The following is a 72,089-nucleotide window of genomic DNA, read 5'->3' as shown; positions in this document are numbered from 1 at the left end:
CCCTAATACGTTCCACTACCCTCGTCTACATGTAGTGGGCATGAGGGACTTTTTACGACGTGCTTAATAGCCACTTCGGCTCCTGACATCATGGTCTAAGAGGATGCATTTACCGCGAAGGCGGTGCGCTAAAACCCAAGGCCGGTACGGAATTTCATTATTCCTGGACGACTCATACCTCCGCCCAATCCACCAAATCATATTTCTCAATGCCATTTATTTCATTTATTTATTACCAGTTTTTCTGGTATGTCATACATTTCCAATATCCTTAAGATATTCATTAACAATTTTCTTGCTTTCAAAGTATTTTCCTTTAACAAGGAATCATAGCATTCCATCATTTGTGAACATCTCATTATTTATGGGCATAGCATCATTATTAAATTGATTGCATGCTACTAATATGGAAAAACATGAGAGGAAAATATATATCATTTAACAACAGTTATGTATACAAGTCATTATCATAAACCACTAAGAATCTTCATTGCATACGATTAAATTAATCATTGTCCAAGAGTGTGAGTTTAGAGTATCGTCACCTACCTATTATTTGTGATGCGAGAGAGTGAGAAATCCTTAATGTCAGAGTCAAATGTGCTACCAAATCTGAAACAAAAATCATATACGCACAATAAGTTTCCCGTTAAATTATACTTTAACTCGACCCTAGGATAGTTGGAGAGTCATAACTTTTTAGGTTTTGTTCTTTAAATTCTATTCCCAAAGATTTTCGTGTCATACATCTAAAAGATACACTCATGGGTATTAATACCTATGCGTAATTCATATACTGATCAGATTCTAAATTATTTGTATCATATATATATATATGTTTGTATGTATATATGTACTTGGGCAAAGATCATGTCTGGGGTCGTTTTTAACAAAAAGACAAGTACGAACAATTTATACAAACAATAGGTCTTTCTTCGAAAGAAAAATAATTATATGATTTATCAAGCATATCTCCTACAGGCTGATTTTTGAAGGACATGATTTTTACATCAAATAAATCACACTGTTTGGAAGAAAAACAGTTGCTATTTCATATTCAAGTCACACACATACTTTGATATATACTTAACTCAACTCAACAAAGCCTTTGTCCCAAGCTATTTGGGGTCGGCTAAATGAATCCTTTAGAAAAAATTCACGAAGAAGGTAAAAGGGATCTACCCGGCTCTAATCCTGGTTCTAGTTGGGTTCTTCTACGTGGATCATTTTCTTCCATTCTATCCTATCCAAGGTTGTGTTCTTTCCTCACTGTTTCTACTCATGTTATTTTCGGTCTTTCCTCATTTTCTTCCATTGTTTCCTACATACTTTGATATATGTAGGAAACAATTCTTTAGTATATATATATATATATATATATATATATATATATAGCATGCGAATGAAGAAATTTGTGGAAAACCAAAGCTTCTATTATATTTATATCATATGTATATAGTAATGCAAGTAGGGACCCCTGGTCCCCAATGTAATTTTCATAGTATCAATGAAATTGTCAATTTTCAAAAAAAATATCATATATATATATATATAAATCTGATTTTAAAAGAACATCTTTACTACACGATACTCATTATAGGCATGCTGATTTTATGGGAAAACAGCTATGGCTTAATATAGGACAGACATGATTTGATTTTTATAAAAAAAATCATATATATATATATATACACACACACTATGGATCATGCGCATGAATTGTGTTCCAAGAAAATCATCTTTTACATATAAAGATCATAAGAAAATCTTGATTTGAAGGAAAAACAGCTTTGAACCCTAATTCGAAAGAGATTTAACGAAATAAAAAATCAAACACCATAAATCACAAGCAAAAACACATAGAGAAAGATTTTAGGCACTTACTCGAAACAAGATTATGGTTTGAAGATCAATCCCTATTCTCCTTTTCCTTTTCTTTTCTTCTTTTTTCTCTCTTCTTTCTCTCTCCCTGTCTCGATTTTTTTGACGTGCACAAGTACGGTTGCAAAATCCCATGTTTTGGGGTTTTAATAGCTAATGAGTTTTGTGCTTAAAGTGGGTTTCCCAATTAGATTTAATGTTAAAGGTTAGTTTCTTAATCCAAGTCTTCTACAATTAGCAAGAGTCCATCTTTATTAAACTCTCTATGGGTGTACTTATCAAATTTAACAAGTAAACTAAAGTTTTTAAATAAAAATAAAATCCAAAAGTTGCCTAATAAGACAAAACTCGTAACTATGCCTAACCCTGGCAGAAAAAGGGTTATAACTTACTCAAATCACGTCCGAATCACTGAATCTTGGAGCTTCAAGAGAATGATTCGGAGTTCTTGCATAGTAGAACCATGCAGTACTAGACACAAGATAGATCCAAAGAACAAGGCTTTTTTCGAATAAGCCAATTCATTTGGGCCCGTTAGATAGGTATTCGAAAATACCCATCTACTGGGACCAAAATCATGTCGAACGGACAAGATTTGATGTCCCAAAAATTAGTTATACTAAAAAAAATGAAAATACACTGTGATTTTTTGTCTGGGGATCTACGGTCCAGATTTAATTAAGGTTATTAACCTTTTAGGCTCGTGTGGGGCCGGGTCTTTACAATTCCATAGGACCTAACATGGATAGGGTGTTCCTAAAAAATAGATAGGATCATCCTAACCATTCGCTTTGTAGAGGCACAAAATGGACCATTTTATATCCGTCCCGTTTAAACCTCCACAAATCAAGGGTTAGCGTCATCCTGTGGACATTATTTTTTAGGAAGACCCTATCTATGTTAGGTCCTATGGAATCAATACCTAGCATCACCCAAACGACATAGGCACCTACCCTATTTCCGAGCGTAGCTCAAATAAGCTATCTGAGGGATACATCAGATAATTTTATCTAATATTATATATATATATATATATTTAAATTTTTTATTTTATTTAATAAAAATTACCGAATCCACGGATCTTACTTTTTGGGGTTTGCCGAATCTGACACCTCGAATCCGTGTCGGATCCCAACATGCGAATCTGAATCCATGCAACATATATTGTAAGCATCATCAATCAACTTTTCTAGCACTTCACAAGGAAAATGGTACTTTATGGTGATCTTGTTGATGACTCAGCTTTCAAAGCACACCCTTCATGTGCTGTGACTACCGTCCTTCTTGGGTACGGTACCAACAAAGTAGGCACGACACACTCACACAAATTGATGCTTTCATCAATATACTCCTTGTCAATCAAATCTTCTACTTGCCTCCACCATTCTTCATCTTCTTTAGGCGACATCTGGTATTATTGCTTGTCTGGAAACAAGACATCGAGATTGAGATCCATTTTATCCTATATATCTCACCGTAGGTAAACCCAATTGCAATCCATTTGGAAATACACCTGAAAACTCTTCCACGATGGGCTTAGCATACTCCAAAACACTAGAAACGCCATCACCACTTTTTGATTGCGTTTAATCACTAGAGCAGATAAAACATCATTGCCTTTCAGGGATTGTTCGAACTCAAGGCGAGACAAAGCACCATACTTAAGGCACTTTCTAGTCACCTTTAAATGGCACTTATATGAACTTCTTTTGATATATTAAAATAAAGGATTCAAAGATGATTTCTTAATTTGGAACAACATTATAATTTGTTTGAACGTCTTTCATTGCCAAGATATTCCATCAATTTTCTTAGTATCCGAAATACCTTTTTAGATTGTTGCAAGTGGTTCTTCCGGGCAATTCCACTAGTTGATAAGCCCCTCTTGTTTGGGTTGCTCCTGTTACTTCGAGATGTCAATATAATTGATTGAACTTGACTGACTCACTGGGTCTACTACTTTCAGAACTGGAGCTGTTTGTGCTAGAGATTGTCAGCCATTTTTTTGGGATTTCATTGTACTCTCTTTTTCAAAATATGGCGTATAGTTGAGAGATCAATCACTGTTCACTTATTGGCAGTTCCAATGAGGATGTGAGTTTAGTGTGTGGCACATCCTTGGAGGTTTTCTGCTAAATGATCTGGGGAAAATAAAGACATGAATATTGCACTGAAGGGGGCATTTATGAAACTTAAACAGTTATGAAAAACATGTTTTTAAATGAAAAAAATCAAGTGACATGGAATTTATGGTCTATTTTTATCTAATTTTGATGTGCAAAGTTGGTGGATGTTAAAAGTTCTGAAATGGATGCTGGTGGACGATAAAGGACACTACTATTTTTATCTATTTCGAGAAGCTTGATATCTTGCTATGGAAGAACAAAGAAACTTATAAAGATTATACCCATTTCTGAACTAGTTTTACACTTTTGCTGGATATAGCCTATACTCTGTAGCAAATTTCATCAGCCTCCATTTCAGAAGCTTTTTGAGAAACAAAGGAATTCATAAAATTAATAGCATTTTCGTTTTAGTTCAATTAATTGAAGAAGAAAATGTTTTTTCTTGGAAATGCAAGTGTTTGAAGGTTTCATATGCTACTTGAATTGAAAAAAAAAATGATAATACACAAACATGCTGTATCTTAAACTGTGATTCTGATTTTGAAATCTAAATATCTTGGTAAGAAACGGATGAATTTATGCCAGTCTTCTACTATTTTATCTGTCAGAGAATTCCAAATCTGAGCCTTCTGAATAGGCCACCCTTCCATTGTCTTATACTTAAACTTCTACCAGGATTTAGCCAATGCACTTTGCTCACATTGAAGAACACAACTACTATATTATGACATGTGCATTTAATAGAAACGGGTTCAACCTGATAAACAGAGATGTTCTATCATGAATGTAAAATATATAAGCTGTTCTCCATTGTTGGAAGAGAAAATCCACAAAATTCAAATACTAAAACTCTCCTTTTAAAGAGGGTGAAAGTGTGTACCATTTGGATCATAGTTTTAAATCTACACGGTCATTTTCGACTGCCCAGTCGACTCTCTATTTCTATGGCCGTGTTCTTGTTCGAGTCAATCTTTTGCCCTACAAATTAAATTAAAACTTCTTTCAGTCTCTCGAGTTATGACCAGGTCAATCAGTGCATCAACTGAGTACTCGACTGCTTGACTAGATTTACTTTGGCAATGTTTTGACTCTCATGTGCATTTTAAAACACTGGTTTGAATTGTTCTTAGCAAAGATATTGTTTCCCTTTATTGATTTCCTTGTGTAACTGATGTGGACTATGTCCCCGATCAAAGTGATTGGGTATTGGTAGCATAGGTAGTGATAGTACTTTTTGTTATAGCGGGGGCATTCTTGTAATTTTGTTAATAATAGTGTAGCAATTACGGGCTACTATGGTAATTATAGAGAATAATCGAGGGGAAATTGTAGTGACATTTTATTATAATATGGAATAGGAAAGAAGTGAATTGTACAAAGAAGAGGACCACAAAGGAAAGGCACATACTCTTCAAGCATGACACATGCCCACTTGGGGACCACTTGTGTAACTAACCACCCATGTGATTGGGTGATAAGTGTCGTTGGGACCACTTACAAGTGGCAACCAAGGAGGATATAATCTCTCTCATTATGCCAAGTGTCCTAAGGACCACAAGAAAGAAGAGGACAAGTTTCAACACTTATTTGGCTACTAGTCCAACCCTCTCCCCATAAGGGTCTACTTTCCCACTCTATTTTACTAGTAGGTCGAAGTAGTTAGTTGATCTTTCTTTGAATTCTCCTAGTAAAGCTTAGGAAATCAACTAACAAATATCGAATAGGTTATTCTCAGAAATGCTAAGCTGGAAATTCCCGTGTGGATACCTCGTAGATTATAGATCCAACTAGATCTTAGATCTGGCTAGATCTGCAGTCAATATAAGTTTTCTGCCACTGTTGCATTCAAGAGTGACTCCACTCAATAAGTTCCCCACTGGGAAACTGGTTAGCTTCTAGAATTACAGCAAAACCTATTGATCATTTCGCTTCAACAGTTCCTCTCTGTAAACTAGTTAAAGCCAAAGATCTCAGCCACTGAAGTACCTTAATTCACTGATCTAGAGACTGAAGATAGATGATCTGTTTTCTTTAACAAGTTACTGTAACTTCCATCAGCTTCATCATTAAGCGTTGTTCAAAATCTGACAAAACTCGGCTACAACTTTTCTCCTTTCTGTTAGTTTGATTTTCGTGTGCCTCTCAATTATTAGCCTACCAGGATCAGTGTCAAGAAGAATTGAATCTTTTGAAACCTGCAACAACCTTACTATTTGAACTTCAAATAGTTTGTGAATCCTTAATCTGATCTGGTTGAGATCTGTTGGAAACTTGTGTTGATCCTGGTGTCATCGGTTGATCTAGAGTTTTCATCGATAACTTCTCAACTATCCTTCCCTGAGTTGCTTGCTTGTTCCTTTCCTACCTGAACCACATCAGCCAAGACCTTGTGTCAGTTACAGAAGCAACAAGTCTGGCTCAAGCATCTTCTATTCCTACATCTGAAGTTGATATCACATATGTAGAGACTGATGGTGAGGACCCACTTAAGGATGCGTTGACAGAGCATATAGAGGATCCTATTTATGTTAAGGGCCGAAGAGAGGTTGAGGCGTCTACTAAAAACAGGGATTCATTTGAGGCACCAATAGAGGAGCCTATTGATATAATGATTCTTTGGATATTCATGATGAGCAGGAAGAGTCCGTTAATCCGGACGAGCGTGAGACAGAGATCGCAGTGGATGATTATGGCGAGGCAGTGGACAGATTTTCACCAACAGGAGGTACCTTGGACTTCGCCTTGGTAGAGTTGGACCAGTTTATTGAGCTGAGCTTATGGTAGATGGGCAAAATACATATCGATGGAAACAGATAGACAAAATACACATCTACGAAGATAGATAGGAACCATCGCCATTTAGATTGAGATGGTGGTGGATCCTTGCACAGAGATGTCTCCTCGCAAAGACAAATGGGCCGTTGGTGAAGGGCCTTGCCTTGGCTACTTACATCTTTGACCCCGGCATCGTAGTTATGTTGCCTTTGGCTTGTTAGTGAAAGACAGTATCCTTGCCTGCCCATGACTTGAGCCTACACCTCCAATAGAGGAGTTAAGCTTCAGGACAAGCTCTTTTTAAAAGGGGGGGAGGGGAAGTTTGATATAGACCAAGTCCCTAGTTAGAGCTTATGGGGCGGGGCCTCTTTGATAGAGTAGGGGTAATTAGTTTGCAGTTTGCTTGTATTGATTAGGGGTATTTTATAATAATTGTGAGATGAGGGGAATATGTGTAGTGAGGATGTTAACTAACCAACTTCTCCAAAAGCTTAAGCTGTTGGAGAAAGGCGTTATTTTTCTTTATACTTTAACACTCCCCCGCACGTGTGACCCACTTGGCAAACACGTGGCACATGTGGTCCCACTTTGGGCCGACCATCGCATGTGGATTTTTGCTATGTGGGAGGTTTGAACTCGAGACCTTTGGCTCTGATACCATGTTAACTAACCAACTTCTCCAAAAGCTTAAGCTGTTGGAGAAAGGCGTTATTTATCTTTATACTTTAACAGAGGACAAGATTGTAATTAGAGAGAGAAGTGTGGGAGATTCTGTAGTGAGGGAATGTTTGTAAATTAGAAGAATAGAAGAGGTAAAGGATGTGAGGGATGAGGTCTGTATTAGAAGCACGAAGCGGGTGCGAGAACGTGTGTGAGGAAGCATAGGGGCCAAGAAGAGTTTAGGGTTGGGAGTACTGTGGGAGCGTTTATGTAATATTTTCTTTATATGATTTTCAAAATTCAAGTAAATAAAAAAAATAGTAATTTCTAACTCTCTTCACATATATCTTTCAAATTTGAAGTATGTCTAAAATTAATAATTTCTAACCATCTTCATTTTGTGCCATCTTTCCTCGTGCCTTCTGAAGATGCCTTTGGGCTTGCTCCAATGAAGTACTTTGAAGAGTTAGAGGAGTTTGATACACGGAAGTTGGTGATAGTGGACTGATGGTTAATAGGAGTAGGTTGGGAGCACCATGGAAGTGGTTCCCGTCTCTTCGGGAGCGTCATGGGAGCGGCACCCATGAGAAAGGTTCTTGCTTCTAAGGGATGGGACCACACCTTTGTCACTCGGAGAGCACCCATGCTTGCACAAGACAGAGACCACTCAAGAAAATTTCATGTGCCGCCACTTGTCAGCTGATCCACAGAATTCGGGGGGGGGGGGGGGGGGCGCTGCAACAAACAAGTCATTTGAAGACACATGGCAGCGAATGCGACAAGTGGCCTCTACGATTGCCAATTGTCCTCAGGACCAGTGGAACATGGGACACATGCAACATCTATATTCATCTTTTTTCCTTGGTTGACAAGTGTCTATGAGGAAACAAGACACTTGTCAAGTTATCAGCCCATCAAGGACCTCAACCCTCTACTATAATTTGGGGTGAAGTCCTTGCCATCCAAAAAATAAGTGCTCTCATTTCAGTAGTTTTGAAGATGAAAATTTGAAATGGTTTTGGAAATTTGGAGGAAGGCTTGGACAAATTCCAGGCCCCCTTTTCTTGTAGTTTGTTTGTTTTCCTATGGACTTACTTTTGAATTTGCAAGGAGTCCTCTCGGCTTGTAAGAGTCCTTTCCCACCCCTCTACTTGTGCTTCAAAGGATTATAATGGTGAGTGTTGAGTGTAAAATCCGGCCTTCAGCTGTAGCCAGCCAACCTGAGCTAGCCAGAGTGGCCTCTTTTAGAGATGAAAAGCTTTTGGCTTTAATTGTGTTATCAATGACTTTCATTGTGAATGGTATTGATGTCCTCTTTTATTCAATTGGGATTTTAGCTTGGTAATTTTTACTTACTTGGCTCTGAGATCATAGCTACGATTTCAATATAGTATAGCAATGGGAATCTTCTATAGTCCAGATGATATTAAGACAGAGTAAGATCATTCTCTAGGAACATATTTTTTTCAATGATATTGAAAGATTTGATTTAATAAGCGCAAACACATCTTCTCATATCTGAGAAAGATGATACATCGAGTTTATATTTTATTGAAGGGAAAGTATACCCTGATGTGACCAAAATAACCTTAATTCTGATACATATGACTATATGAGCATAAATAGACCCAAGAGCTCATAGATGCATAGTTTGCTTTTTATTCTATGTGAAATCGATGGGCTAAACTCTGTTTTAGGTTACCCATCCATATATGCCGGCTATGTTTCCTCCCTAGAAGAACTGTGCCATCATAAACACTTACATGAATTATCCATTCAATTTAGAGGTACTGTTCCCCAAGATGGCTTCAGAGGTTTCTTTTGTGGGACTGGTGCAACACTTTGCCGTGAAGTTTCTTTCTATGTTGCTGGAATGAGACTATGCAGAAGCCAAAAATATGAAGATTATCTTGCATGTAAGTGTTGTACATTAGCTTGTTTTGTGTGCAAGATGGCTTGTCTTCTTTAATCATTCAATCTAAATTACCAGATTTTCCATTCCATTTGTTGAAGTGTGGCTAGTTTTGTGTTGGAATTATGAACAATCTTGGGTTCCGAGTCAATCAACCAACTACAACCTAGATTTCATTGCCCCAAATATTTGTTGCCTAAAAAGATTACAAGAATTTATTTGTCTAAGCTTTTCACTCGTGGTGGTCGTGTTTCTCAGGTTTCTTGCAACTTTCTATTGCATTTTAGTAGAAAATGAGAAGCATGCCTTCTTGGACAGATCCCAAGTCACAATAGTACCCTTCAGTTGTTATATGTGCTGGTTAGTTAAGACATTACAAGGCATACAAAGTACCTCCTAGATGGCCTAAAACAGGTGCAAAATGCTTCTAAAGCCTCATAATCATGGATGAGTGATTCATCATTGTATAGAAATAACAAAAACCCTCTTCACTCTCCTAAAACATAGAAATCTTCTTACTGGATTAGATCTATGGAGCCCTCCTAACACAAAAAACCTCCTCAATCTCTCTTAACATTGTTGAATTTCTTTTGTGAGAATACTCAGTAAGTGAGAAAGCTCTCATCTTTCTTGAATTATAATTTCTCGAGTAGCTGCATCTGGGTAGCTCAAATTTCATGTTTTGCTTATCTTATTTGCCATGCCGAGTGTTTGAATGCTTATTTGTTCTTGTACGCCGATGCCTCAAGACATGTGATTCTGGTAAACTACACACTTTATCACCAATAAGCTAAACTATGCTCTCAGGGTATGCAAACAGATGCTTCAATTATAAGGTCAAATCTTACCTTTAACATGACATTGAGTTATGCTTAATAGTAGCGATTGTGTTCATGTTCTAATGATTTTTGTATGTTCTGTTGAATTTGATATATGTGCTACATCAACCTCACGATCGGAGCAGGTTAATTCTCGCATCAACCTATAGCTCAATTGGATGGAGGTGAATGCCTCTCCTTTGAGGTCAAAAAAGGAAAAAATTCCTCCATTTGCCAAATGAGTTGCAAGTTTTGTAGGACTTATGCCACTTCATTTCTAGGACTTCAAATAACCATGTGAACAAATGACTAGATGTCATTAGTGAATATTTGTTTTGGGAACAATGTTTCCTAAAGGCCACAAAATAGGAAGGTCAAGTCTCAATTCTGGAGACCATTATACTGAAATTAATTTGGGGAGTAGGCAAGTATCTATGGTTGGGCTAGAATCTCTACCTCATCTTCTTGCTATTTCGCCACATAAGTTTTTTGCACTATGCCTGTGTAGCATCATTGTTTTACAATCTCAATTTTGCATGCTCTCTGTCCTATGCTTTTTCATTTACCTATGTATAGCATCATGATTTTTCATCTCCAATTTTGAGTGTTTTCTTTGTGTGCTATTTCAGTTATATATCACAAATTCAGTTAGATGATACGGCAATTCATTTCTTGAAGCTAACATAGTCCATCCTGTTCTGCTTCTCATTTCTTCAAGTGTGAGAATCACAAGATTTTATGTTATTGATAGTGAATGCGCCATCATTTCTGTAAAATATACTTAATGGTCCACAACCAATGGATTTGCTGTTTGTGGATAACTCCACTCTTTTCTGTAAGGAATTCTTCATCGCTTGACCCAGCTAGTAATTGTTGTTATTATTGGTTGCACAACCAATGGATTTGTTGTTTGTGGATTGTTTACAGGTAATTCATTGTATAATTTTGTATTTACCTATCTTCTAATTGTATTTTTTTTTCCAAAAACTGAATTGCCAGACCGCCCCTAATTTATTTTTTATTTATTTTTATAATTTTCATTTACTTTGGCCGCCATTCAAGACCCTTGGCAGTGTAAAATATAGGCGGCATGACCGTCGTCTGCGTTCAGGAACGTCGAACGACGCCTAATTGTTTTTTTTTTCTTTTCTTTTTTTGTTGTGCGCTGGTAATCCTCAGGGAAAACATTAGCCGACAGTTCTAATGATGCCGGTGTTGATGACTATCGGACAAAAGCTAAGTTGGTGTAGTGTTGTTCGGTCAACCTCCCAAACAGTAAGTACCAAAAAATGAGGGTAAAATAACTATAAATAAATACATAATTCATAAATTACAACATGTGAAGAAGGGGAAACAATAAGAGGATTATCAAGAATTTAAAAGTTTCTACCGCTGATATATTAGAAAGATATTTGGAAATAGATAAGCTAAAGGAGGGGGAAAAAACCAAATCATGGAGCAAATGTTCTTTGAAAGTACCACGACCAAGTAACACGTGTTTATAGTCACAAAGTTAAATTGCCCATTGTAATTTACAGATATGGGTGCCTGTGACGTACAAGAACCACAAATTAGCGTCAGTTTCTCTTTGGCAGAATGGATGATAGGGGTGCAGCTTGGGTCGGGTCGTATTCAAGCTCATTATAAACTAATTCAGTCCCAGTTCAATCTGCAAAATCAGCAATTTGATATATTTCTGATGGATTCAATAGGAAAAATGCGTAAATTAGCCACCCAACTTCATCGGTTTGGAACAATTTTTGTAAACTCCAACTTAGACCAAGTATGGTAAAAGATACGGTTGAGCCAATGATTGATGCAGCAAGTTTCTTATAAACATGTAAGAGAAGTTTTCTATTGACTTAATATGGCCAAAACCAAGTCGACTCGGTGAGTCAATAACTGACTTAAAATTTTCTAACAGTGGTGCAGAATTTGGTGTGGGTTGAATGGGTGAAGACTTGTAGTGCATTTAATAGTGGAAGTGATATGAGACCCCCATAATATGGTAGGTGGTCTCATCACTTCCACCAATAAGGAAGCGCATGTTATTGAAGGGAATATTAGGCCTAGCTTTTAGAACTGCAACTTTCACAAAGATCAATAGCAAAGGCCATACCTTAAGATGTGAGTATACACCGGAAAATATGCTTGAAATTTCAAAAATAAAATACAAGTTGGGAAATGTTATCAGCACTACAGTATTTTGATGAGAGCACTCCTCACTTTATTAAAAGTACGGTATGGCCCGCACCATAGGATGATCCAAACCGTCCATTAGATGGGCCACAGCCTAAATAGGTTGTGCCCTAAGAAATATTTCCATAGGTTGATCCTAACTCTCAGATCTATAGAGGGTTAGGATCAACCCTCTAACATTCAGATCGGAGGGTTAGGATCAACCTATGGAAATGATTTTTGGGGCACAACCTATTTAGGCTGTGGCCCATCTACTGGACGGTTTGGATCATCCTATGGTGAGGGCCAACCGTACTTCTAATAAAGTGAGGAGTGCCCTCATCAAAATACAGTAGTGCGGATAACATTTCCCTACAAGTTTCATCAAATAATGCACAGTAGAATTTCAGCCAAAAAATGCACCAAGATACAAAAATGAAACAAATAGAGAAACATTTATATGTTGTAGTGCTCATTGCCGCTCACCCGCACCCAACCCCACCGCTGTGTGCATTTACCTGCATAGCACAAAATATCCACAATAATCTAATAGAAATATAAATTAAACCATAATTATTCCAAATGAACAAGTCTCCACGATTCACGAACAACAACTGTCTGCCATAAACAATAACTGTATCAGTAAAACCTGCTTCCATACACGCATTAGGGTGACTTATCTCGGTCACTGGTGTAGTGGACCCTAAGCAGATAGAATGGGTACGATGAATGACTCATGCATTGAACGGATCACTTTATAGAATAGCATGTGGACGAAGATATGGATAAGGTTATTCCGTCAGTCAGGACCCTTTATATGTCCTTAAACCGGAGATGTCCTTTTAGTCTATGGGCAAGCCTTATAGCTTTGGTCTATCTAAGAGTGGTTCCTGGTTTAGGATCACTTACGGGCAATGCTACGTCATCAGGTAACCCATGATATTAATAGTGATGCCCAACAAGGAGTCCTCCAACCCAACAAGGAGTCCTCCAACTGTCTTGTAGAGGAAAGTCATTTACAGTTATGATCTTAGTAAAGGCCTTCAATAATGGATGGCTAGCTAGTTTTGATAATTTTTTATCAAATGGTTTTCGTAACAATGGTGGTCTTCAAAAGGTATTTGGATATGCATTTGCGGGTTCGAGCTGATAGATTGAATGATATACCATTGGGTGTGCCCAAGGGGTAATTGATGTCCATCCTCCGTTGGACCCAAATTGGAAAATGAGAATGAGCGGAAGAATGTACACATTGGATGTGATTATGGGTATGTTGATCTGATGGTCTTCTTTAGGGAAATGTCCTGGTGGGGGTTACTTGCCTAATGCGATCGTAACTAGACTACTTGCATGAGATCGCAGTGGGGCCTTTCGTGGGTTTTACAGGGTCAGCCATCGAATCCTTGCGTCAATCCCACACATGACTCCCTTGACCCATATGGATCGTTGGATGATCTTGGTACCGGATTTGATCGTTTGCATGGATGGATATGATCCACTGTATGAGATACAGGGAGGAGGTACACTATACATATAGTGTGCACAAGTTATTAGAAAGGAGTACTTATGGTGGGTGCATATTTATTAACATATGCTAAATTGATACTTAAATCCTATTGGTTGGAGGTTAGGTGAAATCCTATTGGCTAGTTTTTATCTTGATTCCTATTGGATAAAATAAAAGGGAGAGAGAGAAATTTAATTAAAAAAGGTTTCTAATTTTCATGTTGCCAAATAAAAGGAGTTTTATTTGAAAAAAAACATTTTGGCCATACCTAATTGTTTTGTGTTTATCAACAAATTAAATAAAAGTTGTTTTATTCTAAAGAAAAAATGACGGATGGGGGACATACTTTTTGCTGAATTTTCACCGGGTCCCATCAATTGAAAAGCTTAGTGACGGGGGACAATTTACTGTTTCTGACAGAAAAATGATCACAATGTCCTGTTACAAAAGAAACACGTTATACATGTTCCCGCCCCTTTTTCTCTTCCCATTTCACCATTCTTCCTTGCTTTTTCACCTTCGTCCCTTCGGGAATATGACTTTGCTGGCATATGCTACCTCCCGGGAAGTTTTTCAGTCGAAAGGTTACCGTCCTCCTCACAGGAACTCTATTATGTGAGTTTTTTTTTTGTTTGTTTTTTAGAGTTTTGCTCTCTTTTTTTATAGCTTTTTTTTTAGCTTTTTCTTAGTTTTTTTTACCTTTTTTTTTAGTTTTTAGTTTTTTAGAGGGAGGGCAAGATTAGGGTTTGGGAAAGAGAGTGGCATGAGGGTTTGGCCGTTAGGGTTTAGGGAAGAGCAAGGGCGAGATTAGGATTTTGGGACAGTGCATTGTCAAGGTATTTAAAAAATTAAACAAACTCTTGGATAGTGGACTATCAATTGACAGTGCATTGTTCAGGAATTTTAAAGCAACCATAAACTCCCGGACAATGGACTATTAATCATGATGCACTGTCCAGTTATTCGACCCAAAACACATTAGGGCAAAATGAGGGGCTGTCAAGTCAAAATTTGAGGTTATCAAATTACCTAAAAGGGATCATAAATTTCGGGTTATCAGTTATCTAAAGGAGGGTTATGATGGGATTACAAGTATGTGAATGTGGTTATTAATTCCTAAAATAGGGTTATCAATTATCTAAATGGGTTAAGAATGTACTTATCTAAGATGGGGATTCCAACAATGTAAAATGGGGTTATCAAATGAATTAATGGGGATTATCAAGTATTTTAATGGGGTTATCAACCCATGCAGATACCTATATAAGCACATTACTAGGCATGTTCATGGGGTTATCAAGTCCTAAAATGGGGTTTTCATCCATCTAGAAGGGGTTTCCAAATGTCTTCAGGGGGTTATCAAATACAAATACTATGTTTACAAATTGCTTAACAATGTACTTATCTAAATTGGGGGTTTCAACTATGCAAATAGGGTGAAATTCCACTTAGCAATCCAAGAGGGGGTGAATTGGGTTTCTTTTCAAATTTTAAGGATTTTCAAAACTTAGATTGCACTAGTTTTAGATTGAATAGGAAATCAAAAATAGTATTTAAAGCAATAGTAAAAAGCTTACCACAAGAGAAGAGGTGAAGAGACAAAGAAGCTTTGACACAAGGATTTTTATAGTGATTCGGTCTTAGCTCAAGACCTACTCCACTCTTCTCAAGTTACTCTCCTTGAGGATTCCACTATCTTCTCCTAGGAACTTAAATACGGCGTTCCTTCCGCCTTGTACAAATCGAGCTTCAAGCTCCAAGGGTCTACTACGGCGCCCTTTGTGTCAAATACAAAGAAGATGAAAGGTTTTAGCTTGCTTGCCTCTAGATAGGCTAATTTAAAGTAAAGCTCACTCACTCTCACAAGAACAAGATGAACAAATGAAAGTCCTAAAGTCTCTCAAGAATAATCTAAGGTAAATGGCACAAGAGAGAGATGGAGAGTGAAGATCTTGAGGAGAAGGAGAATGAATGCCTTTTAGTGCTCTTAAAATATTTGTAAACTCCTTAGATGATTCCCCAAGAGTCCCAAGGTTCATATATATAGAGGGGAGAAAAATACACAATTTTTAAGATCCCCAACGGTCTTCTCGGACTCCGGGCTCGGAGCTCTGAACCTTCTTTTTTTTAACCTGAAACAATTCTCGGAGCTCCGAGAATTTTCTCGGAGTTCTGAGCTCGGAGCTCCGAGAAGCCTATAATCAACAGGATTTCCTGTTTTTATTGCTGATTTTATTTGGGCTTTTGGAACTCAATCTAAACATGATAAATGGAATGTTATGTGGGTCCAAATATGTTGGGACACCACCATGAACATTCACTAACCAATTAAATTCTATCTAGGTTGATTTTAACTCTCCTTTGTGCCATAGACCTAGACTATACATAAAGGACCATTTATATTCTAAATTTACTTGGTCTTCAATCTTGTTGGCACCTTGTAGAGGCTTTGACATGTCTTCACTCAGCTCCATTGATGCTTGAGCAAAGCTTGAACTTTTGAGTTGATTACCATTCTTGTTAGGCTAGAGTTCAATCTTGTCTTTGAATACCTTTGAGATGGTGATGCCTTCTTCATACCTTTGATATCACTTTGAGCTTGAATGATTTGCCATTTGTCATGCACTCTTGAGGATGCTACGCTATGAACACCATAACTTTGCCAATGAAAATCATTAGTGTATAAAACCTTTATTTTATAACAAATTGAGTTTGTTAATCATCAAAACATTTCAATGGGAGTACTTGTTGAACCCTTGGGCTAACAGATAGGTTTTGAAAACCTGGGACCCCCACCGTTCAAAATTCTAGTGAAAGTTTGTCCCCCATTGTTCATTTTCCCTATTCTAAAAGAATAGGAATTCAAGTGGGAAACGATTTCTCACCATGAAATCCTATAAAATGGAAAGAGTGGGTTGGATATGCAATTGTATTGCTCTTAGACGTCCATCCTCCTCTACTACATACACAATTCCCATTTCCCCTCTCTCTCTCTCTCTCACTTCTAGTTTTGAGAAAAACAAAAAGGGCGAAATGATTTCAACATACACTTGGGATTGGATCTCAAGATCGGTTCTCAATATCTTCATCCTTCAATTCGTGCAACTCAAGGAGCCACTACTACAACTTCTAAAGAGTTTGTGTTTCAGAAACGCCAAACACCAAGCGGTGAGTGGATCAAGTAGTGCTTATCTTTTCGATAATCTTGGGGTAAAGTTCTCTTAAACTTCTGAATTTCAATTTGTCTGGGAAGAAAAAAATTTGTTTTATGTGATCGAAAGATTCTGCCGCGTGTAATTCTTCCCATGCCACCTTCCACCCTCTGCATTGTAGTGAAGAGAAATCAGACAATTTATTATCAGAAAGTAATACAATTCCAAATGATAAATGAAGTTCAATGAGAATTGTTGTACTGATAGATTTCTTAGCATAGATAGCTTTCAAAATTTTAATGGCAACTCTCCTATCAATGCATTCGAGGAAAGATGATTGCAAAGAAGTATATCAAACTATAAGATAGATATAGAGAAGAGAAGAGAAGAAATAAAAGTAAAAAAGGTAGGTCAGTTGCATCTTACTGTCTTTGAGGAGGGCTTTTACAAATGCAAAATTTCACGTCTAGGTTCATTTCTCTTGTTGGCACCAAGTTTCTCTAAAAAGGAAGCTCAGCTACATCTTACTGGTTTTGAGGAGGGCTTTTACAAATACAAAATTTCACCTCTTGGTTCATTTCTCTTCTTGGCACCAAGTCTTTCTTCATTGCACTTGTTGGCCCAAATTCCTCAAGCATAAGTACTTCCAAAATAGGTATATGAATGTAAACCAAAACTGAAAAACTAAAATCCACACTAATATAGAGCCAATATTCCTTAAAACACATGAAGAATTCACAATTCAAATATATTAAACCACCAAAAAATCATCTTATACATATTTTAACAAAAAAAAGCTAAACACAAACACCAAAACAATTGATAGTCAAAGCCAATCAAACACCACACTCAAAACCAAAATCAAAACTCAAAAAATAAAAAAGTCCGACTCAACTACTTGGATTACATTGAACCTGCGAACAAAATAAACCAAAAAAAAAAAATATCGATAAATAATTATTCATGTCAATAAAGGCTCATCTTGCATCAATAAGTAAATGAACATTACTTAAAAATGCAAAAACCCAAGCGACATTTGCTCCAACGACATCTCTTATGGTTTTGAACCTTCCAAACGGTCTTACTTCATCATGAACCAAGGGTACTTTAATAGTGACTACACAGAATATGTGTCCGAATGGTGTCCCCCCAACTTCTGCCATTGGATCTTCTGTCTAAAGAAAATTGAAAATCCGATATAGGGGGTCCCAAGTTGAAATAGAAATGGCAACTATGAGGAGGGAGAATACGGTTGTTTAAGAAAACTAGAATTTACCAATTTGAAAACCTTAAACCGATTAAGAGATCAAAAACAATATTTAAGCATACAAGTTAAATCTAATGGTGCAATGCAAATGAAAGAGCAAAGAGATAGAAAGAGTGCACCCGAGATTTAAAGTGGTTCGGTCCTCAAACCCGAGGCCTACTCCACTCCACCAACCAAACCCGTTGATGGCTTCACTATTTGATCTTCTTAACCTTGGCGAAGATCGGTGCCAATTACAATTGCTTTAACCTTGGTGGCAATCCTCACCACGGAGAAAAAAGGGCTCCGCTTCTCCGAATACTCGCCCGAATACAAATCTTGAAAGATGAAAGAAAGAACTAAAAAATCCCTTCAATAGGGTTACAGAAGATGTACAATTGAGAGCCTATGATCCAAATCCTAGAGTTGGTGATGAGAGGCACAATTGAAGCTTGATTCACTCTTGGGTATTCAAATGAAGTTTAAGAGTGTTAGGATTGATAGTTTGTATGTTTAGAACACCCATATTTATAGGAAAAACAAAATATGACCGTTCAGTGGCATTACGGTAATTCCAGCAAAATTCCAAACGGCTCTTTTTCAGACCGTTGGAGTGTTCTCGGAGTTCCGAGAATAATTCTCGGAGTTCCGAGAATTCTCGGAGTTCCGAGAAAAAATCTCGGAGTTCCGAGAAGCCACACAGAAATTGGAAAAAGTCTACTGGACCATTTCTCGGAGTTCCGAGAAAAACTCTCGGAGTTCCGAGAAGCCTATGCAGAGCAGATTTTCAATTCTGTTTTTGGGCTTCCAGTTCTCAACCAAGATGGGATTGCTATGAGGGTTCCAAGGTGTTGGAACTCCACAAATACAATCACTTGTTTATTTAGGGTGTGTGAGATTACCTTAATTATGCCTCTAAAAACCTAATCTAGGTTTGGATCAATTACATTAAAAAATTGTCTTCAATATTAATTTCTTCATGTCTTCAAGTCTTCATGACTTCTTGCTTGATGACTTTGGCCTTCCAATTAGTGGTCCAATGTGGGCTTCTTGGCCTTCAATCCAAGCATCCTTGATCTTACTTTATCAAGATCTACAACTTAGACAAACAAACACATTAGTGATAAATGATCACTTGTGTATTGGAATCATCAAAACAAGATGGGAATGCCAAGGTAAAAACCATTGGGCTTACAATCTCCCCCTTTTTGATGATGACAAGCACAAGAGATTTACAAATCAAAGCATATATTCTTTTCACATTTTTCTTACACTAGAGACTTTACTCTAGATTCTTCTCCCCCTTTGTCATCAACAAAAAGAAGGGGTAAGAAAAACAAGGGTTTAAAATTTACAATTTTAAAGCTCCCCCTTTTTCAAAGAAAAATTCAATTTTAACTCCCCCTAGTTAAAATAATTTTACAATACAAGAGGGGTTATAAAAAAAAACATACAAATGAAATATATTCAATTTTAAGTTCAAAAACCCCTAATCTACACAATATGAATATCATCATATGGGGGTTTTGGGAACCCAAGATTTCTTGGTCCCACATCTAGCCCTACTCTTGGATGCACATTGGAATTGGTAATGACCATTCATTCCACAAAAATGGCATCTAACAAGAGGGTTAGATACATTAGTCCTATCATGATAAGCATGTTGAGGTCTAAGACTAGTTTTACTTAGTATTATGTCAATAATTTTATTTCCATTTAGAAATCCATGTAAACATAATCTAAGTCTTTCATTTTCATTATGAAGATGGGATGTTTGAACTAAAAGCTCATATCTTTCATCTTCATAGGAATTGGAGGAGCTTGCCATATTTTGAAATTTTAAAAGTTGGCAAGTTTTCTCATCCAAACTACCCTTAAGGGTATTAATCTCAAGTTTATGATTTTCAAGTGTAACTTGTTCTTGAGATATGGAAGAAGATAAATTACTTTTCAAAAATTCAAGTTCTTTTTCTAACTTTAAAATGGATTTTTTAAGAACTTTGTTTTTGGAAATTTGGGTATGCAAGGTTTCACATAATTCATCATAAGGTATGCTATCACTTTTACTACTAGATGAAGAATATGAGGGGTTAGAGTTTACCTCAACTTCATGGGCGAATGTCATGAAGCAAAGATCATCTTTTTTATTTTCTTCCCCTTCACTTGAGCTTTTGCCCGATGTGCTTAACGCATCCCAACCGGCGGCAAGAGCCTTATGCTTCTTCCAATCCTTCTTACCCTTGTACTTAGAGGAAGTTGATTTTAGAAGTGGACAATCCGGTCTTTTGTGTCCTATCTTCTTGCAATTGAAGCATCTTAAGGCTCCATCAACATCACTTTATTCTTTCTTTTTCTTATCTTTCTTATGCTTCTTTCTCCACAAGCTCTTGAATCTTCGTAAAGCTTCTTCTTCTTCACTATCCGCTTCACTTGATGAGTCTTCCTTGGAAGCCTTGAGTGCTAGGGATCTAAATTCCCTCTCCTTCTCCTTTGGCTTCTTTTCCTCTTGTCGGCTAGTAAGGAGCATCTCATGGGTGATGAGAGATCCTACGAGCTCTTCTATGGTTAGCGTCTTGAGATTTTTTGACTCTTGAATCGCGGTCACCTTTGGATCCCAATGGGGAGGAAGAGACCTAAGTAACTTACTCACAAGCTCATCGTTAGGATAAGATTTACCAAGATTAGCTAGTTCGTTAGAAATAATAGAAAAACGAGTATACATTTTCGAAATACTCTCGTTTGGACTCATTCTAAACATTTCATACTTGCTCTTTAACAAGTTTATTTTGGAATCCTTGACTTGTGATGTTCCCTCATGGGTAGTTGCAAGGGTATCCCAAATAGTCTTGGCGGAATAAAAAAGAGCAACTCTATTAAACTCCTCGGTAGCTAAGGCACAAAACAAGGAATTTATTGCTTTGTAGTTCAAATTAGCTTGCCTTTTCTCTACCACATTCCATTCTTCAAAAGGATTGGAAGGTACATTGTATCCATTTTCAACAATGTACCAAAGTTCCACATCTATCGAAAGAAGATAGATGCGCATCCTTGTTTTCCAATGTCCATAGTTTGACCCATTGAAGAAAGGAGGTCTAGTTGTGGAATGGCCTTCCGGAAGTCCGGTTCCAATTTGGTGTGCCATTTCACAATTAGAAGTTGCCAAATAAAATCTTTCCCTAGTTAGATTTTGAAATAACTTTCACAAAAATTTTAAAATCTTTTAAGAGCCAAGGCTCTGATACCAAGTGAAAATCCGATATAGGGGGTCCCAAGTTGAAATAGAAATGGCAACTATGAGGAGGGAGAATACGGTTGTTTAAGAAAACTAGAATTTACCAATTTGAAAACCTTAAACCGATTAAGAGATCAAAAACAATATTTAAGCATACAAGTTAAATCTAATGGTGCAATGCAAATGAAAGAGCAAAGAGATAGAAAGAGTGCACCCGAGATTTAAAGTGGTTCGGTCCTCAAACCCGAGGCCTACTCCACTCCACCAACCAAACCCGTTGATGGCTTCACTATTTGATCTTCTTAACCTTGGCGAAGATCGGTGCCAATTACAATTGCTTTAACCTTGGTGGCAATCCTCACCACGGAGAAAAAAGGGCTCCGCTTCTCCGAATACTCGCCCGAATACAAATCTTGAAAGATGAAAGAAAGAACTAAAAAATCCCTTCAATAGGGTTACAGAAGATGTACAATTGAGAGCCTATGATCCAAATCCTAGAGTTGGTGATGAGAGGCACAATTGAAGCTTGATTCACTCTTGGGTATTCAAATGAAGTTTAAGAGTGTTAGGATTGATAGTTTGTATGTTTAGAACACCCATATTTATAGGAAAAACAAAATATGACCGTTCAGTGGCATTACGGTAATTCCAGCAAAATTCCAAACGGCTCTTTTTCAGACCGTTGGAGTGTTCTCGGAGTTCCGAGAAAAAATCTCGGAGTTCCGAGAAGCCACACAGAAATTGGAAAAAGTCTACTGGACCATTTCTCGGAGTTCCGAGAATAATTCTCGGAGTTCCGAGAAAAACTCTCGGAGTTCTGAGAAGCCTATGCAGAGCAGATTTTCAATTCTGTTTTTGGGCTTCCAGTTCTCAACCAAGATGGGATTGCTATGAGGGTTCCAAGGTGTTGGAACTCCACAAATACAATCACTTGTTTATTTAGGGTGTGTGAGATTACCTTAATTATGCCTCTAAAAACCTAATCTAGGTTTGGATCAATTACATTAAAAAATGGTCTTCAATATTAATTTCTTCATGTCTTCAAGTCTTCATGACTTCTTGCTTGATGACTTTGGCCTTCCAATTAGTGATCCAATGTGGGCTTCTTGGCCTTCAATCCAAGCATCCTTGATCTTACTTTATCAAGATCTACAACTTAGACAAACAAACACATTAGTGATAAATGATCACTTGTGTATTGGAATCATCAAAACAAGATGGGAATGCCAAGGTAAAAACCATTGGGCTTACAAAAATATTGTGTGCCACTTCCACATCATGTCGTGTGAGGCCCATCACAACAACCTGAGCAATTGAGGGTATATGATGATACTTATTTAAGATAATTAATCATGCTTGTCAAGTATTGACATTATTCTAGGTAAAAATATCAACATATATATCTCGATAGGGGAGGGAACTGCGTGACTTGCAGAAGAGAGTGGTTCATCTAACCATCGAGTAGCAGCGTTCGGAACTTACTATATAATAAGATGGGATTTCCTAAGGACAATCGCATATGGCATTTCATGGACCGGGTGTTGCATGAGAGAGCGGCCACTTAGGATGAATTAAATGAATAAGAAGAAAACAGAGCCTATGTGGTTGCTCTCTCATGCAACCGCCAGTCCTCGAAATGCCTTTTGTGATGGCCCCTAGCAAATTCCTAATAAGATAGATGCATTAATCAATATGTAAAATAACAAATTTTAAACTTAATCATACTAAACATAATTAAAATATTAACTGATTGTTACCCCTAAAATTCAACAGAATGTTTGCCCATTGTTCTTGCATCAATGTGCGCTGCTATTCTATCTCATTTGTCTTTTGAGCTTCTGCGGTCTTTCTCTATCACTCTATAGGGCTCCATACTCGGCCATGTCTCTCCTCTCCCATAACCTGAGAGAATACATCATCTCTTGTAGCTGCTCGTCGAATAGGCGGGATGATGAGTCTGGTAGTCCATGAACTAAGACTGAAAATGAAGAAACTAGATGTCAAATTTGTCTAGATAAACAAATTAGTGTATGAAACTTAAAATGTATATAGTTTTACTTGCGGGCTCACATGATAGTATAATAGGGCTTTACTTGTGAGTCTATATGATTGTATTAGTGGAGTCTAATTGTGAACAGTCAAATGAGATGGTGAATTAGGCTTACTTGTAAAGGTTACATGAAAGTAAACTAGGGTCAATATGTGAAACCTATTGTAAGTAGAAGTGCATCTCAAATATATAATACACTTTTTTATCGTTTGTAAATCTCAAATACATAAGTTGAAGGGTCTGATATAAATGCAATATATTAGATTGACAATGATATGTGTAACGACATATTTTTTAACACCTTCATCAATATATCCATATCAAAGGTACGTCGTTGCATATATATGTCAATGCATCAATTGACACACCCCGATTTATAAACTGTGAGGGGCCTACTCTGGATGGGATCTGGCCCTTGTTATGGCTAGGCCATGCAACAAAATCAACTCTCATCGTGATTCTAACCTTCCCATGTGAGAACCTAATTCGTTGCTTCTTTGTTTTTTCACTGCCCACTAACAACCCCATTGGAGTATGAGAATTTTTCGGCGTGAGTAGATTTTGATACATGCTCCATCGTAACTAGGCCTAACAAATAAATTATTTGGATCATTGAACGGGTTCCACTTCACCTGCTCATAATTTTTCTTTAAATGGTTTGTCTATGCATCATATAGAAACTCTCCAATGTACGGTTTGCAAGTTGTCTCAGGGAAAAAAAATGCAAAGAAACCTTAAAATGTGATATTTTACGTGTAGATTTTTTTCAAGGAAAAACATTGGCAGCAAAGGTATATTAAAAGTGGGTGGTCCAACCATTCGGTGATCAAAACAATCTATCTATTGGTGTCGGTTGATGCTGAAATCTGGACTTGAGCCTAAGTTGAGCGTTGTAGATGAGCTTCGCTGTTTAGGATGACTTGCGATCACTGAGAATTCATTAAAGGGCCCGGTGTTTGGACACAGGAGCACGCTCTGATGCTCATGTCAGAATGGAATACCAAACAGTTTAAATTAAATGCTAAAGGCAGGGAGAGCTTGAAGAGAAACAAATGGTGTGGTTGTGTGATGCATACTTAGGAGTTTGGTCCCCCTTTGAGAGACTAGTCCCTGGTAGTTTGGAAAAATTAGCTTTAATGGAGTCCTTGTGATTGATTGACTTGCCTAAGAAGTCGGTTTCCATACATATCCTCGCCGCGAGCTAGGTTTCCTATTAGGGCACGGGTTCTATGATTTTTTTCTGGAAGAGGTGCAAAATGACTCTTGTGCCCTCGGTTGCCACTATGTGAACCTGAACAATATGTCTAGTTGACCGCATACGCGGTCCTAGCCTCATGCTGAACAAACATCCCAATCAACAATTTTTTAGTAGGTCGGATCAATGGATCCTATCATATGAACATTGCACATTAAAAAAGAGCCTAAGAGACACCGTCTAGCAATTTCTTTCTCTTAACTCTAGGTTTGCAAACTACACATCTTGTCCATAAGATTAAAGCCTATGAAATCAATAGTTTAGGCATCTTTTGTTTTGGATTTTGAGAATTGACTGAGTCCAAAATTAATTATCGAACTAAAATTTTAACTCCATTCTGAGTCCAATAATCTGTTTTCGGACTCAACCAATTCTCAAAATCCGAAACAAACAGTCTAAATGAGGCCCAATAAAACGAAGAGGCTAAAGTTATTTGATCAAGGTGGGGTCGGATTGACGGATCCTATCACATGAACACATGTGGTGCTCACTTGGAACCTCCATTGATGAATATATCTTCATCCTCATCAATATTTCTAAATACTTCGAAGGGCGATGATAATTTTGCACCCCTCTTGGATAATTCACACCCCTTTAACGGGAATCAATGTCAAAAGCCATTAAAGTCCTGCACATAACCTTCTTTTTTACGCTTTTTGATGTCAATTCATAGTAAAGGGGTGCGAATTATCCTAGAGGGGGTATGAATTTATCATCTCCCTACTTTGAATCTTATACTCTAGTTGAATTAATTAGTTGTTGCAGATTTTGCATCTCTCATTTCATTTCTATTGTCAACTTCACGGTTATCTTATGCCCTGTTTGTGTTGGATTTTGAGTACTGATTGTGGGTCCAAAACTGATTGATGGACTAAAAATTAAACATAAATTTGAGTCCAATAATCAGTTTTGGACTCACAATTGGTTCTCAAAATACAAAATTAAGCCTTAGAGTTCTAATCTTGTTTTGGAGCTTCTCGATCGATCTATACTTTTTTCCAATGTGTGGTGCCTCGGTGGCTAGAACACGTTAATCAGGAAGAATAATTATCGCTTCTTTGTCTTTTATGTAGTGTGGGCACAATCAAGCGTGCTTTTCATTAAGTCTGCTACTTTAGTGTGATGCTCCTTGTCGGCCATGACCGTAAGTACACACCACTTTTCAAGTCTACACAAGAAGGGCTCTGTTTGGTTGCAAGCAATTACCTGGAACTTACCTTGTGGAATATTGGTAGGTAGTTTTTGCTTGTCAACCAAGTAGAGTACTGGTAGGAGGCATCATTACCAATATATAGATAGAGAAAAAAGTAAGAGAGAGAGAGAGAACATCATTACCAAAAAAATCCAAGCAAAAAAATCACATTTTTGCAGTCCTTTGCTTGTATTTTGTTAGTAGAAGACATGGGTGACATGTCACTGCACAAGGAGGATTCATTCGTCTAATGCCAACCAAACATAGCATATTGATGATGTGGCACCCAAAACTCAAGTAAAACTGGCGGCTACAAAAGCCAGGCTTTTGCGCAACCAAACAGAGACTTCTTTCCTATTTTACGAGGAGATCACTTGACCACTACTCTACCAAGACACAGGTAATTAAAAAAAAACTAAATGGGTTTGTGAGAAAATAGCATTTGATTGATTCTACGTTGAAACATGACACCTGGATGGTCACATGTGATCATCATAGCCTAGAAAACTAAGCTAAGTTAATTGGGCGTGATCGACTAGTCACAATGGGGCCCCCTTCCCGTCCTGTTGTGCCACAATCCAAAAACAAAGATGATCCCGTACATCCCCAGAAATACAGAATTGATTGCACCTTTCTCGATTGTACCCTCGAAAAAAGTTCTCTAAAGACTGGCTAACTCTTTTTCCATAACTTTATTTTGCAAATTTGAATATTTCTTTGTTTTTGAGGAAAATTTAGAACTTGTTTGGTAAGCATGGAAAATTGTTCCTTGGATTAGTTTATTGTTTTTCTTTTATGATATTTATGAGCTTTTCCGTATGTCCTAACTGCTCTTGCAGACTTTGGATACATAAATTATCAAGATCAATCTTCTCATCAAAATCAGGTCCATATCCCAGTTTTGGCCTTCGTTGAAACTGAAATTTCTGCCGAACTTCGGCAAAAAAAAAAAATTAATTAATCGTTTAGGAAATTCGACCGAAATTTCATTATAATATTATTTTTATAATATATCCGATTGTTGGTCATTATTTCTTAGTTTTCTAATCTTCTGACCATGATAAGAACGTGTAGGCGATGTAGCTAGATTTTCTTTCCTTTGTGTGGTGCTCCTTGCTTGCCACATAAATCTCAAATATGAATTATTGCATCTTTTTCTCCTTACTTTTCTTCCTGTGTAAAATTTGTTTTACTCATAAAAAAAAAATTGTTTTACACCCATTTTACATCAAAAGAATGATCCATTACTTGTTTTTCCCCACTGCAAGAGGCTCTCTGTGCTAAAAAAAACAGAGGCGTTTTGAGTTCATAGTGATCTAATCTTGCTTTTTCTGAAGCACAATTTGTTAGCTCGTTGCTGCTTTCTTTGGTTTTTATCTTCAATACAGGAAGAAGGTATGGCAGATCTATTACTGTCTCCTCTTGTTAAAACAATCGTTGGCAAATTGATGGATTCAGTCATACAAGAGATTACATTACTATGGGGTGTTGATGAAGAGGTCGAAAACCTATCCAGCACATTATCTGCAATTCAAGCTGTGCTTCAAGACGCTGAAGAACAGGAAGCAAGCAGTAATGCAGTGAAAAATTGGCTTCGGGAACTTAAGGATGTTGCTTACGATGCAGATGATGTAGTGGACGAGTTTACAACTGAAGTGCTCCGATCAAAATTGGAAGGAAATATCCAAACCAGTAACAGGAAGCAGGTGCGCAGCTTATGCTTCTCTTGTTTTACTTCCAACCCAGTTAAGTGTCGACATGAGATAGGACATAAGATAAAAGAAATTCGGGAGAGATTGGATAAGATTGGACAGGATAGGCATCACTTTCATCTGAAACAAGGAGATGCAGGGAGGCGGCGTGAAACAAAAAGGCCACCACAGATGAGCTCGGTAGTAGATGAATCAAAAATATGCGGCCGGGTTAACGATAAAGAGGAGATAGTAAAATTGTTGTTGGATGAATTTGCATCATCATCATCAGCGTCGTCATCGTTGTCATCCAAGGATATCTCTGTTGTTCCGCTTGTCGGCATTGGGGGCCTCGGAAAGACAACTCTCGCCCAGTTTATTTACAACGATAAACAGGTGCGAGATCATTTTCCAGTTCGAGGATGGGTTTGTGTCTCTGAAGATTTTGATTTGTGTAGAATAACAAAAGCAATCATTGAATCAGTGACAAAGAAATCTTGTGATCTTAACGAAATCGACCCACTTCAAGTTAGGCTCAAGGAAGAATTGAGTGGCAAGAGATTTCTACTCGTCCTAGACGATGTATGGCATGACAATCCTAATGACTGGCAGAGGCTACAGTCCCCATTCAGTTTTGGGGCAAAAGGGAGCAGAATTCTAGTTACTACGCGGAGTTCTAGAGTTTCTAGAATCATGGGCACAATCCCCGCCTATAATTTGGGTTGTTTAGACGAGGACGACGGCTGGTCCTTGTTTACACAACGGGCATTCATAGTGGGAAGCTCAGATGTATCTTTGAACTTAGTAGGAATTGGAAAAGAGATTGTGAAAAAGTGCAATGGCTTGCCTTTGGCAATAGAAGCTCTTGGAGGTCTCCTACGTTCAAATACTGATGAGAACAAGTGGAAGAATATCCTTGAAAGTGATATGTGGGAAATATCAGAGATGAAAGATGATATTATTCCAATATTAAAGGTTAGCTATGATCACTTACCTGCATGTCTGAAACAATGCTTTGTGTATTGCTCGTTGTTTCAAAAGGATTATGAATTTGCCAAGGACACTCTAATCCAACTATGGGTTGCAGAAGGATTTATCCAACCTGAAGGAAGGAAGCGATTGGAAGACATAGGTTCTGATTATCTTGATGACTTGACATGGAGGTCGTTCTTTAAATATTCTCGAGGGTCTTACAAGATGCATGACTTAATTCATGACCTTGCACGATCCATTTCTGGTGATGAATACTTCAGAATAAAAAGTGTCGACTCTTGGAATATCGCTGCAAAGGTTCGTCGTGCATCAATATGGCAATGCAATGAACACTCACGAATTTTCGAGTCCTTTCATGAATCTGAGAGGCTGCGCACATTTCTGCTACCGCCAAGGTACGAAACACTCACTAAGCAAGTTGCTCATGATTTCTTCCTAAAATTGAGATGCTTACGGGTGTTAGATTTGAGTCATATCTGTGTAAGAGATTTGCCGGATTCTATTGGAGAATCAAAATATTTGAGGTACCTTGATCTCTCTTTTACGACTATTGCAACCTTGCCTGAATCAATAGGTAGCCTCTATAATCTGCAAACACTGAAACTTTGCTATTGCAAGCAACTTGCTGAGCTACCAAAGTCCACCAGCAACCTAATTAACTTACGGCATCTCGCTTTGGAGGGTTGTAAGATTTCTACGCCACCGGAACTTGGGAAATTAATAACTCTTCAAACACTGACTATATTTGTTGTGGGCAAAGAAAGTGGATGTGGAATAAGGGAGTTAAAGAACTTGACAAAGTTGAGGGGAACTATTCACATTTCAAATTTAGAGAATGTGATAGATGAGAACGAATGCAAGGAAGCCAATTTGAAGAAGAAAGAGTACCTTGATAAGTTGACGTTGGAATGGGGAAATAATAATCCACGAGGTGTTGCAGTTGATGAGGAGGTACTTGAAGCCCTCGAACCTCACTCCAACCTCAAAACCCTAAAGATTTTATCATATGGTGGTGTTAGTTTCCCCAGGTGGATGATGAGCGGTAATTTGACGAATCTGAACACTGTTAGTCTCATTCAATGTTTGAATTGCCAACAGCTTCCACCCCTTGGGCAGCTACCTTTCCTCAAGAAGCTCAAGATTAATGGAATGGATCGATTGAAACATATTGAAGGTGAGTTTATTGGTGGGTCCAATAAGGTTATTAAGGGTTTTCCATCATTGGAGGAGTTAGGGCTGGTAAACATGCCGAATTTGGAGGAATGGTGTGGAGCAAGGGAAGGGGACATGCCATGCCTTGGTACACTAAAAATATCAAATTGTCCTAAGCTGCAGAGATTTCCCCACCTCCCATCCATTAATAATTTGGAAATAGGAGACTGCAACGAGAGGAGATGGTATTGGCCCCTGGATTTCTTCAACCCTTAACCGCACTTGAGAAATTGGAGGTCACTTACTGTAATGAGTTGGTGTCTTGGCCAAAGGAGGTCGGGTTGCATAACCTTCCTTCTCTCCAAGATTTAAATATTCAGTGGTGTCGTAAACTCGAGTCATTGGGAGACGATGAGGAGGGCCTTCCCATCACGCTTAGATCTCTACAGATATCCAACGGTTGTGGTAGCCTCAAGTGTATGCCTACAAGGGGGCTAGGGAAACTGAGTTCCCTCCAACATCTGGACTTGGTTACTCAATGCTCATTCTTGCCAGAGGAGGAACTGCCCATCACTCTTCAATCCCTTAAGATATTCTCATGTTCTAATCTCAAATCCATGGCCAAGGGGATTTTCAGCAACCTTACGTCCCTCAAAGTCTTGGAAATTAAAAATTGTCCGCAATTGGAGTCATTGGTAGGCGAGGAGGAGCTACCCACCGCGCTTACATCTCTCAGGATCGTCGACTGTCCTAATCTCAAATCCCTATCCAAGGGGATGCGTAATAACCTCACCTCACTCGAAGCATTATATATTTATAACTGTCCACAACTAGAGACATTGCCAAACATCATAGGCCTCCGTAGAATGATAATTATAAAGTGCCCTCTAATGCAGCAGTTTCCAGAGGGAATGCTCAACATGCTTACATATCTCCTTGTTGATAATGTTGAGATCTTTTCTAAAAACCTTACATCCTTCCAAACCTTGTATATTTCTCAATGTTCACAACTCGAATTCTCTTTAAGCATGCTACTGCCCCCTACGCTAAAAACCCTCGGTATCGATTCGTGTGATAATCTGAAATCCCTGCCCAAGGGGATGTTGAAGAACCTCACCTCCCTCAAAACATTCAGGATTGGTCGGTGTCCTCAACTCCTTTCCTTGCCGGAGGAAGGGCTGCCCACTACGCTTCAGGAATTACATATTGCTGGCTGTCCGGAAGTAGAGAAACAGTGTCAAAAGGACGGAGGCCAATATTGGCCCAATATCTCACACATCCCCAAAATAGAGATAAATGGCTCGAGGGTTTGAAGACTACTCTGGAGAAGGTACACGACTGTCTCTCCTCTTGGCTTTTGTTTTATTTATTTTCATCTTGCATCTACCCCTCACACACAGACATTTATTGGAATTTCAAGTTCATAAAGAAAGTGCACTTATCCATGAAAAATGAAAACGAAAAAGACAAAGCAGGTTTAAATGCTTGCTTTGTTGGTATGTCTAGGGTGAGATATTTTAATCTAAAATCAAATTCAAAATTAGTTGATGTGATGCTAGTAGAGCTCTTTGTTCTAGTTCTATGGATTAGGATGGAACACCATGATACTACACCATGATACTGGAAAAGACATCTACTCAAACAAATTATAGATGCCCAAACAAAATTCTGTCTTACATGGTTCGAAGTAGGTTAAATGTTTTTCTTTGTTGTATGTCTGGATTGAATTTTTCTTCTCTAAAATCAAATCTGACATTAGTTGATATGATGATAGTAGAGTGGGTTTTACATTTTTCTTCATTTATTTTCAAATTTAGTTACCTAGTAGTATACAATAAATTGTTACCTTTTTTTTGAAACAAAAAGAATCCCAACTAGGATGAATTTACAGCGTACACATTGTTGAATTTAAGCACTGTTCAGGCTGCTTTGGTTCTTATGTGAGTTCTTTTTCTTTTCCTTTAGTCGCTTTGTGCCTTGGTGTAGTTTTTTGTTTTATTTTTCTCTGTTCTCCTTTTTCAATTAGTTTCAGCTTATCTAAAAGAAAAGAAGTGTCTATATTAAGAATTTGATCAATGTGTGTAACTATGATCCATGCACAGTTAACTTTAACTAAGTCAAACAAGCCAACATGGATTTGTATTGAGCTTTCTACTCATTGGTTGTTCCTTGTCATCATTCATTGTATAAGAAGATGGAGTGGTGTCTAAAGGATTTTCTTTTGCATTTATTACAAGGATTCTCTTTTCAATTTATTACACCAACTTCTATTAGAAATTAGCATCAACATTGAAATAATTTTCCAATTTGCTTGTACCTCTGTTTCTATCTCTCCCTCTTTCTCTCTCACACACATATTGAATTTTTTTTCTAAATAAGAAAAATTAAAAACACAGACATGCAAACACACTGGCATATTTACTTCTTTTTTGTTAAACACACACCCACACACACACAGGTTAACTTAAAATGCTTCATTGGATCTTTCTTAGTTGCAAGTTATTATCGCCCTAAACTTTCTCCAATTTATTTCAAAATCTCGTCTACTCTTTTAGTTTGGGCCTTTCAAATAAAGAATCATAAAGAGGTTGGAGGTTATATTCTAGCTTACCTACCCAAAAAGAAAAAAGAATGATCCCTACCTATTTCCATTTGTTTTCACTTCTCCATCATTTTTGGATGCCTTTATCCATTCACCGAGGTTAGTCAAAAGTCTCAGTTGGGACCAAATGTAATTCGAAAGACTGTATCTATCCTCAGTGGACTCGGGGAGGAATCCAAAATGTTTGTAACCTCAGTAACCACTTGACTCCTCATTCCATCTTTCTTTGAGTTACGACCAATATAGGCTTTCGTATGAAGCGTCATTCGTCTCTCCGATCTCTGGGCAAAGTCAATCTGTCGGAGCGGTTTCGAATGTTCAATCAGCGATTTCTTGTGCAAAAAGAATAAATGTGGGACTGTGGTTTTCGGATTCAGAATCAATACAATACAGTAGACAACAAAATGTTAAGCTTTTACCTCTTCATTGTAAAGAATTTCCTTTTGGGGGCCCATTTATGAAATAATATTATGCTAGAATAAGCTTATTATTTCCTTTCATCTAAACTCAAACCTATATTAGATAGTTTCTACAGACTGAACATGTTTCAAGTCAATTTTGTTGGGAAAAGTTTATTTCATCTTGGCATTCATATCGGTTCTATATTTGGATTTCAATCCAATGACCAATTTACTTTTGCCAAATCGCAAGCTTGTTTTGGATTTTGCTTGAGTCTAAACTATCATCCACCCTATCCGGTAATATCAACTCATCTTGCAACATAGGAGGAATATTGTTGTTCTTCTCATAGTTCTTTCATATTCAGTCTAGATAAAATTTCCTTGAAGCTGTGATAACAAACTTTTCATAAAGAAGGAAGTATTCCTTTACTCAAACCTTCAAATTCCCAGACCGTCTTATCATTTTTGGTTCACGACGATGACTTTCTATCTTACTCAACAATGATATCCTTGTTGCATTTTGATATTTCGTATACTATTAGAATCAAAATCTTGGGTTTTAACTCTCTAGTTTTCCTTTTGGAAGGAGGATTATAGCATGATCCCTACATATTCAAAAATGAATTTATCTAACATAACAACACATAAAATTAAGCTTCATTACAAGGGACCAATCATTCTTTTTCCACATTTGTCTACTGATCTCAGCTTTAGTGTAGATACTTGATAGGTCGATGTATTTGTTTCATCTACTCCATTTCTCAGTCCTTTTTGTTTTTTTCTTCTTCTTGTTTCATGGAAAGACTCTAGCCTAAACACCTCTTAGCAGCATTGCTTCTCATACTTTTTTAGTATCAGATTCCAACTCATCTTCCCTCTTTCTTTAGTAGCTCTTTCCTCAAATTATTTCCTCCATAAAAAGATTGAGTTCAGCTTCTTACTGATCAAGAGCCCTCCAGTTGACGAATCGGTTTAGAATATGGGTCTTCCAACACATCTCAGTTTCCTCCTTGACTTCCTTTTGAGGTAGATAAGGTTCCCTTTTATCTTTCTTGGCACATATCATACTTTTATAAATCCCATTTGAAATAGTCAATCCTTAAGAGCCCAACATGAGAACAGGATTGCTGCAACTTCAAATAGCTAATAGGAACCTGCCTATCTAGAACTCAAGATTGATGCAAAACTGATGCAAATCAGAAGTAAACACAACATCAATTGGAACAATAAAGTAGAGAGATTGAAAATCTTAGAAAGTTTTTTAGAAATTGCCCACTAAATAAAAAATTCCAAAATCATGAACTTTTTTTTTTCATGGAAGCACTAAAGAAGATCCACTAAAATAAGTAATCATGAATTGTTCGTATGTAAAAGGTTCCAAAACAATTAACTTCTTTCCCATAGCAGTAATAGAACTGGTCCATCAAAAAGAGTAATTATGAACTTTCTACTGAAACCTTACAATGAAGTACGTAGATAGTACTTGTACAAAAAGCATCTTCTAATTTCTAAAGCATAACTTTCTAGTCCCAGACTGATAGTCCTTTCTAAATAAACCCAAAAAAATCTCCTTTGTACTCTATATCTGTTGAAACATAAGTAATTAATAATATTCTTTACCTAAAAAAACTCAAAAAAGAAAAAAGAAATTGCTAAAATAAAAAAACTACTAAATTTTGATTTACCGACTTTCGGGAAACAATTGATGACTATTTCTCCTATTACAAGTTCGACACAAATTCAAAGCTATCCGAATACGAATCGCTACAACATTGGTAGAAAACACAAAGTAGGATGTGAAGGCGATAAATTTAATAACAATGTTAATGGTAAAATAGCATTTAACACTACCCAAAAGTTGAAGGGAAGATAGGCTTGTCTTCCATTCTATATTTCTCAAAATTACCAGTTTTAAAGCTTATAAATATAAAATGTCATATCAATCAAAAGTTCCTTGCATGAACCAACTACCTTATCTTATACATGCTAGAATTAAAGACTTCGAACAACTTACAAAGCATAGCAAAATATGAAACGTAAGGTTATGCAACCTAGGAACAACCTGCAATGCGTGGAAAATTCAAATATTGACCGCATTCAACCAAGAAACAATCTACAGTGCATAGAGAATTCAATGTAGTCAACTTTTGGAAAATGCAACTATCATAACTACCCATTTAGGCCCCCAATATGTTATCGAAGAAGATTGACCATTATTCTTTTCTCTATTAAAAATGCCTCCGTTTTATGTTAACTTCCTCTCTTTCTTTCATTCTTTTCAATTTTGTCCTCTTTTATCATGGTAAATGGAAAATATGTCCCCCTGTGAACCATATGACTTCTATTCTTTGGATGACATCACCCCGCAGTTGGAAAGAAATTCGCTCTTGATAATTCATTCCACTCACCACCATGGAACTCCATGCAAGTGAACAACTTCCCAAAAAACAAAAGTAGCTTGCATCACAAGCCATCCAATGAGACTATTTTTTGCCTTGAATGTCTCCTTCCATTCATCACCCGACTTGATTTGGATTTGATCTAGCCACTTCGTAGTTTGATTTTGTAGAACATTGTGCACTAGTGAGCATTTCAAACATGTCATCTAACTATGTCTCTACATGCTTTTTTATTACCCTTTAGTGGAATATTTTAGTTTTTTGGTAATTTCTACTGTAGAAAATACATTGTCATGCTCATTAATAGAACAAAGAAAAATAGATTATTCTCCCCTCTACATGATTTCTCTCCTCTCCTCTCCACCCCACCCCCTCCCCACGCACCCCCTCTCACTCTCTTACATGATTAAAGAAGAAATTACACAATACCAAAGCTTAGGGATCAAGATCCCTTAATAAGGGATTGAGTTTAAATTCCTACTAGATATACATATTTCCTTTCTTCTTACACCCATCGAAGCCATTGTTTCTTCTACCTGTCCTATATAGTTCTCAATTCTATCTTCTTTTCAAAAGCCCAATCCCTCTCAGTCTCCAAAAATGGCACACAAACACTACTCTCCTCTTTAAAAATTTTACTCATAAGTTTTGTTGTTGTCTAACAGTAGACTTTGCCAATAAATCATTACTATGAGTACAAGGTCATTCAATTCTTTATTATTTAGTTCCTTTTTTTGAATGCCCATTATTGTTTGAATTATTTACTTGTTTAGATATTGCCTCAATTGAACATGACAGTGAAGAATTTTCAACTTATAGTTTTTTACAACTTTACCTTCCATGACTTTATTTCTCTGGATTTTTATGTTTATGTACTCAAGCTAAGAAATAAATCTAAGATGTTCCTAATTGACCTAAACTTCAAGTAATATAAATGCCAACTTACATGCTAATCTTTTCATTTCAGGTTAAGCGAAATTGGTGGGCACATTCTCTCATTGTTAAATCAAAAGGCAGAATATCTATATTTGCAGCCTTGAACGGATATTGAACATCAAGAAGTCCAGAATGTAATATCCAATAGGTACCTTCACACAAACATACCTATGGTTGGTTAGTATGCAAATCATGATTGCACTTGTTTCAACAACAAAGATAATGTTATATTGGTTTTAAGATTTGGAACTCCCTAAAGGAGTCTCATCGACTGACCTATGACTGAATATATGAAATGAAAGCATATGTGGTTCCTTTTTTAGCACAAAAACAAGTCTAGAGAGTTGGATTACAATATTCTTAATAGCGGCCATAAATTCAAAGAGCCAACAATGAAATCGTTAGCAATTCTATTTAGAATGCCTCTAGATGTACAACCCGAGCTGATTTTTGAAGCTCCATCTTTGTTAATATTTTTTTCTTTTTCTTCGCTAGAGTGCATTGTGGGTAACTTTCTACTATAGCTTCCATGCTAGTAACTATATTAATCTTTTTCTTTCTTCTGGGTAAGTGTGGGCAACTTTCTACTATAGCTTGCATGCTAGTAAGTATTTCTTCTGGGTCAGTGGGCAGGGATTGCAGTGCAAGGTCACTGGATCAATCCTTAAGTCTTAAAATCATTGAAAGACTGATGCTTCAGATGCAACAAAGCAACTGTAGCAACTTTTCAACACTAAAACCATATTTTTTTCCTGTCTTAGCAATCTTACTGCCTGGGCCCTTTGTACTATTCCTCTGTTGACACTACCGCTGATTTATCCTCTATTGTACGTATTACATGCTATGAATTTAACAGCTTGCATCATTTGATTGGGAGGCTCCCCCCTCCCCCCTCAATGATTACTTGGTGTAGAAATCTGACGAACCTAATTCGATGTTACGTCCAAAAGTAACATTAAAACAAGTATAATGATAACACTAGTGTTTTATGTGGTTTGAAAATGGTGCCTACATCCATGGGAGAGACCACGATGTTCTATTATGTGAGAAACAAATAAACAAAGATTACAATAGATTAATGAAGTAGATTGGGAGGCAAAGAAAAAGGATGGGCTTCGTAGGCTGGAGGATTGGATTCTAAGAGAAGAGGCCTCGGAAAAATCAAACTTGAATGAAGAAGACCAAGCTGTCAATGAGAGACCGTGGAGTGCTTATCTACACTTATTCTATCTATAACAAATTCATTTCAACATCCTTCAACCACATTTGTACATCTACTAAAGATATTGCAAATAGGCATAAAAAGAGAGACCGTGGAGTGCTCTTCACTGAGCATTGAGAACACCCTCCACTTCCAGTAGTTTGTGGGAAATTTCAGGGGGGATGTTTTTTCTATTCCCATCCGCTACATCTATCAAAGTAGTGAAAGCTTTAGCCATTCTGTGCTGTTGTGACGCTTCAAGCACTACTTTCCTGATGGCAGATTTTTCGAGATTTAGTTTTTTCTTAGGTCCTGTTCGTTTTAGATTGCGACAACCGATTGTGAACCTCAAGCCTATTATTGGACTCAAAATCAAATTTAATTTTGAGTCCAAGAATCGGTTTGGGGTTCACAGTCGGTTTTCGCAATCTAAAACGAACAGGGACTTAGGCATAGTGAATTATAGAGTGGTTAATACTATGTAGTCATCTTCTTTGTGGATGGGAAGCTTTTTCTGTTACCGTCTTTCCTCGGACATCTTGTTCCATTTTGCTATAACTCAAGGTTTTATGTTCAGATGCTATATTGTTATCTTTAAAAAGAATAATGCAGTGTAGGCAGATGGTTGCATTCAGAAAGATTTCCAGGTATGAGTCGTGATCTTGAGTTGAGTTGACATGGCTAGTCACCCTACTGAATACAATGGTTACAACACATTCTTAAGTATTGGATAAAACTAATTTTGCGTAAAATAGGACAATAAATTAGATACTACAAATTATTTTTTGAAGTTAGTTTGGAAACTTGAGGGCTAGTAACTCCATGTTCTCCAAATCAAACAAGGATACGGTCTAGGACAACTGTCAAAGGTGTTAGGACCACTCTTCACAACTTTATTAGGCAATATGGATCCCAATTGTTCCAATACTCGGGCATATGGGTGTTTGGCACTATGGGTGAATGGAGCTGGCTTTCACTTTGTAATTTCTAATATTCGATATTGACTTTACTTTCAAGGAAACATTACTGTAAATAAAACTTTTCTGCATTAATACTAACAGAAACAGAGAATCTGTATGAATATACTAAAACAAAATGCATAATAGTGAGAGGCTGCAAATTTAGAATATCAGAATAATTTAGTGACATTCATATTATTGTTAACCTACCACTGAATAACATCATAAGTAGCGAAACACTTTGATTATATTGCCTGCAATGTAACACTGAAATGTATTGACAATGTCATATTCTTGTATATGAGTGCAGAGCAATATATTAAAATGTTGTCCATGATTACTTATATTATTAGGCTGCATCAGTAAACAGAATTTGAAATTCAAAAAGTTGAGAATTTGCTAATTACTGCCTCTACATATTGCCCATACCAATGTCCTACTGACAAGTAGAAAACCAAAGAAATCCAGATGCCAAACATGCAATCCACAAACCAGAGAGTTGCGAAGAAAATGTTTGCATAACTTATTAAATGTCTTGCTCCTAATGATAGTAATTTCAGTACCCAATAGCTTAAGTGTTGCTGCTTCAGGCATCTCTCAGCTGGTGTGTTCTGTTAAAGCATAAGTTTGAACTTGAAGAGGACCCTATTGGGTTGTTGTACCCTGAAAATTGCTTGGTTTACGATTTGAGGTGGACTCTTAAGTAATAATATAAGGGAAATGACAATACTTTGTTGTACCCTGAAAATCGCTTAATTTACGATTTGAAATGGGAGTACTTGGTCTCTACCTCTTCTTATAAGTTAGGCATTTCTCTTGACTCTATCCAAATTCTTGAGTCACGGGATTAGCTAAATTAAGATATGATCATCGTTTATGATCCACGGCTCACTCAATTAGAGCCCTAACTACTTCAATGGAATAAGCTCCAAAGACGCTTTTAATCGTTGTGCTGGGACAATCTAGTCGATGGTTCTCCAGTCATCTTGATGAGGAATTTAGCTATGACACCCACTGACCTTACATTATGAGTACTGCTGTATCGAAGCCAATGGGAAGATCAGTCCCAGGGCTCAATCTAAGTTGCTAGCCAGGGTCAAGATGGCTGAAGGGGTTGTCATGAAGATTTGTAAGGAATTGTAGGATCCATAGCTGGAAATAGTGCTGGGAACCCGGAAAAAATGGGAAGATAGTTGCAAGGAAATCAGATTCCATAGCTAAGAGAACAAAATCACTTGCACATGATGAAACTCTTTTTTCCTGACAACCCCAACCGCCACGCCCCACCCCCAACCCACCCACCCACACACACATAGATAGTGATCCATTCTCGTACTCCGTTTCAAGAAATTCAATATAGATGAAGGACTGTTAAAAAATCTAGACAAGTTGTATCCATATGGCCTTTCTGAAAAAGTTGTGAATCTTGAAGTCATATACCATTAGCTGCCCAATTTCAATTTGAAGGACTTCTGTTCATTTTTTCTATCTCTCCACCTTGTTTGGACCCCTCAAGTTACAATCTTATGAAACTACCAGTTACTCCAAAAGCTTAAGCTGTTGGAGGAGGCAGTATTTAATCTTTTTATACTTTAGCACTCCCCCTCACGTGTGGCCCCTGTTTTAGGGTTGGCCCACACGTGGCACATGTGGCCCCTCTTTTGGGTTTTGCCATTGCATGTGGATTTTGCTATCTAGGAGGTTTGAACCCACCCAGGCATTTGCTATGTTATCATGTGAAACTACCAGTTACTCCAAAAGCTTATGTTGTTGGAGAAGGCAATATTTAATTTTTTTATACTTTAACAAATTTGATGGCTTGAGCCAAGTATTTCATCTTTGGATGCAAAGTTATATTATGGAAGGATTTGCTCCACATCCTTTGAGTTATGGAAGGAGAGGTATACGAGAAGGTTCAAAAAATGTTTCAAGTTATGTCTGATCAAACTTATTAACGATGATGTCTCGGAAATGTCTACAAATACTAAGAAAACTGATGATTTTCTAGGTGTTTGTCTTCCGTAGAAAAAACCACCCATTCAGAATTTAGTTCTTTCCTTGTCTGAGACTGGAAAAAATGAACAATCTTGCAAAATTTGCATCTATCTTTGGGAGATTAAATCTCTCAGAAATGTGCATGTCCATGGGATTGAACAGTACGTCCACCGGATTCAAAATATTCTGTCCTTTTATTATAATTCTCAATATTCCAAGAAAATACGTCATCTTGCTTATACACTAGCCAAAGTCTAATATCTAGTTGGATATATTTGCTCAGCCTTTTTGCTAGATATTATCAAGGACATCAAGAAAAAGTAAAGAAGGCCATATATCGTTTTAATCTTTGCTAATTAATAGTGGGGCTAAATAATTTTCTTATCAGGTGCTTAACTGCCTCTTAGTGTACTAATGCAAAACTTATTTTGAATAGAGATTGGTGGTGATTAAATTCATTTTAATGTCTTTATTGGGTACTTTCTTAAATACAGATAGGTTTACCTTAAATACTCATTATTGTTTGAATGTGTTGTTTAGATGTTGCTTCAGTGGAACATGACTGCATAAAGAATTTGCCGTACTGTAGTTTTTTCTCCAAATTTATATTCCATGAGGTTATTCCTCTGGAAATTCTATGTTCATGTAATATATCTATGGTGCAAATCAGGGATGTATCAATTTGAGCTAAAATTCAACAAATATAAATTCAACTTACATGTTAATCTTTCCATTTCAGGTTAAAGAATTTAGTGGGCACCTATGTTGCATGGATTCAGATTCACGTGTCGAGATCTGACATGGATTCGAGGTTTGGATTCGGCAAATCCCAAAAAGTCGGAGTCGAGATCCATCCAAGTGCAACTGTTGCTTGACTTCTTCACCAATCTCTATTCAAGGGAGATAGGTAATGGGGCCCACCTCTTGGTTATTGCTGTTGGAGATATTGTGATGAACTGCTTTGGGTGTTTAATAAAATAGAAGCTGTGTTTCCAAAGCTTGGAAAGTTGTCCTTGTGTTCTGTTCGTTGGAGTAATTGACTGGTATTTTCAAAGGAAACTGAATGGTACTCTTTTTTTTTCAATAATAACATTCCTCCCATCATTTTGTAATTCTCCCATTGAGCTTAAGGGTGCAACTTGGGTTGAGTCGAGTTGAAGTTTTGCTAAAAAAATGAATTGGAATCAAGTGAATGGGTGAACGAGGTGAAGTGGTATGTCAACTTGGAAGGACTTGTGTTGCTCTCTCAAGTGAATGAACTTTTTTGCAGCTGAATATTGTGTCTCACACTTCTTTTACAGTCATTGGAGACGCCAAGTCCAAGAAGGTGTTGGTCTTGCAGCAGAATGGAATGCTAAATTCTCAGAAAATGAGAAGAAGTATAAAGAGGAGGCGGCAGAGTTGAAGTCACTCATTTGGTGAATTGCCTGCTGGATGGGAGAAGGTCCTGCCGGTGAGGAGTTGGGATTGATTGTTCTTTAACACGCATTTTCAGGCCCCTAATAATTGAAATTTCTGTTATGAACTTATGTAAATACATTGTTTTCTCATCAGCCATTGGCTTTACTTGTTTGCAGACGTACACTCCTAGAGTCCTGCTGATGCTACTAGAAATATGTCTCATCCTGTGAGAGTGACCAACAGAGAAATGCATCCCCGTGGGAAGGTCTCTTTATTCAAGCTTTATGGGAGGGATCAATGATATTGGTGAAGGTGCAGTTGGCCTTAGAGGGTTCTTTTAGAGCCTTACACCAACCCAATAGGGCCGAACGCTCAACGTTGATTTCACTGTGAAAGGTTTACATGAGTATTGGCATAATCCTCAATCTGCAGAAATGCTGTGACTTCCTGTGAGACTTTCTCAGAGGAAAACCAGAGATTTGGTTGTAGAAGAAAAGAAAGAAGTGGAAAGGGCCTTGAAGAATATTAGAGTTTTCGTCTGCCACGGAGACACTGAGCAGAGATACAGAGTTGAAGGTCAGGACGGTTTACGATCTGTTCTATTTGTTTGATTAGATATTTAATTTGCTTTAGCTCATTGATCAATTGTTTATCCAAGCAAGTTTGTTGCTGTAAGTGACTTGCCCCCAAGGAGGAAGACAAGAAAGAAAACCTGCGGAGACTCAGATGATGATATTGGTTTCAGTTTGTTTGATTAGATTTCATTTGATTTTTAGGGCTGCTTGTTTGATGAATTTGAGTTCAAAATTGATATGAACGTGGCAGCAGCAGGAATATTTTTAGCAGTTTTTTAACCTATATGCAGCAAGAGTATTTTTACAGTTTTCTTTTCTATATTTAGTTGGAACTTATTTAGTAGCTTCTTATTTGAATTCTATGTTCGGTAGGAGAATAGAGTGCAGTAGGAAAGTCCCTTTGATAGAAAATAAGTTGTAACCTTCATTTTTGGGCATGAACTAAATCAGAGAATGTTGCATCTCCTGGTTTATTGCAGCCCCTACCTATTCCAGAGCGAGTGTGGACAGATATTTCGATGGATTTTATTGGGGGCCTTCCGGAGTCGCAAGGGAAGCAAGTTATACTTGTAGTGGTAGATCGCCTCAGTAAGTACGGTCATTTCCAGGCTCTTTCTCACCCTATACAGCGCTCGACGTCGCTTAGGTGTTCATGGATAACATCTTTCGTCTACATGGGATGCCATCGACAATTGTTAGTGACCGTGATCCAATTTTCACAAGTGCTTTTTGGAAGGAACTCTTCAAGTTGCATGGTACTAAGTTGTGCTTCAGTTCTGCATATCACCCCCAAACGGACTGCCAGACCGAGGTTTTAAATCGTACTTTAGAAACTTATCTGCGATGTATGACAGGTGATTGGCCACGACAATGGGTCAAGTGGTTACAGCTTGCAGAATGGTGGTACAACACAACCTTTCACTCGGCTACTAAGGTTACTCCTTATGAGGCAATATATGGCCAACCCCCTCCTACATATATCCCTTAAGTACCAGGTGATGCAGTGGTTGCCGCTACTGATACATCCCTTCGTGATCGTGATGCCCTCATACGCCTATTGAGGCATAATTTGCAGTCATCTCAAAACCGCATGAAGAAGTTCGCAGATGCACATAGAACTGAGCGCGAATTTGAAGTTGGGGACTGGGTGTACTTACGTCTTCAACCTTTTCGCCAAACAACGGTGGCAGTACGACAGAATATGAAGCTAGCTTCACGCTATTATGGTCCTTTCAGGGTCTTGCAACGAGTTGGCATGGTGGCTTACAGGTTGGAGGTGCCGGAAGGGTCACGCATTCATTCCGTCTTTCATGTTTCGCTCTTGAAAAAGAAGTTAGGAAGCCATTCAGTGGCTCTGGTAGATCTGCCCCATGTGGATAACGAAGGTAGGGTACGATTGGAGCCGGTGGCTATCTTGGATCGGAAGATGGTTATGCGGGGAAATCGTGCAGTGACTCAAGTCCTTGTTTAGTGGTCAAACACTTATCCAGAGGACGCCACATGGGAATACTTGCGTGACTTGCAACAACAATTTCTAGATTTTAGACCTTGAGGACAAGGTCGTTTTGAAGGGGAAGGGAATGATATGAACGTGGCAGCAGCAGGAAAATTTTTAGCAGTTTTTTTATCCTATATGCAGCAAGAGTATTTTTACAGTTTTCTTTTCTATATTTAGCTGGAACTTATTTAGTAGCTTTCTTATTTGAATTCTATGTTCGATAGGAGAATAGAGTGCAGTAGTATTTTTGGGCATGAATGAAAACAACTATTTTCTTCTATTCTTCTTGTTCTTGAGGAAATCTCCCCGGACGTGAGATTAATTAAGTCTCTCTTCCAAGTGCCATATTAAAAATTTTAATCACTTGATAATCAAATTTCTTTGTTGATTGGGTGGATTTATGATCCCGAAAGAATGATTGTCTGCTTTCTGTTTATTGCATGTAAGAAGTGCGCTTGTGAAAATAGTCATCCTTTAATAAATGCATTGTAAAATAACCAAATTATTACGTATTGAAGGGTATTTAGCCATTTAACAATACAGTAAGTGTATCATGATCACTTATGAAATGATGATGAAGTCACTTTTGTTGCAACTTATTATGTTGATAATTGATGCTTGGCATAATCGGTTGCCATAATCACCATCACTTGTTGTATAATCTGAAACAAACAGGGCCTAGAGAGTTTTTATTTTCTTCCCCATCACTCTGTTATGTTTAATATATATTTTTTGGGAATTGCTAGCGTCCATCGCAGAAGGCATTTCGCGGATGGTCTGTCACATGTCAGACACCCACCTCGTCAATGGAGACAAAAGTTGTTGTCTTTATTCATGAGTTGGCTGGTCTGATATGCGACAGACCAGCCGCTAAATGCCTTTTGCGATGGACCCTAGCAAAGCCCATATTTTTTTGAATGGTAAAGTTATGTTTAATATTATTTTATCTTTATTTTGGGGTTTACTCTAACATTCTTGGTCCCTGGGTTTTTCCCTTTCCTTTTCTGTTTAAAAAAAAATGGAACAATTACCAATGGGGGACAAACATTAGGTGAAATTATCAACAGGACCCATGCTTTACAAAAATTATCAACGAGGGACAAAAGAGGTCTTGTCAGTAAAAGCTGGACGAAAATGCCCTTTGGCATTTACTACATGTTTTGACCTTATTTTTTCCTTCTTCCCTCTTCTTTTACTTTTCCATTATCACCCTTTTGATTTTTACCCTACTAGTCATCTTCCTCCTTGTTCAGCCACCATTGTTGCTGGCAAATCTTGAAAACTTGAATGTTGAGTTCTTACCATCTATCTCTTTGTATCTAGGTTTTGTTTTTCTTTTCTTTTTTAGGGTTTTGCACTATTTTTCATTCCTCTATTTCTGATTTATCTTGTTTAGGGTTTAAGCGGTTTGTATTTGAGGATGTGTTCCGGAGATAATGCATGGATGGCTTCACTCACTTTTTTGGAAGACAACTGGTTGTATAAGAAAAAGTTAATGTAATACATGAGTGGATGGCTACATATTTTTTGATTTACTTAAATTGTTTTTCGTAATACACAAATTGGTATGTAATACGTGAAGCACATTTAATGAAAACAATATCCATTTCTTTTGTTATTTCTATCATGAGCATAATTGTAATGCCATTAGAAGAGTTGCTATAGGCAGAGGGTTTTGTAGCAGAAGGGTTTATCAACTCTATGGAAGGGGGTTAGTAACTCTCAAAAGTAGGGTTACCAACTTTCGAATGGGCTTATCAAGTGCTTGAAAATTGGCCGAGGGTACTGGAGTTTTGGAAGGGGGTTTTCAAGTCTCTATGATTGGGGTTATCTAGTATAAAAAATGGGGTTACCAATATTCAAATGGGGTGATCAAGTCCCTAAAAATTGGCAAAGGGTACTGGAGGTTTGGAAGGGGGTTTTCAAGTCTCTGGGGTTATCTAGTATAAAAAAATGGGGTTACTAATTTCCGAATGGGCTTATCAAGTCCTTGAAAATTGGCCGAGGGTACTGGAGTTTTCAATTGGGGTTTTCAAGACTCTGGGATTGGGGTTATCAAGTATCAAAATGGGGTTACCAATTTCCGAATGGGCTTATCAAGTCCCTAAAAATTGGCCGAGGGTACTAGAGTTTTGGAAGGCGGTTTCAAGTATTTTGGATTGGGTTTATCTAGTATCAAATGGGGTTACCAATTTACGAATGGGCTTATCAAGTCCCTTAGAATTAGTCGAGGGCACTAGAGTTTTGGAAGGGGGTTTTCAACTCTTTGGGCTTGGGGTTATCCAGTATCAAAATGGAGTTACCAAATTCCGAATGGGCTTATCAAGTCCCTTATGAACACGTTTTTACTTGCTGTTTTTTTTTTCACTCTTTCATTTTCACCATTTTTTTCTTTCTACCCTACGATTCATCTTCCTCATCCTCCATTGAAAGGGAAAAGGAGAAATGCAAAACCCTAAAACGAACGAAAAACAAAACCTATAGATATAGAGAGATAGATGGGAATGAGTTCACGTTTCAAGTTTTCGAGCTTTCTCGCCTCTAATGGTGGCTAAATGATGAAGAAGATGACTGGTAAGGTAAAAAATACAAAGTTGAAAATGAAAAAGTAAAAAAAAGAGGGAAAGAAGAGAGAAGAGGGAAAAGTGGAAAAGCAAAACATGTTGCGTAAGAAAAGGGCATTTTCATTCAGCTTTTAATGACAAGACCTCTTTTGTCCCTCGTTGATAATTTCTGAAAAGCATGGGTCCTGTTGATAATTCCACCTAACTTTTGTCCCCCATTGGTAATTGGTCCTAAAAAAATTTATGTTGCCATTCAAAAAATATAAAATAAAGACCATATGATGTGAACTAGATCACATTAAAAAATGGAGAGAAAACTCCACGTAGGAGGAAAATAGGGGAGAAAAGACCTAAATGGAAGAGGATTCATAGTCCACAACTACGGATTATCACATGAAAAGATTCTACCCATCGGAGTCATCTTGGTCTGCATTGAAACAAGTTTCAAGTGGAATTGGATAATTTAAAATTAAAACCTTAGGTGAGCATCCTAAAGTGTATACAAGTTATTGGCGTAAGGGGCACATTCATGTGTCCTACAGGATAGTGTGACCTTCAGGATAGTGTGATCAACAAGTTATAGCAGATAATTTAATGGGCACATTCATGCGTGTTCCGAAAAAATGCAAGCAACTTCATGATTGGACATTGAATGCATAAACATGAATAAATCCTTTCAATTAAGAGTTCAACGTTTAAACATAAATATGTAGAACTCACAATCAATGTCTGGAAGTCCACTAATCAATTATTTCTAGTTTCCTATCGAGTGAAATGAACATCCAAAAGCTGCCAATCAAATAGAGCCTTCCCAACCTGGACGGAAACGAAAGAATTAGATATAAATATTGGAATATAACAAGAAGGCACATACCACTCTCCCAATGAACTTGAAGTAAGAAAGGTGATCTGTTTGATAAACAGAGTTGGGATTTGGCTGAAAATGTTGATTCATTGCCCATGATCATAAAAAGTAGAGCACCCTTGTCAAAAATAACCCTAGAAAACAAACAAAGACGCAAAAATGTATAGGGCTATACGGACTCGAACCATAGACCTTCTCGGTAATGAACAGTCAACCAGCCCTTGAGATCTTGAGCGGCATGCATCTGCAGTTGATTATATGAATCTTCAAAAGCTCTTCTCACTGAAATTCTTAGACAACTGTGATGATGATCGTACTGGTGTTTTATTTTTTATCGGAAATGAGCCCATTTGTTATCAAATTCAATAAAACGCAGGACTTTCAGCATAAGAGAGAATGACTTCTCAAGCAACCCAGGGTTTTTCAGAATAAAAGCATTTAACAGTTTACTGTGCTTTTCAGCTAACTATACAAAAGCAATTAGTTTATCATCAGCTTTTTCATGGCTCACAGATAATTTCCGCATACCAGAATTTGTGGCATCTTCAACATCAAAAGTCTTGACAGTGCTGAAGTCATGGCCAACAACTGACTGCCGAGGATGTGACCTTTCACAGGTTACAAAGAAGCGCTCTATGTATGGAAAAATATTCTGGGTACCTGCTGGAAGTCGATCTATTACACCAATGCTGGTGGATGCAGAGCACCCATATACAGTAGAAAAATCAGATGCAGAATCTGAACAGCTCTCTATTTTGCTTGTGCAAAAGTTCAACTTCATCCACAGTAGCTCCAAAAAAGCATTTATGTCCCAAACCTGAGAAAGATTGTCATTATACTCTTTTAAAGGTAGAAGCTGAGGAACTTTCTTCTCAAGTAATGACGCAATAAGAGAGATCAATGCCTGTAGAACTCTCAAGATTGCATTCCCATCGGTTGAAGATGTGCTCAGAAGGGCCTTTTCTGCCTCACCGAAGCTATGCAATTCACTCATTGCAGATTTACACAATTTTTTCACAGAAACTGCTAGCGCATTTATAAATAAATGGCAATGAATGGGAGCAATAGCAACTAACTTCTTCAATGCCTCAGCCACAAGACCATATGTATAATCTGACAGACTGCAAAAAAGAAGAATATGAGAAATCTGAAAGTAAGACGGAGATAACATTTAAAAAAATGCAAGAGGACTAGAACTATTTATCGAAGCTATGAAAGTTGTGGAAATGTACATTTCTCGAAGAAGCACACAATAGCAAAGACTGACACTTTCGTCCTAGAAGAAAATATGAGTGATAGATTCGAATTTGTATGAATAGATCATTATGAATATAGTAGAGAAAGGATAACTACCATTCACATATCTTTTAGGAGAAAGCCTAGGTTCATAGCTGTGATGCAAAATTATGTTCACCTAACAATTGAAGAGGTGTAAATATAGAGAGGAAAGCATGATACCAGCACAAGTTTCATACCAAAAAATGAAAATAACAGAAGAAGACAGAAGTATGTTATGCTAGGTTGAAGGTGCATGGTTCTAAGTAAATGGATGTAGCTGGCATACAATCAATTAAAATAGGCAGTATAATCCTAAGTATGTAAATTTTAATTTTGACAGAAGCACTAGCAGTTTTTCTCCATGCTTCTTGCATATGTTCAGGTTATATATGGATAAAAATGAGGGAGGATTATACTGATGGAACAGGGATCTCTTTTATCAAGCCCAGGATAAATTGGTGAAACTAGCAACTGTCAACAATTTCCCCAGATTGCATGTAATTGTGGTGAGTCTCATCTATCAAGACCAAGGCCCATTGATCTTGAGAAGATTAGAAGCCAAGCTACTGGGGTATGGATCCAACAGAGACTGTTAGTCGAACAATCACTTTAGTATAGATTCTTAATCTCCCGTATTTCCTTTTGACAACCATTGTGAATCTGGTAACTATGATCTTGGGAAAAGGATTAAGGGATTAAAAAGTTTTGAAATAGTTCCTTTCCAAGCCTTTCGTTGTGCCTCCAAATCCCTTTATCCGCCCAACTTACAGGAATAATGTCAACTTGGCACAGAAAGTTACTTGTACTAAAGAAATAGAGTTTATTGTTTGTTTCAAAGCCTTTGTTATGCCTTGTGATGGAGGAATTTAGTCTCAAGACATCAAGCTGTTAAAATTATCAATAAGTTTATGAGAATTTATTGTGATAATTCCATTGCGGTTTTTCGTTACAAGAACAAGAAATTAAGGGGTCAATGTAGTTTGACTTGTTGTGAGGAAAATTGTTCAAAATCTTAATTTTTTGTGGAACACAAAAGCACTGCACTTGTGTCGGCAGACTCCATGACCAAAGGCTTGCCATCGAAGCTCGGTAAAGAGCGTGTTGCATGCATTAGGTTGGTGGACAAGCATACCGGCTTTGGATAGTGGGAGACTACATAAAGATTCAGACAATTGTGTTGTGATAACAATATGTTTTGATTGATTCTAATATTTTACACTATGTGTTGCTCCGTAATTAGTTTTGTGCACATAAATGGATGTTATAAAACAAGCAAAGTGCCCATAAAAGATATAAAGTGGACCATAAGGTTGACTGTAATCATGTTGGTGGGGATAGTAGCTTTGTGGCCATGGGGATATTATTGGATAGAATTAATCCAATGATTACATTATCCGTTGCTTTTATCTTCACTGAATGGAATAGTAAGAAAAACCGTTGCACATAAAGTATGCCGATCAATGTGAAAGCCCACGCCGGCCAAGTGGTAGAATGTTAGAATGTTGCCATTCTTAGGTGCCCTGGGCATAAGCCATTCTTTGGAAAGTTTGGCCAAGTGTCATTCACAACATGGAAACATTCTTGCATTGACAAAAGGTGTAGAAGAAATTGTTAGAGGAATTAGGTCAAGCAAGTCTACTCACCGGTATGTCATTTGTCTACGATAAGAATTCTTCTTGCTTTGGCATCTATTGAGCAATATGTTGTGCATCAAATGGATGTAAAGACGGCTTTCCTTAATGGAGACCTCCCAGAGGAAATCTACATAAACCAACCTGAAGGGTTTGTCATGGAAGGCTTTGAGCACAAAGTTTGTAAGTTAAACAAATCTTTATATGGTCTTAAACAAGCACCTAAAATATGACATCAAAAATTTGACAAGGTAGTAAAGAGCTTTGGTTTTCAGACCAGTTACTCAGATAAATGCCTTTACTTCCGTTCTGTGTCGAATAAGGTTGCAATTATTTGCTTGTATGTAGACGACATATTGATTCTTGGTTCCGATCTCTCTGTAGTGAGTGACGTGAAATCAATGTTGGCTAACGAATTTGACATGAAAGATCTTGGTGTGGTAGACATCATTCTTGGTATGAAAGTAAGTTTTGATAGGCAAGGGATCACTCTTAGCCAAGCCCATTATATTGAGAAACTACTTTCTACATGGGGATACAGTGAGTGTAAACCGATTGAGACACCATTTGATTATACCAAAAAACTGAGACCTAATGAAGGAGCCAGCGTGAATCAGTTGGATTACTCTAAATTTATTGGTAGTCTCATGTATGCGATGAGTTGCACTAGACCAGACATAGCCTTTACAATTGGCATGCTGAGTTGTTTCACTAGTAATCCTGGCCATGAGCACTAGGATGCCCTTATGAGGCTGATATGATACCTTAAGGGTACTCAAGGTTATGCTCTATGTTATAATGGCCAACCTCCTATCCTGGAAGGATTTTCTAATGCATCATGGGGCTCAGAATTAGGAGACAGTAAATCTATTAGTGGTTATGTATTTACACTGGGTGGCGCTGCTGTTGCATGGAAGTCAAAGAGACGGACTTGTATAGCTCTGTCATCTATGGAATCGGAACTTTATGCTCTAGCTTCTGCAGGAGATGAAGCAGAGTGGATAAAAGATATGATCCTGGACATTCCATTGACCCATTTAAAGATTAACTCTTTAGATTTGTTCTGTGATAATCAAGCTACAATTACGATTGTAAAGAACTCACTCTTTAATGGTAAGAGGAGACATGTCAGGCTGAAACATGTCACGCTGAATTATCTTATCGAACAAGGTATTATCACTTTGGTTGATGTGAGGTCGAAGGATAATCTGGCCGATGCTTTTACGAAGGGACTGAACAAAGATCGAATATTCAAAACTGTGGGGGAGATTGGGTTAAAGACTGTGTAGACATGTCTTAACCTACATCCATGTTATTTTGAATTTTTTGAATCTCCCTTTCTTGGCCAAGATAAGCACTTATATATTTCAATGATGTTTACAGTTGTCTTTATGTCATTCCACATTTGATGACATGTCCTTCTTGGGAAAGGTTGTTTCATTCCAAACTCGATGATACAGCTTAACTCAATTCGGATATGATGGCTGTAACATTCCAAATGGAAACATGGAATGGTTCTTTGCAAAAGAAATTATTTTGGTGTCGTTCTTGTATTCAAACTTGACACTAGTGAATGGTTCTTTGCAAAAGAAACTATTTAGGTCTTGTTCTTGAATGAAACTTGACATTGATGCCTATTGATATTTGTTTTTTCAGCCAATATGAAATGGTACTAAGTTCTTCTGGTAGAACTAGATATGTTTGTATTTTACACAAATGATTGGATTCATTTTCATGAAATTCATATTTGGTAATTTATAAGAATTGGCGAAAATGGAGGAGATTGCCTCGATCTGGATTTTGATGGGGATGACTTACTTGATGAGTGAATCCTTATAGAGCAGTGGGGATTATTATTTTCTTTTCAGCTGGAAAAATAGTTCGCTTACACGTGAAACTGCTCTTGTTTGAGTTTGGATTATTTCTAAAACTCATGGTTAGTCTTAAAAGTATTCTTGTTTTCAATTGGATTACAGATCTTTTTTGATATGGTGCGATGGATGATTCAATATTTTGTTTGAACATCACATTATCTATCTATTGGATTGTGCTATATGTAGAACATAGGAGGGGATTGTTGGGTATATAATACAACCCATGTATGTTCTAATATAATAATGGACCGGTGTAGTGGGCCTACATGGGCTAGAGTCCATTAACCAGTCATTAACCCTAGTGTGTCTATATATATAGGGGCTGGAGGCAAAAAACTTGGTATTCCAAATTAGATACCTTGGGTGTAATGACTGGTTAATGGACTCTAGCCCATGTAGGCCCACTACACCGGTCCATTATCTTATTGGGCTTATATTAGAACATACATGGGTTATATTATATACCCAACAGAAACATGCCTTCGACGGTTTTGATGAGCTTAGCTTTGATAAGATTAGAGGCTAATTTTAGAAAGCAAGAAGCTTCCAACTTCTTCATATTGATTATAAATTACCCAACACTCCCTCTTCCCATACTCTCTTGATTGAAAATCACATACTCTCTCTATCTCTCTTGTTTTGGTTTTGGAGAAAAGAGAGCAAGTGCCCTTTTCCACGTCTAAGAGCGGAGGCTTTCCATCAGCCTAGAAGAGTAGGAGGGGAGAAGATCCTCAGGCGGTTTTTTTTACTTAGGCTAAAGTCTCAAAAGGGACTTTAAAGATCTGCCGGAAAATAAAGATCCGCCAGAAAAGTTAGAGGAGAAATTGTCCACTCACTCATGGTATATTTACCACTCTCTCTCTCTCTCTCTCTCTCTCTCTCTCTCTCGGAATTGAATTGTTTGATTTTGATATCCAAAGAACTGCGAGGGACCAACCATAAAGCTTTATGTGTTACAATAAGTTTTGGGAAATGATATCAGCAAACCAACTTTTTGTTATGCATGCTCTCTAGCTTGTTTTTTTCTTTTTTAATTGCTTGTAAGAGTTTTTGGGAACCGTAATGACCTTTTGAGAGCACTTTAAATACTAGAAGACAATATAGTGAGCACATATATTAATATATGGCTGTGTTGATATCATTTCCCAAAGTTTTTATGCGAATAAGATTATAACGACATTTCGCGGATGGGCTAAATAAGAATAGGAAAGTGATATATTTGCCACATTTACTTCCCCGGGTCACCCCTTGTAATGTAAAAAGAGTAGTCATAAATACAATTGGAGAGGGGTGAGGTGGCCCGGGGCAAATATATCATTTCCCTAAGAATATATGTAAATAATTTATAGAACTTCCAAAAGAAGCCTTATTCTTAAAACACAATCATAAACACTAAGAGTGTTGTTGGTGAAAATAAGGGAAGAATTATTCTGTAACAAGTTTTGGCCTTCCTGAACTGACTGAAAGGAAAAGCAACGAATTTTCGATCATGTCGACCCCAATCAATGGGCTATTCATGAAGCGGTCAAGGTGTTTCCAACATCGATTACAAACTGATATCTAACGTCAGCTTTGGCGAGCCGCGCAATGGCCTTGTTCACATAATCCATTGGAACAAGCTTGATATCTGCTATTATATTATGCTTGCCGGCAAAATCGATCATTTCTTGGGTCTCTTTCTTTCGGCCTATAAGACTTCCCGCCACAATCTTTCCCCCTGTGAATTCAAAATGAAGAAATCTCACTCCTTAAACCTGACTTAAACCTAATCAAAGAGACTAAACCCTGCTTGGATTGCAGGAAAAACATTTCTAGTGAAAAATTTTTCCTAGTAATTGTTACTTTCTTTTCCACAATGTTGATATAGTTAATGTAGACGGATGTCATTATAAATTAAGGCCCTGTTTTTTTTTTTTTTGGAATCGTAAATTCAGGCCCTGTTTAGATTGCAAGAATAACATTTGAGACAGAAATTTTTCTTGGGTAATTTTTGACTTACCACGATTTAGAGGAAAATTATGTAATTATTGCTAATTTAGAACAATACATCATAAAGAAGGTCTCTCTAAAGAAAAATTGAAAAGCTTTCGTTCAACTGTTCAAGTTATCTTAAAAAATAAAAAAATTTAGAAATATTTTTCCTTTTCAAAATTTTCCTACAATCCAAACAGGGCCTAAATGTCACTCTAAATAAAACTTTAATTGTGTTGATTCAAGTTCCATTTTTTTTCATATGAAATCAAACAAGGAAACTTTTCAAGAAAATTCCCGCAATCGCCTAAAAGGGAAAAAGAAATGTATTTAGAATTATGTGAGAAGCAAATTAGAAGCAATTTCATTGGTTGCAACAAAAGATGCATGTGGATCCCATGATCCGATCCATTTATTTGTAGACGACTAGGGACCCACATATCTACGTAATTTGGACCCCACATATTGGGGTCACGCGAGTCACATGATCCGATCCAACAGTACATAGATAGATAGATATGGTGTTCTCTTACCCTCCAGTAGAGGATGAACAGGTAGCTCGAGCGGCCTCTCGGGCCCGCCCACCATAACCACTTTTCCATGCACCTTCAATAGTTCGATCAACGGCAAGAGTGGATGAACTGCAGATACGGTAACAAAAAAAATGACATTTCTTTCTTAAAAATATAAATTATATGGAGCATCTGATAGAGGATACTATCACTATAGATGAGGATTCATTTCATTGGTGAGATTTTTGGATTGAACAGTTAGGATCGTTTCATTGTTGTGATTTTGATCTTTACTTGTCCTATTAGATGATCTCCATTCAAGGAATTTGCCCATTTCCATGAGGATGTTCTGGGGAAAAGAATTTCTTGGAAAAAAGTTATCCTTGAAAAGTATTCCTTGAAAAATGATTCAAGAGTTGCCACAGGAATGAAATTTCCCTATAAAATACGAAAATTTTTGCCATTTGAAAATAAAGTTCAATGGAAAATAAGTTAACCAAATGCTGGAAAACCAACTTTCTAAGAAAAGCTTTTCTCATGAACTTTTTTCCATAGATCCAAACTGCTCCTTGGATTGCAGGAATGTTTTGGAAAAGTTTGGAAAGAAAAAATATTTCGGATAATTCCTACATTTTAGGCACTGGAAAAGATAATTTGAACTAGAGTGGACTTCACCTGTCTCCACTATGTGCGTCAGCTAGAGATTAGCCCCATTCACTTGACTGTGTATGGCTGAGATTAGTCTAACTGAAAACCAACCTTATTCAACTTTATTTAGAGGTAGCTTTAATTTATGATGATATCCCCTCAAAATTAATCATGTCCTGCTAAATCACGTAAAGAAAGAAAAAATCCCAAGAGAAAATTCCCATCAATAATGTTTTTCTTGCAATCCACATACGGATATGCTCTGTGAAAACACAGAACATCAAACAAGACAAAGGTTTTACGTGGTTCGGCAATGCCTACTCCACGGTCATGAGAGAGCTCTCCTTTTGTCTTTTATTCATGAGAAAGCCAATACAAGATGCCAATATATATAGAGAAGAAGATACAAAGTTATTGCCCAATATACTCGATCATATCTCATGAGATCTTGCCAATCTCTTCCATACAAGGGAGATAGCAAATCCTCTAAGAATAGCAATAGTATTGCAACGGTTAGAATGAAGAAAGGCAACATGCCAGCTTTAATATTTCCAACACTGCCCCTCAAGTTGGTGCAAAGATATCAATGGAACCCAACTTGGAAAGAATATGCTGAAGTCTTGACTTTGAAACTGCCTTTGTGAATATGTCTGCAAACTGATCTTCACTTCGAGTATAAGGAGTGCTGATAGTTCTATCTTGAACATTCTCGTGAACAAAATGGCAATCAACTTCTATGTGTTTGGTTCGTTCATGGAAAACGGGATTAGCAGCAATGTGAATAGTAGCACGATTATCACAAAACATTTTAATTGGTTCTTTAGTGTGAAAACCCATGTCTCGAAGGAGAAACTTTATCCATACAATTTCACTCGTTCCAGCAGCCATAGCTCTATGTTCAGCTCCAACACTGGATCTGACAACTACTGACTGCTTTTTACTTTTCCAAGTGACAAGGTTACCACCTACCATCATACAGTAGCCGGTTGTAGATCTTCTATCTTGACTTCCTGCCCAATCTGCATATGTATATCCCATAATATCTACGTGTGAATTATTTTTCATCCAAATTCCTCTACCAGGAGATACTTTTACGTACCTTAGAATTCTTTTAACAGCATCAAGATGATTTGTTCTAGGCGCATGCATATGCTGACTGACAATTCCAACGACATAACTTATATCAGGGCGGGTAAAAATGAGATATATTAATCTCCCTACCAATCTCTAATATCTCCCAATATTTTCAAGCAATCTCCCATCAGATTGGTCCATCTTTTTGTTTATTTCAAGAGGAGTCTCACATGGTTTTGCACCTAATTTTTCAGTTTATTTTAACAAGTCCAAAGCATACTTTCGTTGAGACAAAAAAATCCCCTTTTTGAATATGCGACTTCAATCTCTAAGAAATATTTTAATTTTCCTAAATCTTTAATATCAAATCTTTTGTGAAAGTAGGCTTTTAAGTTTGAAATCCCGTCTTCGTCATTTCCTGTAATGACAATATCATCAACATATATTAACACAATAATCACTCATTTCAAACTTCTTTTTGTAAACATAGAAGAATCAGCGGTGCCTCTTTTAAATCCTACCATCAATAGGGCATCACTTAACTTAGCATACCAAGCCCTGGGAGATTGTTTTAATCCATATAACGCCTTTTTTTAATTTGCATACAATACCAGGCTTTCCTTCCATTGGATGTCCTAGAGGAAGATTCATATAGACATCCTCTTCCAGATCTCCATGTAGGAAGGCATTCTTAACATCCATTTGATAAAGATTCCATCCATGATTAACTGCAATGGACAGAAGGATTCTAACAATTCCCATTTTAGCAACAGGAGCAAATGTCTCCTTATAATCTATCCCATAGGTTTGAGTGAACCATTTTGCCACCAACCTTGCTTTGTATCGCTCAACTGAGCCATCACTGTTATACTTGATCTTATAAATCCACTTACACCCAACAAGTTTTTTTCCAACTGGCATTCGGACTATATCCCATGTATGATTTTCGTCCAATGCAGAAAGTTCTTCTTTCATGGCCCACCTCCACACAGGTCGGGAATTAGCATCATGAAAGGAGGTGGGTTCAACTTTTTCAGAAATATTTGAAAGGAAAATAGAATGTGAAGCAGATACATTGCAATAAGATACATGATTTTGGATGGGATATCAACATACATGATATGTAAAAAAGTCTTTCAAGTGAGGAGGAGGATGAGGGATACGATCAGACCTGCGTAAGGTGGAGAGTCAAGAGGGTGATCATCTTCAGAGGATTGGGCCACAGGTACTTCTTCGTATTCATGGTCGCCTTGTCCTCCTTGATCTCTACTTTCTTCATCATTATTTACAGGTCTTTCTTGATCTTCTTGAATTCAGACATCAATTTTATTATTTTCACTATTTGTTATAGGAAACATCCCATAATACTCCTCCTGGGTCCTTTTTCCAGGATTATTTAAACCGTGTTCTTGGAAAAAAGACTCATCTTCATTACCCGAGAGATGTAAAGTTTTTTATTTTTTGTATCATAACACTTGTATCCTTTTTTGTAGAGGAATACCCTAAGAAAACACATTTAATGGCACACGGATCCAATTTATCTCTTAGTTGAGAATTATTATAAACAAAGCAAACAGATCCGAAAATACGTAAATGAGATAAATCAATCTTTCTACCTTTCAAATTTTTAAGGGGAGACTTATTTCCAAGAATCTTGCTTAGGAGCCTGTTAATCAAATAACATGAAGTGAGAATAGCTTCAGACCAAAAAATTTTTGGAACATTCTTCTCATACATAATAGATCGAGCGACCTCTAACATGTGTCTGTTTTTACTTTCAGACACACCGTTCTGTTGAGGTGTGGAGATACATGAGGTTTGATGAAGAATGCCTTGTTCTATGAGATATTCTCAAAATGATTTATTTCTATACTCGGTTCCGTTATCTGAACGTAAAATCTTGATCTTAGCATTATATTGAGTTTTAACTTGATTTGAAAACTCCTTAAAATTTTTAAAAACTTCACTTTTAAATTTAAGTAGGAATATCCATGTCATTCTAGAGAAATCGTCAATGAAAAGTACAAAATATCGTAGTTCACTGTAGGACTCAATAGGGGCTGGTCCCCACACATCAAAATGAATCAAGTCAAATGGTTTTTCAGCCTTATTTTCGGAGGACTGAAAAGGAAGTCGTCGCTGCTCAGAGAAATGGCACACATCACAATTATAAGAGACGAAAGGTAAATCAGGTTTTAAACAATGCAAGACCTTATTAGCAGGATGACCGAGTCGTGAATGCCAGGTCTTACTTATGTCAACATCATTAGCCATCGTAGCTTTATTCTTATGATCTAGATAGTAGAGTCCTCAAGACATTCTTCCTTCACCAATCGTCTTCCTCGTGACCCGATCCTGAAAAGAGACAGTGGATGGAGAAAAAATTGCATTACAATTCATGTTATGAGTTAGTCCGCTGACAGATAAAAGATTCGAGGGAAATGAAGGCATAAAAAGGACATCATAATTAGTAGTTTCTGAAAAGAAATTGGTTCTTCCCTTCCCTTTAACTGGAACAAGGGAACCAATTGCAATTGAAACAGGGGTTTTATTAGACACATCTTTATAAAAGCTTAAGGAATTTTGATTCCCAGTCATATGATCAGTAGCCCCTGAATGAATAATCCAACTATCATTATCAAACAAGACACTAGATTGGAGAGTACAGAGATTACCAGTTTCACAAGTAGTGTGCTGTGTGGAGGAAGAGCTATTTTTTCCATACTGTTGAATAAGTTGGGCCAGTTGTTCAATAGTGATATGAGTATCAGCAGTTTGAGCATGAGCAGATGAAGATTCTCCTATTCTATTTTGATTGGGTCTTAGGTGAGGGTACTTCACCCAATCTACCAATAGTGTGCTTAGTTTTTCCACAATGATTACAACGAAGAGGGGGTTGGTTGCCTTGACCTCTTCACGACCACCAGTACCAACATATCTTATTCAAGCTCAGCACAGGGATTTTCTGACATTTCGCTACATTAGAAAATTTTCAGAAAAATATAGAAGTCCAAATGCACTCAAATTTTAATTACATGTAGATTACATATTGCTAATCAACACATAAAAAATTGGGATTCAAATTCACTGCACAAAAATAACGAAATTCAATGAATACCGACCAGATTTAGGATTCTATCCTTAAACTTGAGTTGAGTCAAAACTATAGTAAATGGTGTCCAAAATTTATAAAATTCAAAGATATTTTCATGTACTAAAATCTTCTAGAGACATGATTTCAATTTGATAATCATAGAATTAACTATAATAGAATTACTACATGCGTCAGATTTCAATGAATTCTGATGATTACAACAAAAATTCTACAGACAAATCCTGTGATCCAAATACTATGAAATTTTTACCACATTTCTAAATATCACATATGATTTTTTGTTAAAATTTTCAAAGTAAAATTCAAACGAAAACTATTTTTACAGTATTTAATAAAAACGGGTAAAAACAGGAATCATTGTAAACTAGATTTCTAGTAAGGGAAACCATAGGACTTTAAGAACAAAATCATAACAAGTTTTCACTTGAAATAAAAAATACACTCCAATCTAAGAGGAAGTTAGGAACCTAGCTTATTTCAAGAAAATTCCTCTGCCTTTTCTCTTTTCTCTCTCTCTCTCTCTCTCTCTCTCTCTCCTCACTTCCTTTTCTTTCTTTTCTTTTAGTCTCTTGTTTTCTCTTTAGCTAAGCTCTAGCACGAAATTTTTTTCTATTTCTATCATGTTCATTGTTTCTATAATTTTCATTAACTTTAGAAGTAGTAAGTTGTAATAAAGTTGTTAATTATTAGTACTAATAATGGTGAGGTGTTGGGGATTGACTTCACTAATGTGTGATGGGACTATCTTGGCAAAGACACCTATCTATTAAAGGATTAGCTTCATGTTATGTGGACATGTGGCAAGAAAACCTCTAAGTAGACTTTTGCCCTCCATTTTCCGCACAATTTTACAAATTTGCCACCTCAAATGAAAAGTCTATTCTATTCTTTCTTCAAATAAAATTTACATCTCTTTAATAATACATCCCTAACTATATTTAAAGGTTAAATCATCCTCTAATCCTAGGTTAATAGGTTGGGTCTTTAGCCTTGTGGACCTCCATCAAAGCCAAGTCTAACATAATTCCAAATGGAGTCTAATTAAGAGTCCTAGGATGTTCTAACGTTTTTAATCTTAATCATCCTCTATCCAATGTAGTGTTACAAAATTTATACACAATAATATTTTATATCTTATAGATATACGGTATGCTATACAAGGAGGTCACTTCATCATAAAGTTATAATTCATTAGTATAATTTATACTTTAATTAAAAGTGATACAATATAGTTATGGTAATATAACTAAAAGTATGAAAATATGTAATTAATAATGCATGCTAAACAAAAATTAAAATCCTAGGTTCTCACATGTACTTAGATCTTTTCTTAGAAAAACTCCTCAACTATCAATTTTTACATAATGACACCTATTTGTGTTTACTTTGCAGAGAAACCATCTTAAATTAATAATCATACCGAAATTTTAAATAGATCATTGGTTTTTGATAGAGAAAGAATAGATTTTCCATGTTCTTAAAGTTAATTTTCTTTTCTCGTTGTTTACTTAGGGTGTGTTCTTTAACGATTCTCCTTATTCTCATTCTGGAAGTCAGAATCAATTCTTATTCTTTGGAGTGCTTCTTGAATCGGAATCACGTTTTTGAACTCATTTCAGAGAATTTTTCTTTCAATATTTTTAGAATAAAATTACATTCTCGTAATTGGAAAACAATTGAAAGAAATTTGCAAATCAAGTCATGCCACCATTTTGTGACCGAAATGCCTATGGCAAATTTTTTTTTTCACTCAAGTGCCCATGCTTTGGTGTGTTAGTCCATTCCAACAATAAGTCACAACAGAGAACTCCCAAAAATTTTCTAAAATAATAGAACAATTCTGGATTTTTCTTAACTTCCCAGGAAAGAGATTATAAATCAAAGCAATGGTCAGCAGAGAGCATTAAGGAACAAGAAACAAAAAAGATCAAAGAAACCAAAAAACAAAACCAAGTGGAAAAACACATTATATGATGAATTCAAGTCATAAACCAACAAACAGTTCAAGTTCCAACCACGCTACGAATAACACAGAGGAACAAATCTAGAATTTGCTTTGATATCTAGCAATGTTAGACCATTGGAAAAATTAACAATTTACAAGCGTTACACTTTCAGAGAAAAAAAATCAACCAATACAATGGAAAAACACAGTAGTAACATTCTCAAACCTTTGGTGTGCGAATAATACGGTGAGGAGAAGATGGAAGATAGTCTGGTTGTCTTCTTGAAGAAAAAAAAAATACAGGGAACAAAGAAACCTAGGTCGGATGGTCATCATCTTGAGGTAATAAACAGAAAACATGTTAAAGAAAAGATTCACATCGGAGAAAAAATGTTTTAGATGAAGAACAGAAATTTTGGATTGGTCACGGAATCGTTCTAAGTGCTCTCACGGCTCCTCTCCGTTAGTCACTACCACTGGTTTTCTTAGATGAAGCCCTATGAACAATGGTTGATATTTGTTGAGACAGGAGAAGATTGAGAGGAATAGCTGAAGATTCAGTCTGGGCAATGATGGGTGTAGAAATGTGAAGAGAGTTGTGAGAGGAGAGACTGAACGTGCCGAGGAATCACTCCACATCCGTTGAAGCTAGAAAAAGTCGCTCCCAAAAATAATGCCAAAAAATAAGGACGATTTTTTTTTGAATTGGATATTAAAGTAGTTACAGAACGGCATTCTTTCCGATTTTTATTCCCAGGGAGCGAAAAATGCAAGAATTCATTCCCAAGAAACATGCCCTAAAGAATGCACCCTTATTTTCATTGTAGATGATCCTAAACTAACAAACCTCTTTCCTCTTTCATCCTCATCTTTCCTTCATCTCTTTTGTTGCAAGTTGAACGGTTGTCTCTCTCTTTATTTCTCACAAAGAATTAAACAACCTTCGGAGATTTAGTTCTAATGTATCGCCTTGATCAGTTCATGTGCCTTTTCTTTGCATTGATACTGATTCATCAGTTGACTGGATGATACGAAAAAAGAATATAAGGTTTCAATTAAGAGAATAGTGTTCTTGCGCAGCTGCTCAGATAGCTTATCTGAGCAGCTGCTTCAAAAACTCATGTGGCCCACATTTTTGGGGTGATCCAAAGCATTCATTTGAAAGGCCCTTCCGTGGATAGGGTGTGTACCAAAAACCAGCCCTATAGGATCATCCTAACCCAATCAAAGGTCGAGGGGGAAATGGATAGACACTATTTTTGACCATTTTTCCCCTCTACAAATAGCAAGGTTAGGATGATCCTAAATGGCTCATTTTTGGTACACACCCTATCCATGGAAGGGCCTTCCAAATGAATGCTTTGGATCACCCCAAAAATGTGGGGCCACATGAGTTTTTGAAGCAGCTGCTCAGATAAGCTATCTGAGCAGCTGCGCAGAAACACTTCTCTCTTCTATTCAAGGCTATTTTTGTCTTTGTAATATATATGCATCATATAAATATGAAATTGTGTGGAAGAAAACTCTAACTCTCTTTCACGCCATTCTCCATTTCTTTTTTTTTTCTCTAGAACTTAACAGTTTCCTGGTAGCAGTTTAGTAATACATTTTTTTTATCAGTAGTTTAGTAATACATTTGAAGCACTAAGAGGTTTACTTTTCATTATTTTCATCACGAGGAAACCCCATTCGGGCTGCAGCTCAGTAGATTTTATAAAACTAGTTGTTCTTAATTTTCTATGTTGAATTAGAATCCCCAACATAAGAACCAATCTCCTAGAGTGTAAGATCTTCAACATTATTCACGATTTCAAGAACAATATCCAACAAAGATGCATCATTCAAAAAATATATCCAACAAAGATATTATTAGTGACATCCTAACATCCGTGAGTGAAAGAAAGAGAAGAGAGAAGAGAGAAGAGATGGGGAGGAAAGAGATGAGAGAGTTCAATGTCTTTCGCTCTCAAAACATGTATTATATATGTGTAACTAGGGTTCATGAACAGTGACTAAAAATGTTAAGTCTATGTCACTAACAATGTCTTGGGGTACTCTCCCTAACGGAAGAATAGTCTCGACCATAACTAAGAACTTTTAAGGTCTACAAGGGATCGGGATACCATATCTCCTTGCTCCTTAGGATCTATGAATCCTTGAGCATGGTATTCCTACATTGCTACCCAGGGATGAATATGTGTCAAATAATACACACATCACACATATTCAATTAGATAATAGCTAATATATGTCATGGAATGAAACCTTTATAAATACTTAAATGACAATGTACTGGCTTTTAAGGCACTAACTCTAACAACCGTGTACATTTATAGTAAGATTTCTGGGATACGATAGAGCTTTTGTTTGTTAGGATATGGTCGAGTCCCTCAGGTGGTGACAGTATTGAGATTTGTCTCTTGCGAAATCTCCTATGAACTGGTGGAGTACAGATTTTCTTGCCACCTTCGAATATTTCTCGATCTTGTGCCACGTGTAGCGATCTTGGATGATCGAATCCCACCTTCATCAGTCATCTTGATTGACCTGGAGATTATATTCAAGTGAGAATTTATTTCAATTCCACACATGTTTTTAAGGAGAGTTGCCTAAAGAAAAATTGTTGTATGCGAACCTAAGAAGTGAGATTTTTGGGCTACCACTTGAGAATTAAACTGGTTTTACCTTCTCCAACTCTGCCAGCTTAGATAACTGAGAAGATAACACTTTGTCACATAAGATGTAAAGAAGAGAGGGAATCCCCTTGTAAGAGTCATTTGCGTTTGGATAATTTTACCATGAGGGGTTCCTCGGACGTGTTCGGTAACACTTCCCATTCTCTCCCGAAAAATCAGGTGGAAATAGATTAATTAGAATCTTTGAAGTGGTTCCGACTCACTCCAAAAAATTCCATTATTTTGTCAGCAGAAAAAAAGAAGAGAAAAGAAGGAAATCAACTCTGTTGAGGGAATGAGATTCACAAGATTTTTTTTGCCTTGCCAAACACCTCCTCAAGGAGCGTTTGGATGACTGGAATGAGGAATCAAAATTAGCATCATATTTTGATTCCTATCCAAATTCGCCCGAAAATGAAATGAAAAAATAGAATAAATAATTTACTTAGAAAAATTTAAATACAAATTTCATTCCAATTGGGCCGGGTTGAGAGTATAACCTCTTGGGACAGGAAGCAGATTCCAAGCATTTCCCCATTTAATTCCCCCTTAATGTCATTTTTGCCCCTTGATTTTTTGATCAGGTTTTTAAATCAAATGCCCGACAGAATAGGAATGGGGTGCCAATTCCAACCTTGATTCCTGCAATCCAAACAAGGTCCTCATTGGATTCAAATAAGTTTTTTGGAAGAAGTTTGGAAAGGAAAAATATTTCTAAAATTTCCTACTTTTGTACACGTGTAAAAAAGATAAAATAAACCAACCCTATTCAATTTTCAGTTAGAGGGACCTTAATATCCTTCTAAATTAACCATAATCATATAATTTCCTTCTAAATCATTGAAAGAAAAAATTTCCCATGAAAAAATTTCAGTTAAAAATGTTTTTCTTGGTACGGGACCATATCTAGGGATGATCTCCCAATACCCCATAAGATGAACGGTTTGGATCACTTGCCCTTTTGCCTTCTCTCACACGTGCAATTTGAGGCTCCATCGAAACAAACAGGCGGGAGATTTTCACTCCTCTTCGCGCTTCTTAAATCTCCCCTCTCTGTTCCAACGTCAAAACCCTAAAAATCCTCAATACTCCATGTTAGGGTTTCATCTCTACAAACCCTAATGGACACCCACAAAGGCTCATGGATTCTCGAATTCCTCGTTCGCCAACCAATCGAAGACTGGGTACTCAACAGACTCATCTCAATTCTCCCCACTCGTAAACACGATCTCCGTCTAAAGAAAACAATACTCTTGAGAAGAATCTGTACATCACTTTTGAAATGTTCAGTCACAGAGAAAATTCTCGATTCCTTGGAATCAATCGAATGGATCGACCGTGGAATCGGAATTAGGGTTTCGGAATCGATGAAGACCGCATACTGTGCGGTGACAGTGGAATGCGCTGCGAAGTATTTGAGGGAGAATTGTGTTGATTCTGTTGAGAGAATTTGGAAAATTAGGGTTTCTGAGAGGGAGGGTTTTGGTTTGGGTTCAGAATGGTTGAGGGAATCGAGAGATGAGATAATAGAGGCGATTGGGAATGAGAGTGTTCGTGATAATTATTTGATGAAGGATAGGCGAAAGGATGCTTTGGAATGTGTTTGGGTTTTTTTGGAGGAGGCTGTGGGCGAATTGGGTCCTTCTTTTTTGGAATTTGTGGCCTAAATGGTTTGTCGTAAGGAGGAAAATGCGCGGATTTTGGTTGGAAATGTTAGAGTAATTGAGTTAGGCGATGGCGTCTGTGGCATGGAATTGGATCCCCCTGTTGAGATGGAGAAGGAAACTGTGCTTGAACCAGCACAGATAGGTTGGTTCTATGATTGTTTAATTTTAGTTTTCTGGATTGGAATTGCTTTCTCTCAAGGATACTGATGCTTGGCACGACCATGTTTTAATAATTGTGTTAGAGTATGAAGATCCCACCATTGGATCATTTTGGTGGAAGATTAGGAAAGTTGATTGGATGGAGCAAGCTTAATAAATTAGGATTTAAGATTTGATTTGATTTGGTGGTAAATTGAGGTAGGTAGGCTTATTAGGTAACTAGATTAGATTTAAATTATCTCTTTCCCTTCTCACTTAATCTCTTTCCATGTTTATTATATTCTTCTTTATATGTTCATCATGTAAGTGCTCTATATAAGCACCATTGATTCTCTTTGTAATTTATCCAAGTTTAGTGAAATTAATAGAAAATTTTACATGGTATCAGAGCCATTGATCTTGTTGGCCTGAGCACAACCCCTTCAAGCTCCGCTATCTGGCGGACGGCCGTTCTTGATGTCCGTCCTCCCGGCCACACCTCGTTCCCACCGGTCCATTGGATCGAGTATTTTTTTTTTTTTAACCTCCTTACCTTACGCCTACTTTGATACCACACTTCTCTTTTGATCCCTACACTTCAAAGGAAAAAGGGACTACCATGCATTATCCAAATTTTCAAAGTTGATACTTATTACCGATATTTGCTGCGAGTCGCTTGTTGTCACTTCTTTTATTTTATTTTTTCCATGCCTTTTCTTTGTCCTATTTCAGTTGAGGTACCTCTTCGAGGTGCGTGCCTGAAATTGGTTACTCTACTCAGTTGAGGGGCCTCAATTCTTTGAGGTTTGTGCCTGAGCGAGTCAAATTTGATGAGGATCGGTACTTGCTGACCCATTATTTCTTGCCCGTCGAGGCTCATTCTTGCCTATTCTGGCATTGGTCAATTGTGACCAATTTCTTGCCCATTTCGGCATTGTCCATAGTGACCCATTTCTACCCGCCCATCGAGGCTTGAGTATCATCTAGTCCCATTGAGGCTATGATCTATTGGCTTTTAAGCCCTCTCGCGACTCAACAAGCGTGTCTTTTTCGGCAATCATTATCGGTTATCATCAGATTCGGCAACAACATCAGGGGATATTCATCATCAATATACAGCAGTGTTCTTCAAATCAAAGGATTCTATTTTCATATTGGGGAATTTTTTATTGTAATCAAACGTATGTTGATTTTTCAATCCACATACGTTTGAGGGGGCATGTTAGAGTATGAAGATTCCACCGTTGGATCATCTTGGTGGAAGATTAGGAAAGTTGATTGGATGGAGCAAGCTTAATAAATTAGGATTTAATATTTGATTTGATTTGGTGGTAAATTGAGGTAGGTAAGCTTATTAGGTAACTAGATTAGATTTAAATTATCTCTTTCCCTTCTCACTTAATCTCTTTCCATGTTTATTATATTCTTCTTTATATATTCATCATGTAAGTGCTCTATATAAGCACCATTGATTCTCTTTGTAATTTATCCAAGTTTAGTGAAATTACTAGATATATTGATTTTCAATCCATATACGTTTGAGGGGGGCATGTTAGAATATGTGGGATCCAACGGTTGGATTGGGTTAAGATCTCACCGTTGGATCATCTTGGAGGTAGCTTGGGTAAGTTGGCTAAATGAAGCAACTAGATAAATTGGCCAAGTGGATTAGAAGAGGCAAGCAAGAGAGATTAGGAAAGTAGATTTGATTAGGTTAGATTAGAATATTCTAGTGTTATCTCTTTCCATAGTTGTCTTGATTTATTTCTATGTTTATTATGAAAGTGCTCAATAAAAGCACCAATGGATTCTCTTTGTAAGCATCCAAGATAGGTGAAATTTAATTTTTTATTATTTTACAGCCAAAAAAAAAAAAAAAGGAGCACAAACTTAGCATGTCGTTTCTTATTTAATTGGCTTCCAAGAGCTTTTTGGGAACTATAATAACCTTTTACATCTGTTTGAACAATAAAATTCAATATGAATTAGTGCAATTATAAAAACAATTAATGTTTTCTAACTTGAAATTGCTTTTTCTAAATCATCCTGTTTAATTGTCATTTTGTTCTGGTTGGATATTCTTACTGTTACATGCTTAATTGGCCGTAAGGCCTTAACACAACTAAACAAAGGAAAAGACAAAAAAGAGAGGGGGAGAGACGTTGATTCGAGACACCTCCTAACGGTTCAATTCGAGAGGAACCATAACTCTCCTGGCAATCGGATCTCCTAACGGTTCAATTCGAGAGGAACCATAACTCTCCTGAAACATGAGCTTCTGCTTTGGTTGCAAATTCTCTACATTTTCATTGAAATACAAGAACTTAAAATACTAGCACAAAAAGAGTGCCAAATCATCAACTCATTTACCCACTACCATGACACATAATAAAAACTAACACCCACAACCTTGACATAAATAACTATCTAATAACTACTTTGTAACTGAAGCATATACTCTATAACATTTATCGGTTACAAACTCGAATCAGTTCGCAACATGATTGATCTTCTTAGTGGGAAGATCAACCTCTGGACCCACTTCGAGTCAAGGTTCTATGCGTAGAAACACAGTTTTGAGTTTGGAATTCATCATTAATTCGGAAAATACTGCTTGCATGTTATTTATAAATAGAGAACTACTTGACCACTTCCTCTATGACTTCTTTCCAAGAAAATCTAGATAACCCTTATCTCTAAGACTCCTATCCATACCAAACAACTAGGCAGAGATTTCCACAAGCTATTAAAAATATAATTAATTTATTCTACTGTAAGTGGGACCGTCTAGGCACACAACAGTTATCTGTTTTTGTTATTTTTTGTCCTGGCAAGTTTTCTTATCAATCTTCATTTTGAAATAAAAAATTAAGCAATTGCATGATTGTAACTTATGAGTGTCACTAAGGTAATTTTATATTCTTCATGTTTTGTTTCATTGTGTTGGTGCTAATACACTGCTTGTTTGTTATTTTATCTTTCTGAATTCCACAATCAATCTGAGAAAGTTTCTTTTGACAAACATTTTCTAGATAAATGTAAAGGGAGTTCACAGCCTAGAGAGAAAGATGTACCCATTGAAGAAATAACTTCTACTGAGGAAAGAGAGAAGCCTAGAGAGAAAGATTCACCCATTCAAGACATAAATCCTACTGAGGAAAGAGAGATTGCAATGCCAAAAGAAGTGGGCATTTCTCACGTTGTGAATCTGGGTAGCTGTGTAATGGGGGAATAAATATGATGGCCTGTCTATACCCGATGTAAATAAAGTACGAGAGGACCTTAAATTCAGCTGTATAAATCTGCAAACAGTTGTGGAAGATCCTCTTCCGGATTCTCTGAAAATGGCTGAAAGAATATTAGTAAATATGCCAACTGAACAAATAAATCAGGAAGGTCCTAAAGAAAATCATAATCTGGTAGATGTAGATGTGTGCAATTCTTCTGTTGATAAGGGTGTTGAAGCTACTCATGTCGGGGAAACTAACATGGCAAACCAGATAGACAGACAGGATGGAACATCGTGGCCTGGATTTATGGTTCGGAATAGGACTGCCCATACTTATGAGGTAATGATTGCATTGTCCTTTGTTTTGTTATTCGTCATTTCTTTTCTGTTTACACTGTTTTTAAGCTCAGCGATTAGATATTGCTGCTTTGTAAATGTCATTTAAATTTGCAGGGGACTTGAAATTTATATTCCTGCTGATCATAATTTTTTTTGTTGGAATATGGCCTTCTTCTCAGGCCTTCATCTATAATACACAGTATACATAAGGGGAAAACATGGGTTTCCATGCCCATCTCCCCACGCCATTTAGAAACTTTTGAAGCCATTTATCTATCTATATCCATCCCTATACCAATTATGACTAGAACGTTTGGGTTGCCATGAACAATCCCTATCTTTAATACCAAATGCAAATTAAATAAATAAAAATTTAGGCTGTTTTGTATCTCTCTATCAAGCCCCTAGGTTATTTAAAACCCTAGATATGCAAATCTCTCTCTATTAATAATCTAGGCTATTTAAAATTCTATAGATGTGAGTCTATCTCTGTTAGGTTCTTAGCTATTCAAAAGATTCAAAACCATATAAATGTAAATCTCTCTCTATTAAGCCTGTTAAAGTATAAAAGATTAAATAGTGCCCTTCTCCAACAGCTTAAGCTTTTGGAGAATTCGGTAAGTTTCTAACATGGTATCAGAGCCAAAGGTCTCGATTTCAAACCTCCCCAATGTCAAAAAAAAAAAAAAATCTACATGCAATGGTCTGCCTAAGGTGGGACCACTTGTGCCACGTGTTTGCCAAGTGGGCCACACGTGAGGGGGGAGTGTTAAGCTTTTGGAGACATGGTATTAGAGCTAAAGGTCTCGAGTTCAAACCTCTCCGATGTAAAAAAAAAATCAACATGCAATGGTCGGCCCAAGGTGGGACCACATGTGCCACGCACATGAGGGGGGAGTGTTACAGTATAAAAGATTAAATACTACCCTTCTCCAACATCTTAAGCTTTTGAAGAAGTCGGTAAGTTTCTAACAAAGCCCGTAGGCTATTTTAATCTTTACGTATTAGATATATAATATGTTATTTAAGCCTTATAACTGTAAATTTATATATTAATAATAAATACCTTGCACTCATAAACAATACTATGATGTGATTTAAATGCATGCACATAATAAAGAAAAAGAAGGAAAGGTGGCTCTAGGCCCCATGCATGTCACATGTATGTCAATAAAAACTCCTTTGACTCTCCCCGATTTATGACCGCATCAACCGAGTACTCGACCTTGTTGTTCCGAGTTGACTAGGATTTTCTTCGAACGGGTTTTGGCCGACATCCGCGTTTTGAAACACTGTTTTGAACCACAGTAATGAGTAGGGGTCAGCATTAAAGGAAGAGAGAAGCTTTTGAAGAAATGGCTTACAACCCTTCTATGACAGATTTCAAAAAAGTTGGAAGGCCCGCCTCTTTTACTAAGACAAGGGTTCCATATAGATCAATTCCTTATCTGTACCTACTCACTAATCTTCACGTTCTCTTTGATTTTGCCTTGTGAATCTGATGCCCTAATTTGTACTATCATTTCTCTGCCCTTTCTGTACTCAATTTTTAAGCAGATTTTTACATTTGCTTCTTGAGAAATAGTTTGTGAACAAGCATCTTGAACAGAACCAGCCGCCTGCTCTATTCTCCTCAATCCTAGATTTTAATTGTTCTCTTTTGATATTTTGTCTTTACCTTGTTCTTGATTTCTTTCTTTTTTTCAATCATCTTTCTTGCCCCGAACTTCAAGCACTCTCTCAAAACCTCAATATCGGACCAAATCACGACTCTGTAGCTGATTCAATCCATAAAAAAACCTTAGGTGTACTCCATAAGATCAATTAAGCTTGGAACTTATGCTTAACAACACTCCAAGGTAGTGGCCACTTCCTCAACAGATCGCTACCATGGACTTACCTTTCCTTTTCATCCATCGTCCTTTGATCCAGTCTTGGCGTAGAATTTGCTCTGCATCAATCCCTCCCTATTAGAGAGACTTCGACTTTGAGCTCGGAGAGATGTACTGAAGAAATTCTTCCATAAAGTCAAATACTGAAAGGGAATGATGTGCAGATTCCCTTGTTAATTATGTCGGTTTCGTAGCCGAGGCCCATATGAGTTTCCGTTGGCCTTCTTGGTGTTGCTATTATTATTTTGCTTTATTAATATATTTCACTTGTTCAAAAAAAAAAAAAAAAACTTGAAGTAGACGCCATCTTGATTTTTATGACTTTTATATCTAAGATGAATACTTTTTTGCTTAGGAGTTTCCTCAAACAGTTGTACTGCCTTTTCAACTGGATCAAGATTCATGTGAGCATTAGTAATATCACACTAATAACCAAGCCTCTGTTTTGCATTTATCAAACAATTGATGTACACATGTCCAGCCATAGGTGTAGACACCCCATTTTGACCTGACCCCTTTATCTCCTCTCTGTGGTGCTTAATTTTCTCTTGTTAAAGCTTGGGTTCTTTGTCCTCTCTCTTGGATTGGCTCAGAAATTTCAATGTCCATTGATTTTGTTTAAATAGCTTTATGGGTTTTTGAAGCAAATGTTTTTTTAATTTTATTCAGGAAAATTTTAACAGCCAAGATTCTTTGACTTTGATAAAATTGAACCCCATTCAATTTCCAGGTCTAGGATTATATGTCTTACCTGAAGATAGTTCATTTGCCTACTTGTTATTTTCGGGATGTGTTCTTTCATGCTTAGTCAACAGGTGAACGTCCTTGTCCCAAAGTTAAACTATCTCATCGCTGCTTATCTCTGTCATCTTTAGCTGAAAGAAT

General features: G+C 37.1%; 5 protein-coding genes across 10 annotated transcripts; 4 read left to right on the top strand and 1 right to left on the bottom strand.

The window, feature by feature from the left end:
* Window positions 1-27,214: 27,214 nt before the first annotated feature.
* LOC143850933 (putative disease resistance protein RGA3) lies at window positions 27,215-28,932 on the top strand. The gene is made up of 2 exons (XM_077360221.1): window positions 27,215-28,650; window positions 28,763-28,932. The coding sequence occupies exons 1-2, from the start codon at window positions 27,382-27,384 to the stop codon at window positions 28,805-28,807; spliced, it is 1,314 nt and encodes a 437-aa protein (XP_077216336.1). The 5' UTR covers window positions 27,215-27,381; the 3' UTR covers window positions 28,808-28,932.
* Window positions 28,873-30,029, top strand: LOC143850433 (putative disease resistance protein At3g14460). Its single transcript, XM_077359685.1, has 2 exons — window positions 28,873-29,842; window positions 30,004-30,029. Exons 1-2 carry the CDS (start codon window positions 28,873-28,875, stop codon window positions 30,027-30,029), a joined length of 996 nt encoding a protein of 331 aa, XP_077215800.1.
* Window positions 29,886-43,149, top strand: LOC143850813 (uncharacterized). Of its 6 annotated transcripts, XR_013236066.1 has the most exons (6): window positions 29,886-31,150; window positions 41,053-41,220; window positions 41,584-41,766; window positions 41,891-42,026; window positions 42,111-42,290; window positions 42,769-43,149. XR_013236066.1 is itself a non-coding variant. In XM_077360078.1 (2 exons), the coding sequence occupies exon 1, from the start codon at window positions 30,063-30,065 to the stop codon at window positions 31,131-31,133; it is 1,071 nt and encodes a 356-aa protein (XP_077216193.1). In that variant the 5' UTR covers window positions 29,886-30,062; the 3' UTR covers window positions 31,134-31,150; window positions 36,190-36,237. The 6 variants fall into 6 exon arrangements, 1 of the variants encoding a protein (XP_077216193.1); XR_013236064.1 differs by having other exon boundaries at window positions 41,615-41,766; window positions 41,891-42,290; XR_013236063.1 differs by having other exon boundaries at window positions 41,891-42,290.
* Window positions 43,150-47,682: 4,533 nt separating this feature from the next.
* On the bottom strand, window positions 47,683-50,822 carry LOC143850432 (E3 ubiquitin-protein ligase UPL1-like). The gene is made up of 2 exons (XM_077359684.1): window positions 50,138-50,822; window positions 47,683-48,337 (listed from the first exon to the last, which is right to left on the bottom strand). Exons 1-2 carry the CDS (start codon window positions 50,203-50,205, stop codon window positions 47,683-47,685), a joined length of 723 nt encoding a protein of 240 aa, XP_077215799.1. The 5' UTR covers window positions 50,206-50,822.
* A 14,238-nt stretch (window positions 50,823-65,060) lies between these two features.
* Window positions 65,061-65,606, top strand: LOC143850431 (uncharacterized). Its single transcript, XM_077359683.1, has one exon. It carries the CDS (start codon window positions 65,061-65,063, stop codon window positions 65,604-65,606), a length of 546 nt encoding a protein of 181 aa, XP_077215798.1.
* Window positions 65,607-72,089: the final 6,483 nt, after the last annotated feature.

Source organism: Tasmannia lanceolata, unplaced genomic scaffold, assembly GCF_043159265.1.
Source record: "Tasmannia lanceolata isolate RefF3 unplaced genomic scaffold, GAP_Taslan_0.1 ptg000018l, whole genome shotgun sequence".
NCBI lineage: Eukaryota > Viridiplantae > Streptophyta > Magnoliopsida > Canellales > Winteraceae > Tasmannia > Tasmannia lanceolata.
This window is presented reverse-complemented; position numbering and strand designations above follow the sequence as displayed.

Bases quoted from the DNA above. Each gene is read 5' to 3' on its own strand.
- LOC143850933 (XM_077360221.1), top strand. From the start codon at position 27,382: ATGGCAGATCTATTACTGTCTCCTCTTGTTAAAACAATCGTTGGCAAA. The intron at 28,651-28,762 runs GTTAGCTATGAT...TATGGGTTGCAG, and splicing joins ATATTATTCCAATATTAAAG to AAGGATTTATCCAACCTGAA.
- LOC143850433 (XM_077359685.1), top strand. From the start codon at position 28,873: ATGCATGACTTAATTCATGACCTTGCACGATCCATTTCTGGTGATGAA. The intron at 29,843-30,003 runs GTGAGTTTATTG...CCTAAGCTGCAG, and splicing joins TCGATTGAAACATATTGAAG to AGATTTCCCCACCTCCCATC.
- LOC143850813 (XM_077360078.1), top strand. From the start codon at position 30,063: ATGGTATTGGCCCCTGGATTTCTTCAACCCTTAACCGCACTTGAGAAA.
- LOC143850432 (XM_077359684.1), bottom strand. From the start codon at position 50,205: ATGCACAACATATTGCTCAATAGATGCCAAAGCAAGAAGAATTCTTAT. The intron at 48,338-50,137 runs GTGAGTAGACTT...TCTTTTTTGCAG, and splicing joins CGTAGACAAATGACATACCG to TCTGTCAGATTATACATATG.
- LOC143850431 (XM_077359683.1), top strand. From the start codon at position 65,061: ATGGACACCCACAAAGGCTCATGGATTCTCGAATTCCTCGTTCGCCAA.